The following is a 72089-nucleotide window of genomic DNA, read 5'->3' on the forward strand; positions in this document are numbered from 1 at the left end:
GTAACACTTCAGGAAATAGACTCATCGCAAGTCTTATTCCCATCGCACATCATATACTATTGAATATGCACTCACCTGGGCCTCGTTGTTTGAATCAATCCTAATCCTTAGTTTGTTCCGGAACAAGCTTTCATTCTTTATCTACATAATAATACATTAATACTTATCAGTATATTGATTGATATATTCAAAACTATCACTCCTTAGTCTCAAAGAAAAGTCAATTTCATCTTTTAATGAAGGTATGCATCGATGCACTACACCATGCATCGATGCATAAATCTTATTCGATGTTTGTATTTAATGGGGATGATCGATGCACTCCTTATGCATCGATGCATAAATCCTATTCGATGTTTTCTATTTAAATTCATGCATCGATGCACTGCATGTGCATCGATGCACCTTAAACAATTTCTGGTATTTATCATCGATGCATCGGTGCACAATGAATGTGCATCGATGCACATTGCCCAGAACTGACATTTTAGCACGTAAATCATCAACTATTCCCTTAATTCTTCTATTCTAAGCCCCTATTTTGACATTAAACTCAATTACCATTACTTGAACCAACTTATATCCATGTAAATCATCTTTAACCTCAAAATCCTATCTTCTTTATGAGATTCAAGAATCATACCAAATTTTCTATATGTTCTAAATCCAATTCTATCACTCCAAATCTCTTAATTTAACCATTGACAAGTCAAATTTAACTTCCAATTTAAGAAATGAACTCTACTTCAAGATTTCACTTTTCTACTTCCTTTCTTTAATTCTTCATCTACTCCTCATCTTATGGTTTTAAGATAATCTAAGCTTTCCTTAAGCTTAGTTATTATCTAAGGATCAATAAGCAACCTTAAATTCATCAAGAATTTGATCCACAAGAAAACTCACCTTTAGCTTGGCTCTACCGCGTATGAAGAAGAAGAAAGGAGAAGAGAACTCTGGATGTTTCTCATTTCCCACGTTTATATTACCTTTTAAAAGAAAGATAAAAATCTTTCTGATCAAATGACCATTTAACCCTTAACTTCTTTTAATAATTACAAAATAACCTTCATCATATATATTCAATAATCATTGAACTATTTCATTCTTATACTTTAGTCACCAAATTCTGAAACTTTACAATTTGGTCACTAACCCGGTATTGAGGATGTTACAAGTAAGCCAAAAAGGTTGGGGGTCTAGGGATCCCAAATTTATTATTTTTGAACAGAGCTCTTCTGGAGAAATGGGTATGGAAGTTTTCCTCAGAAAAGAATTCTTGGTGGAAGAGGGTGGTGTGTTGTGTGTACAACTTGGATCCGAACTCCAAAATGATGGGGAATACTTGGACAGCACGTGCCTCTTGGATTTGGAGAGGAGTAGTTAAAAACTTCTTTTCTAATGATGGTTTGGGGATTGTATTAGGACAAATATGCATTTGAAAACTAGTAATGGACAATCTGTGGAGTTTTGGCATGATGTATGGTTGGGAGAAGTTCCTCTTAAAGATCAGTTCCCTAAAATGTATGCTTTTTCGAATAATAAAATGGGTAAAGTGGTGGAGTTTAGGGTGAATAATGCTTCAGGCTAGGTGTGGGATATTCAAATAATAAGAAATCTGGTGGATTGGGAGGTTGAACAATGACTACAGTTGATTTCTTTGTTGAATAATATCTCCCTGTCACTTTATGAGGAAGACTGTTGGATATGGTTAGGGAATGGAGAGGGTTGTTTTTTTAGCCAAATCATATATCAAGAATTTCTTTGATCAAGATGGTATTGAGGGGAATCATGATACTTGGGAAAGACATATTTGGGTAGGGCTAGCATTTCCCCGTGTGGAAACTTTTGTTTGGTAAGTTTCACATCAGAGAGTGGCGGTTAAGAATGAATTATTGAAGCGATGAGTGGCTGGGATTGATGATCCCTTATGTTCGTTGTGTGACAAGTTTGAGGAAACAGTTTCACATCTTTTTTTCTTGCATTGTGAGGTAGTATGGGGCTTGTGGTCTAGATTTTTGAATTTGTGGAATGTTTCTTTGGTGATTCCAAAGAACATCATTGATTTTATCACTTTGTGGGATGATCTACTTCAGAATTCCAGTATTTGGAAATTTATTCCAAGAGCGGTGATGTGGGCGGTTTGGAAATGCAGGAATGAGGTTTTCTTTGAGAAAAGAAAGATAGATGTGGTGAAGTTGTTCTTTATTACTCGATTTAGAATAGCTTTTTGGTTTGCTGTTAGATTCAACGATGTGTATATCCCTTTCGATTCCCTAGTGGGTGATATAAAACTTGTCGATTCTGTGGGAAGACAGAAAAAAGGTAGTTCTCAACCAAATTGATGGGTTCCTCCTCCAGATGGGTTCATAAAGCTTAATATTGATGGAGCGATGGTGAAGGGATAGGATAAAGGTAGTATAGGTTGACTGATTAGGGACAGTAGTGGTGTGTTGCTTTAGTGGTTCTCAGATAAAGTTGGGGGTGGACCTCCTATTATGGCAGAATTATTGGCGATCAAAATGGGGTTGTGTCTTCTGAATGAATCAGGATCTATTCTTAATCAGAAGATTATTCTTAATCAGAGGATTATTCTAGAATCGGATTCAAGTAATGCACTGAAGTGAATCAAAAATCCAGATTTATGCACCCCTATGTTTTAATCCTTGGTGAAGGATATCGTCTCTATTATGGAAGGGAAGGATATTACTTTAAGGTATATCTTGAGGGTTGCCAACTGGGAAGCGGACAAATTAGCTAAATATGGTATAGGTTGATTAATAGGCTATGTATTTGGTGTGTTAAGGTGTAGGAAATGTTTCCATTTATGTACGGAGTTTGTTTTCAGTCTTATGTAATTAGTGTTATGGTATATGAGCAGGATGTTAGGGACTGGTAGTGTATTATTGTTCAGATTAATAAAAGTCATAGACACTCTTTTCCTCCTTCCAATGTCCTTCATATTACGTTATGGAGGGTATGAAGGGGTTTTTTAAGGAGGCTTAATCTTCTATAAAAAAGGATTAAATCCCTTACAGTTAGGTATTATAAGACTATTTACAAGATCCTAATTAATTCTAAATTAGGAATCTATTTTCTGACACTCCCCCTTAAGCTGGGAATGGATATCTCTATTTTTAGCTTGCACGCCAATTTTTGAAAATACTTTCCAGGTAATCCCTTGGTAAGTATATCTACAATTTGATCTCCAGTAGACACATGTGGCTTACAAATTAATCGGCTATCAAGTTTTTCCTTTATGAAATGTCTTTCCACTTCAATGTGCTTTGTCTTGTCGTGTTCAATCGGGTTATGGGTTATGTTGATAGTCGATTTATTATCACATTATAACTTCATTGGGCCTTCCCACTTGACCTTCAAGTCTTTCAGGATTATCTTCAGCCATACTAATTCACAAATCCCAAGTGCCATTGCCCTAAACTCAGCTTCTGCACTTGATCTAGCCACCACATTTTTTTTGCTCCTCCACGTCACAAGATTTCCTTCCAAAAAGGTAAAATATCTTGAGGTTGACCTTCTATCCACCACGAATCCTGCATAATCAACATCAATCTATGCTTCTAGAGTTAAATTTCCCCTTTTTAAAAAAAATCCTCTGCCCGGTGTGCCTTTTAAGTACTATAAGATTTGATTAACAACCTTCAAATGTAAGTCTTTATGATTATGCATGAATTGACTCCTGACCTCTACTGCATAGGCAATGCCTAGTCTGGTGTGTGAAAAATATATAAGTTTTCCTACCAGCCTTTGATATGAGCCTTTGTCCATTGCTATACATTCTGCTGTATCACTGAGTTTGTGGTTAGCCTCTATTGGTGTTTTTGTTGGTTTGCACCCCAATTTGTATGTTTCTTCCAATAATTCTGGGTTATATTTTTATTGAGATATGAAGATTCCTTGTTGAGAATGTTTTACTTCGATTATAAGGAAATATTTCAATCTATCAAGTTATTTGACTTCAAATTCCTTCACCAAACACTTCTTTAAGTTGTCAATTCCTCTGAAATCATCCCCTGTAACTATAATATCATCTACATAGATTGATAGGATAGTTAGTCCCCTTGAATGTGAGTGATTCACAAATAAGATGAGGTCACCTTGACTTTGCTTATAGCCTAACTTTAGCATAACTTTGCTAAACCTATCAAACCAGGCTCTTGGGGATTGTTTTAGCTTATACAGTGCCTTGATTGGCAGCCAAAGACAACAGAATTCTGACAGTATTCATTTTGGCAATTGGAGAAAATGTCTCGAGATAGTCTATCCCACATGTTTGAGAGTACCCCTTGGCCACCAACCTTGCTTTGTATCTTTCTAGAGAACCATCTGATTTTTTACTTCACTGTAAATACCTATCTACACCCTATTGTCTTCTTTCCTTCTGGCAGTGTTACTAAGTCCCATATCATGTTTTTTTTCAAGAGCTTTCATCTCAATTTGCATGGCATTCTTCTAGTTCTCATCTTCTAACGTCTCGGATACATCCTTAGGAATGTTAATATTGTTTAGATTAGTAAGGAAAGTCTTGTGGTTATAGAACAGGTACTCGTAAGACATAAATAGGTACCTAGGATTTTTAGTGCATGTTATTCTCCCTTTTCTAATTATAATAGAAAATTCGAAATCCCTTTGATCAGTAGGTTCATTAGAGTTCTCAGTAACAATATTTTGATTAAATATAGGTTAGTGGTTACCTCATTTTATTTAGGAGAGGAGAATGATTAGACATGTGCTGGTGTTTTTCTCTTCGACTAGACCATTAAAGGAAGTACCCTAAGCCCTTTGCTGAAGTGTATTAGTTTCAGTTGATTTTGTGGGAGTTTTTGAAGTTTGTTGGGATGAATCAGAATCTGGTTAGTCAGTAGGCAACCAGTTACTATTCTGAGTAGTGGCTGGAGTGGATGAAGGAAGATCAAGAAGTAGTTGGATAAGGAATAGATCTTTGTCCTTATCTTCTTTAAATGCAATCTCCCCCTGAAGATAAGGACATGTGAAGTAGTTTTCCTATTCAACAAAGGTAACATCTGCAGAGACAAAATATTTTTTTGTAGTTGGATTATAACATTTGTATCCCTTTTAAGTGGATGAACAGCATACAAAAACACATTTTAAAGCTCTTGGATAAAGTTTTCCCCTATTTTGAGAGTGAACATGGAGAAAGGCAACACAACTAAATATCTTGGGTTTAAGGTTAATGGAGGCATTGAAATTTGGAAAGACCTTTTTTAGGGTTTGAACAGACTTTGGAAATCAACGACTTTTGTAGGTAATTTGTTTAACATACAGGTAGTTAAAGAAGTTTCCCCTAATATTTTTTAGGGATATTTTTTAAATAAGAGTGCTCTGGTTATAGCAAGGATATGGCTAAAATTTCTCTCAACAACTCCATTATGTTGGGGTGTGTAACAAATGAGGACTCGTGTATGATACATTCTAGAAAATAAGGTGACAAGATCTGGTTGAAGTAATCTCGGGCATTATCGGATCAAAATCTTTTTATTTCGATCCTAAATTAGATTTTTATCATATTATAAAAGGTCTTAAAGACTGATCTTACATCTTATTTGTGTTTTATGAGAAAGATCCAAGACACTATCGTACAATCATCTATGAATGATACAAACCAATGAGCCCTAAATATATTTAAAACATTAGATAGCCCCCAAATATCATTATGGATGAGATCAAAAGGGTTAGGGTTTCTTTTATTGCTTAATAGAAAGGATGTACGCTTATGTTTTGCAATTTTATAGATGTCACAATGAAAATTTTCTATTAGAGAATTAATTATAACATATTTTATTTAAATTTTAAATTATTGTAATCAATTATAATATCCTTGTGATTAGTTGTAATCCCCTAACTCTAGGCTAAACTCCTATTTATGTGCCTTGTAATTAGTTGTAATCCCCTAACACTAGGCTAGTTTCCTATTTTTATATGCCCCATCTTGTGTATATATACAACAACAACAAAAAAACCCTATTCCCATTGTAAAGGGGGAAGTAGGGCAGTAGGCTGCCCCCAACGCCAGGTTGAGAGCAGCTTCCGTGGAAGACCTCCGACAGTCAGAAAATTTAAAATAAAGATAAAATGCAATGCATGTATAAATAAATAAATACATAGTTGAACAGTCTTTGTATGCAGTCTTCATATGCGCGTCTGTAATGGTAAATAATCCCTGTGTAAAAATCTCTGCATATAGACAGAAACGTAAGACCCAGCGTAAAAATCCCTAAGAATGATACACAGAAGTCAACGATAGCAAGCTACGAGAAGGAATAAAGTCAAATGGGTTAAAACCTAAACTAAGACAACACTACTCCATTACCCTAGTTTTAAGCCTTCATAAATTCCAATGACAAACGTATAAAAAGTAGAAGTCATGGAAATTACTACAAAAGCATTAAAAAGAAGATAGAAATATTACACCCTATGGCTGTGACCCGCACTACTCGGCTACCCTGGTCTTAAGTCTCCATACTTTCCTATCAAAAGTCATGTCCTCGGTAAGGGCTAAATCCTTCAAATCAGATCTCAAGAAGTCTTCCCACTTCTGCCTTGGTCGTCATCTCCTTCTGGCACCGTCTACTATAATCGACTCTACTCTCCTGATCGCATCCGACGGTTGTCGCCTAAGAACATACCCAAACCACCGTAGTCTTCCCTCCCTCAATTTTTCGGATACAAGTACCACCCCCAAGGACATCCTAATAGCAGAGTTAGGTGTCATGTCCCACAGAGTCCTACCACATGCCAATCGAAGCATTCTCATTTCTGCGGCCTCTATCCTCCTTACGTGATCCTTCTTGATTGCTCAACATTATGATCCATACAACAACGCTGGTCTTATTGTCATTCTATAAAATTTTCCTTTAAGTTTTAGAGGCACCTTCTTGTCACACAAAACTCCAGAAGCAATCCTTCTATGCATACTTCTACATCTTTATCGTTTTGGTTCCCACTGAAGTTTGAATATAAATATTTTGTCTTTTCAATATTGATCCTTATACTTTTTTCTTCCAAAGAAGTCTTTCAAGTAGCTAGTCTACTATTCAGCTCAGTTTTTGTTTCAGCAACTAGGACAATGTCGTCAACGAAAAGCATACACCATGGAACACCGTCTGGTATCGCATAATAGATGTCGTCCATAATCAAGGCGAAGATGTAAGGGCTAAGAGCTGACCCCTGGTGGAGTCCGATTTCCACCGGGAATGCCTCGGTGTCACCAACTATAGTCCTGACGTATGTAGTAGATCTACAGTACATATCACGAATCACCCGGATATACGCAGTTGGGATCCGTCTCGTTTCCAAGGTCTTCCAGATCATATCGCGGGGAACGGTATCATACGCCTTCTCAAGGTCAATGAACGCCATATGAAGATCTCTTTTTTCCCTATATTTCTCCATAAGCCGTCGAAGTAGATGAATCGCCTCCGTAGTAGACCTGTCTGGCATAAAGCCAAATTGGTTTTTCGAAACCCTAGTAACATGTCTCAACCTAGCCTCTATCACCCTTTCCTATAACTTCATGGTATGGCTGAGTAGTTTAATACCTCTGTAGTTGCCACAACGTTGGGGATCTCCTTTATTCTTATATATTGGTATCACCGTAGACTCTCTCCACTTCTCTGGCATCTTGGCAGTCTCTAAAATAATATTAAAGATTTTGGTCAACCACTTAACTCCCTCTTCTCCTAGGGCCAACCACACAGTGATAGGAATTTAATCTGGACCGACAGCTTTGTTCCTCCCATCTTTCTAAGAGCCATTTTGACTTCCTCAAACCCAATACTGCTTGTAGGGAAGTCATTGGCTGTAGTATGATGGTCGGTTGACCCATCAACGGTACTATCTCTACAGGGAGAGGCACCGTCATTAAATAAGCCAAAGAAATAACTACCCCAAACCCTCTTAATATCATGATCTTTCACTAAAAGAACACCATTGTTGTCCTTAATAAACCTAATGCTACTGAGATCCTTTTTCTTATTCTCACTAGATTTTGCAAGCCTGAAGATGTTGTTTTGTCCTTTCTTGGTGTCTAATATCTTGTACATTTCCTCGTATGCCTTATCATTTGCTTTAGCCACTGTTTTCTTGGTTTCCCGCTTTGCCTCCTTGTATCTTTGTTTAGCTCTCATTCTTTCTTCGCCGTCATTGCATTGTAGAAACTCCTTGAAACAAGTTTGCTTTATCTTTACCTTAGTTTAGACTTCGTCGTTCCACCACCACGATTCTTTATGTTCCTTGACTTTCCCTGTTGACAACCCAAGAGTGTTTTTGCCCACCTCTCTGATGGAATTTGCCATATTTTTCCATAATATATCTACATTATTTGAGTTTGTAGTTCCAAAAACTGTATTTGACAAAGCCTTACTTCTAAAGTCATCAGCTGTCACTCCATGTAAGTTCTTCTAAATGATCCTAGGTTTACCAAGTTTAGCCCTCCTATGAGTGCTCCCCCCGTGGTATACGTGGAACACCAAAACCAACAATCTGTGTTGTGATGCACATGCCTCTTCAGGGAACACCTTACACTCAATGCAAGCCCATTGATCCCGATTTTGAACCAGGATGTAGTCGATTTGGGTACAATGCCCCCCGCTATGGAACGTAATCAAGTTCGCATTTCTCTTGTTAAAGAAGGAGTTAGTGACCACCATATCGTGTGCAGTAGCAAATTCAAGCAATGTACGTCCCTCCTCGTTCCTACTACCAAAACCGAAACCCCCATGAACACCGTCATACCCGTCGATTGCACTACCTATATGGCCATTGAAGTCACCCCCTATGAAAACTCTTTGGTCCTCCGGAATGCTCCTAAGTACATCATATAATTGATCCCAGAAGTAATATTTCTCCCCCTCCCCTGACCAACATGTGGGGCGTACACTGAAAGGATATTTACCACTTTTGCTTCTATAATAACCTTAATCATCATGATCCTATCACGGTATCTACAAACTTCAACTACATTTTCCTTAAGCCTAAAGGATACCAAGATACCCACCCCATTTCTAGCGTTATTTACACCTGAATACCACAACTTGTACCCATTACACTTTCTTATGCGGGCCCCTTTCCACCTAGTCTCTTGAATACATGCAAAATCTATTTTCTTATTACTAAGTACGTCGGTCAGCTCCAGCAGCCTAGCAATTAATATGCCTACATTCAACGAACAAACTCTAAGTCTAGTCTCATTAACACCACTCTGTTGAGCCCTCACCCTATACGTCATATGGGATCTAAAATAATTACATGACCTCAAGTAATCATCTATAGCCGAAGCTATGAGGAACTATGAAAACAGAATCCAAAGAAGACAAAAGATGCACCAATAAAACACTAGAGAATTGAAGGGTACTAAGAAGCCTAGTTGGATACTTAATAGGATTTTAAGACAAATTAACATTATCTTACTTATCTTTAGGCCAACAGCTAAAAACTCAAGCCATTGTTTCTCAATACTCTTCTCTCTATTTCAACATGGTATCACGAGCCTAATCTTTCTGAGCATATTTTCCTCTCTCTCTTTTTCTTCAAAAACACCACGATCCTTCATATACATATATCTAAAAGTACGTCACTTGTCCCTTCAATGGCTTCTCATACGACTTCCTCTTCCACCAACGATCCTATTACTATCCAAAATTCTCAAGATCCTCTCCTTACAATAAATCTCTCCAATATCACCAAATTGTCATCCACTAATTATCTCACATTGAGCCTTCAAATCCAATCTCTTCTTGAAGGTTATGATCTTCATCACTTTATTGATGGCACTCAAACTCCACCACAACCCACCGTCACCGTCAATGGTGTTATATCTCCAAATATGGCGTACACAACCTGAAAGCGTCAGAATCGTCTCCTTTTTAGCGCTCTCTTTGGTGCCATCTCCATTTCACTGCAACCGCTTATTGCCCACACCACAACTTCTCTTTATGCATGGCAAACCTTAGCTAATACCTACACCAAACCATCTCGTGGTCATATTAAACAGTTGAAGGAACAATTAAAGCGGTGTAACAAGGGCTCAAAATCAATTAGTGAATACATGCAGGCGATAAAGACTCGTGTCGATGAACTTACTCTTCTAGGGAAGCCAATTGATGATGAGGATCTTATTGTTCGCGTTCTAGAAGGACTAAGTGATGAGTATAAATCTGTCATTAATGCCATTAATGCCCGTGACACGCCAATTTCTTTTGCTGAACTTCATGAGAAACTTCTCAACAAATAAGCATCTCTTCAGACCGCTCAACCACCTTCCCTATCACTACCAGCCACGGTAAATCCCACGACCTTTCGGAATCGTCCAAATTGGCGTCCATCAGCCACCAACTCACAACAATCAGGCCCTACTACTATACTTTCTCCTCATGATCAACGCCAACCCAAACCTTATTTGGGTTGTTGTCAAGCATGCGACACTCAAGGACACACTTCCAAATGATGCCCAATGTTTCGGCTTGTCATTAATCAATAATCTCCAACATCTCATCCTCAAGGCTCTCAGGGATATCGCCCCTCCACACCCTGGCAACCACGAGCCAATCATGTTATTCTAGGAAACAACACTACACTTACTTGGCTGTTGGATAATGGAGCATCTCACCACGTTACATCTGACTTGAGAAATCTCTCTCTTCATAGCTCGTACTAAAGATCTGATGATGTCATGATTGGTGATGGATCAGCTCTTCAGATAACCCATATTGGTTCTACCACCATACCTACTTTCTCTTGCACCTTTACTTTACAAAATGTCCTTTGTGTCCCTTTCATGAAAAAGAACTTAATTTTGATTTATCAACTTTGCACTCATAACCATGTTTCTGTTGAATTCTCACCCTCTGCTTTTCAAGTGAAGGATCTAAACACAGGGACAATCCTTTTGATGGGTGAACCTAAGGATGGCGTATATGAGTGGCCGACTACATCCCCTTCAGTTTCCTCTCCACCATTACTTGCATTTTCCAGTGTCAAGACCACTTCGTCCGAGTGGCACTTTCGACTAGGCCATCCATCATTTACTATTATGAAAAATATTGTTTCCAAATTTCCTTTACCATTGTCTAGTCTGTTATCCTCCTTCACACATTGCAATGCCTGTTCATGCAATAAAAGTCATAAAATTCTATTTTCTTCTTCTACTTTAACCTCATCTCACCCGCTTGAACTTATCTTTTCTGATGTTTGGACCTCTCCTATTTATTATGTTGATGGTTTTCAATACTATGTTATTTTTGTTGATCATTATACACAATATATTTGGTATAATCCCCTTAAACAAAAATGTCATGTGTATGATGTCTTTATAAGTTTCAAGGCATTAGTCAAAAACCAATTTAAACATTGAATTGTTATCTTCTATTCAGATAATGGTGGTGAATACCAAGCCCTTGATCGTTTCCTCTCCACCAATAGTATATCACATCTTACTACACCACCCATACACCAGAACATGATGGTTTTTCTGAACGACGTCATCGACATATTGTTGAAACTGGTCTATCTCTCCTTACTCATACATTAATGCCTTTAACTTATTGGACTTACGCTTTTGCCACTGTTGTATATCTCATCAACTGTATGCCAACACCCATATTACATCTTTCATCTCATTTTAAGAAACTCTTTAAGTCTCAACCCAACTACATTAAACTTCGGGTGTTTGGTTGCTTATGTTATCCGTGGCTTCATCCTTATTCTCAACATAAACTTGACTCTCGTTCCACTCCTTGTGTCTTTCTTGGCTACTCTTCAACACAAAGTGCATATATCTGTCTTGCTCTATCTACTTCTAAAATATACATTTCTCGTCATGTCAAATTTCTTGAAAACTCACTTCCCTTTAGCACTCACCAAATCCACCTATCGCGTCCCACTCTAGAGATCATTTCCAAATGGCTTCCCCCAGTCCAAATTTTACTAATTTCAAGTGGCTCACTTAATACGCCTTCACAAAGGGATTCCTCATGTCAACATCCGTCACAAAATATCCAAACAGACCACTGCCCTTCCTCATCAGTCGACCGTTGATCCCTGTCCATAGATCTCCTTTTACCCGAACACAGCTCGGTTAATCGCCAAGAAACCATCATCGAACATTTACCACTAGAACCACACAATTCTGAGACCTCTTTTGCTTCAATCATAGCGTAAAACACCCATCAAAATACCCATCCCATGACCACTAGATCGAAAAACAACATCCACAAACCCCTAACCAAAATAAACCTCACTGCTATCATTTCTCAACCATCAGACATTGAGCCTCATACTGTTTCTCAAGCCCTAAAAGATCCTAAATGGAGACAAGCTATGAATGATGAGTTTGATGCTCTTGTTCAGAATGGAACTTGGGAGCTTGTTCCATCTAATTCTCTGTATAACCTTGTTGGATGTAAGTGGGTTTTTCGTATTAAACGGTTTCCTAATGGTTCTATTGATAGGTAGAAAGCTAGATTAGTTGCCAAAGGCTATCATCAGCGACCTGGAGTGGATTATCATGACACTTTTAGTCCGGTTTTCAAGTCGACAACAATACGGCTTGTTCTAACCTGACACTCAGTAGAGGTTGGCAATTGCGACAATTGGATGTTAATAATTCTTTTCTTCAGGGCCATTTTTCCGAAGATGTCTACATGGCCCAGCCTCCAGGATTTGTTGATAAATACAATCCAACACATGTATGCAAACCAAAGAAGGCTATATATGGACTCAAGCAGGCCCCATGGGCTTGGTACCTTGAACTTCACCAATTCCTCATTGAGTCTGGGTTCACAAACTCTCATTCAGACACTTCCCTATTCATTCTTCACTCAGGTGACACTACTATATATCTACTTGTTTATATGGATGACATTATTATGACATGCACCAACACCAATATTATTCAATGCTACATTGACCTCATGGCACAAAGATTTTCAATCAAGGATCTTGGCACCTTGTCTTATTTTCTCGATATTAAGGTTCTAACCACTCCATCCGGTCTGTTGCTTACTCAAAGGCGCTACATCACTGATCTTCTTTCTTCGGACAAAAATGATTGATGCAAAACATGTTGCTACACCACTTGTTACAGATGGAAATCTTACACTTCATTCAGGTACAACTCTAACTGACTGCATAGAATATAGAACAATTGTTGGCAGTCTACAGTATCTTTGCCTCACTCGCCCAAACATAACATATGATGTTAACAAGCTTTCTCAATTCATGCATCGCCCGACGTCTGAACATTAGAATCCTGCAAAAGGACTGCTTCGATATCTATGTGGCACATTAACTCATGGATTATTCATTCACAAGGCAAATCCACTTTCCCTTCATGCCTTCTCAGATGCTGATTGGGGTGGAAACAAAGATGACTATACCTCAACAAGTGCTTATATTGTTTATCTTGGTCGTCATCCTATTTCTTGGTCATCCAAGAAACAGCGTACAGTTGCTCGATCCTTCACAGAAGCTGAGTATCGATCAATTGCCGCTATTATTTCTGAACTCAATTGGATTTGTTCCCTTCTCACAGAACTTGGCATCACTAATCCTACACCGCCTGTTATCTACTGCGACAATGTTGGTGCCACCTCTCTCTGTTCTAATCCAGTCTTTCATTCGCGTATGAAACATGTGGCACTTGACTATCACTTTATTCGGGGTCAAGTTCAATCAGGTGCTCTTCGTGTTACTCATGTTTCCTCAGCAGATCAACTTACCGACACTCTTACCAAACCGCTTCCACGAAGCCGATTCCAAAATTTAAGGAGATTAGTGTCTCCTCCGGAGCTCCATCTTGAGGGGGCATATTAGAGAATTAATTATAACAGATTTTATTTAAATTTTAAATTATTGTAATCAATTATAATATCATTGTGATTAGTTGTAATCCCCTAACTATAGGCTAGTCTCCTATTTATGTGCCTTGTAATTAGTTGTAATCCACTAACTCTAGGCTAGTTTCCTATTTCTATGTGCCCCATCTTGTGTATATATATCCACTCTTAATCAATGGAAAACTCAAGTCATTGTTTCTCAATACTCTTCTCTCTATTTCAACATTTTCAACACTTATTTTTTTTGAACAAAGAATGAAATATGAACTTTATAATTTTAAAGGAATGATGACCAAGGCGAAAATGATGAAACCATATTTTATCATTATTAGTTTGGGATTCTGACATAAGGGATAATGGTGAGGGACTCAGGGAACTAACTTGTCCACCAGGGTCTTCAAGATAATATAGGTCGTTGATTTATTTAATATGTCCAATCATCCTCCTCGACTTTAGATCCTGAAAAATGCATTGGTTGGGATAAAAGAGAACACAACAGTTAGTGTCTATGGTTATTTTCTGGATCGAAATAAGGTTAGTGAACAACTTAGGAACATGGAGAACATTTTTAAGAGTGAGGGTTTCACTTATGATAATATCCCCTTGTCCAGCAACTATTATAGTTGTACCATCTGATGTTGTTATTTTCTTGTTGCTAGAACAAGATGTATATATGACAAGTCTAAGTGAAGAATTGGTCAAGTTTGTAGCCTCTGAGTCAATTACCCAGGAACTTTGGGTAGGTATATCCGATGATTTATAATAGGATATACCTAAGAAAACCAGACTATATGTACTTATGGAAGAGGGTTTCTCAAGGGGCCCTAGTAGATTCTTAAGTTTCTCAAATTCTTCTCTATTGAATTCAGCAAGCTGTTCTTGAGAATTTCCAGTAAGTTGCTTTGTTGCATATGCACGTCCTTGCCCCTTTTATTATCCTCCATTTTCTAAAAAAAATTATTTGTTGTTTGAGGTTTTCCATGAAGTTTTCAACACTTTTCTCTTTTGTGGTGATGCTTCTTCCAGTAAGTGCTCCATAGGGAGTCTTTATTCACTGTCGCCTGCCTATTTTCTTCATTTATCGTCTATTCCAGACTAAATTTCTTCTCGATTACAGTCCTTGTGATAGGGCTGAGCCTTCCATTTGACTATTTTCGATCATCACTCCTCTTCTCCTTTCCTCAGCACGTATGATTGCAATTATATCATTTAATGAGGGAATATCTTTTTTTCCAAGGATTTGAACTCTTACTACATCAAACTCAATATTTAGTCGAGCAAGAAAATCATAGATTCGATCATTTTCTACGAATCTTTTTAGAATGGCTGAATCTTCACTGTATCTCATTTGAATACACTGATAGTGATCTAGTTCTTGTCATAGGTTCTGTAATAAATTGGAGTATTTTGTAATTGATCGATTTTATTGTTTAGTAATGAGATCTTGGTCTTGATCTCATGGATTTATGATGCATCTCAAACCTTTGAATAGGTCTGTTTCACTGCCTTCCATATTTCTTGGGTTGTGTTTAGGAACATACACATATCACTGATTTTTTGGAATCATGGAATTCCACAACCAGGACATTACCAGTGAATCCTGCTCATCCCAAGCATCAAACCCAGGGTCTCCTACTTTAGGTCCTATCTCAAGTAGATGACTTAGTTTTCCTCTTCTCTTTAGTAACGTTCGAACTAGTTGAGACCACTTGAGGTAATTTTTCCTATTCAGTTTGTAAGGAGATTATACGTTATGCAAATCCCCTGTTGAACTCGAATAATGCCCCTCATTCATTGTGACTTCCTAAGCAGTTTTAGAACTACTAGTGTAGACTACTTCAACCATGGTAGTATTACGTACTTAAAAAAAGATTTTGATAAACAAGAAGGTTTCTAAAAAAGGGGTAACAACGACTGAAAATAGGCTATACTAGCTCTGATATCATGTCAAAAATGGAGTAATTCCATTATATTTTTCATAGAAGAAGTATACGGTTATATACACAGAACAATAGCTTATCTTAGGAAACTTTTATGCTAGGAAAGTAGCCTATTCTAGGTAAGGATTAAATCCCTTCAAGTTAAGAATTATAAGACTATTTACAAGATCCTAGTTAATTTTAAATTAGGAATCTACTTTCTGACAATTATGATACAACATAATTCCTTTGGCTACCCTTCTAAAATTTGACAAACCAGTTCCCATATTTCAGTATATTACACTAAAATTCTCTTACGTTTGGCTGACTGTTCACATTTTTTTTAGACTCTTGCGTTATTAGTGGCACTATACTTTATTTTATTTATCTTTCACTGTCTATAGGCTTCTCATATTGTTTGTATTTTGTCTTCTCAAGTATGATTCCTTTTTCATGCAGATACAATCTTGAAAAAAGTACTCCTCAACTATTGCCACGATATTTACTGGCATAGCATCTGCTGTTTTGTTTGGTCACACACTGACCATAAACTTTGTTTTAGGAATATCAGTTGTGATCATCTCCATGCATCAGGTAATTTTAGCATATATAGGTTCTCTTATATGCTTATGCTGGCCAGTGAGGCACACACAGACCTACACCTGCTTATTTTTTTATACTCATACCCTGTTGTTCTTTTGTCTGCTATTGTGATGATAGGGAGTGACTGCTTATAATTGTGGTGTATATTTTCTTCCTTTCAGTTTTTTTCGTCAACTTCAAAGGTTAAAAATGGAAAACAAAGTGGTAGTTTGGAGATGGTGGATAGCCAAGACAGCAAGAGGTATACCTTTTTCTTGTATGCTATTTTTGTGAACCATGAGGAAACTGCTCTATACTTGGATGTTGATTATGGAAATAACTGGATCTATGATTTCCAAAGGTTCATTTTTCTCCTTTATTGTTCAAAAGTGACCGTAGTCTATTTCTATTCCTGATCATGAACTAGTTGAAAGGGAGGGTTAAAATGAGCAGATAGTGATGACTAATGGAGTCTAAGAGGCCTTGGAATAATAAGAGTTCTTAAGAGTTAAGACTTATCTCAGATGTTTTTATGCCTTTTTGTTAACATATCATATCAACTTTTGTTGTCTAGAAACATTGTTTTTATTGGGTCAACAAAGGTATCATCATAATTGGGTCTACCGATTCTGTTCTGAGAGAACTTATTTGGAGAGTGTCCTGCGATTCTGTTCAATTGTTGAACTTATTCAGAGGGCTGGTTGAAGGCCATTGAAGGAACATCTATTTAGAAGTTTGGGAATGATTATGATGATTTATAGACCCTGGGTTGGGACTTGGGAGCTAGGACATATCCAGATGAGGGAAAACGAAAATGATACAAGAGACACCTCCAGTTTAAGCTCATTGCCTTTGTTTTGTAGTAAAAGTTAATCGCCTTTTACGTATTTCTCAATCTCATTACACTACAACATCTTGTTGTTATGCTCAGTTTTCCCAGTATTGTAGTTCTCTGATCCACTGTAAACTAAAGGTGCTAACTTGCCGTTATCTTATCAGGTCTAAGGATGCATCGTTGCTAAATATGACTGCTGGAGCTAATGAAGATGTCAGATCTTTCACTGGCAGTTTTCTATTAAAATATTCTGTTTTATCTTTAACTTTTTCCCGCATTTACTATAACTAATGTTTTTCTATTTTTAATTTTCTCCAGGCTAGTCATCGTGTTCACGAGGAAGAAAAAAGACCGCTTCTTCCCATTTAAGTTCCACATAATTGGTATGGAGAATGGATCTGCAGTGAGTAGAATGTCTAAATTTTCTGTGCTTTTTTCACCGTCTAGAACTTATCATTCCTTTTTGTGCTATTAAAAAATATCATGAGGTTTCGAATGAAAGAAACTCCGCATGTACCATCTCGGTGATCGAACCCATTACATTTAGAGATAATAACAAATTCTTTAATCACTAAGATCGTTAGGTTCGTATATAGTCTTTAATTTAAATCTTCTCATCCATAATTTCATTTTTCTTATTTATATCAATATAAATATCGTCACTTTTATGTAATTCCAATTTTTCTTAATAGAATAATAAGATGATGTCACATGTTATTTTATTAGATGATATTAGTTTATTAAATAAAAATAATAAAATATTATAATATTATAAATAATATTAATATTAGATTAGATTTAAAAAAACTTAAGAGATTAGATATATCATTGACCATTTTTCATTGAAGTGGTTGGTATTTATCAGGTCAAAAGGGTCCTTTGATACAATTTTATTGGAAAAAGAAAATTAATAGCATTAAAAAATAGGATGAAAGTGGGTAACATAATTAAACGTTAGGACAAAGAAGGGAAAAACTTTAGAGGCAATTCGATAAAAACATATATAATTAAAGGGGCAAATTGTTCATTAAGTCCTCCTAAAAAAAGTGCTTAATTAGCTTATTCTTTGATGTAAGAACATTCAAGTGAAATACCTTCATATGAATGCTTGGGAAAGCTAAAGTTCGAAGTGAGTTTCATTTATATTTTAATTTTATTGAAATACTAAGAAAAAAATAGTTTCACCTTAAATTATAACAACCAAAGTGATATAATTGTCATAAAATAAATATTCTCGATATAAAAAAATATGATTAGAAAATAAGGTACCACATAATATAACAATTGTCCGAATGTTTTTAGAAGTGAGTGAGTGTTCGATTAATGATCGATTTAGAAAGAGAGGCAACATAATAGAATAACAGGTGATAGAATGAGAACGACAAATGATGAATTAGAAATAATCGGCGGAGAGCTTAATTCAATAAATATGTATAAAAATAATATTAACAAAATATTGGGTGACTATTATATGGATCAAAAATCAATAAAAAGAAACCATGTGATCATAGAGTTATAGAAATATTTGTCTAGGGATTAAAAAATCAATCTCATAAGTTGAGTAATTAAATTAAACTTTTCTAAAACTTAGTGACCAAAAAGGAAATGATATAAAAGTTGAGTGATGCAAATTATAGTTTACAAAGAATTTGACACGTGTATTCATGTTTGCAGGAGCACGTTTAAGGCGGGCGTAATGGGCTTTTTGGTTTAATCAAATTAATCTTAAGCGTTGCTTAACCTAAGGATACGATACATCCTTGATGTTAAAAATCTGGAATTTGATTCCCATTTATTTCGGATTACTAAATTTATATTTGCTAAATATAATTATTAACTCTATAAAATAAAATCAAGTGATTGCTTCCCATTTCGATTCTCCACTGTCCACTCCTCAAAAGCCAGAATTAATTGAGCTCTAAATAAATTCCTCTTCCTTCGGTTTCCATTTCGTTTCTGCTTTTTCCCCCCTTCCCATTCCCTTATCCACGTATCTACCACCCATTCCCCCTTCATTCATCTCACTATTCTTGCTAGGTTTTGGTTTCCTTTAATTTCTCCCAAAATTTATTGATTAGGTTTGATTTTTGGTACAAATTTCGAAGGGGTAAAGGAAAACAAAAAGCAGCTGCTGCCAAATGGAATCGGAGGATGATTTCTATATGAACAATGCCAACGAATCGGGGGAAGACGATTTCTACAGTGACGGCGATGATGATGCTGGGGCCATGGATACTTACGATGATTCCGATGCCGATGATGCTGGTTACGAGGTCAGTGATCACGATTCCGATGACTCCGTTGATTTTTCGTCTCATAGTCATCAGGTATTTGTTCTTCTTTCCTTTAGAATTTAAAGCTCATGCCTTTTTTTCAGTATCAATCTTGTGGGTTATGTTGCCATTTGTTGGCGTGCGTTGCTTTTGGTTAAACATGATTGTCGAATGAATGATTGTTTCGTGCAAATGTGAAAGTATCTAATTTCATTCAAATTGTTTTTTCTTTTTCGGCCGCGTTATTGTTGAATTAGGCTTGCCTTTTATTGAACGAATTATAGCATCTTTAGGAGGTAATGCTCGCAAACATTGATTACCTTGATATGCTTGATTTTGGTTTTGCTTTTTTTTTAATCTTCAGAATTTGTAAATATACACAAAATTTTGAAGTTTTTGGTTTCACAAATCGAATTTTTACTAGATAATGAACTGCTGCAGCACCAAGGTTGTTACTAAACAGAACAAATGGAAATGGACCATAGTATATGGCATTGGTTACTATAATTAAATTAGATAGCAGAATAAAATGATCCTGTAACCCCTTGGTTCAGTAAAATTCCCATGAGCCTCTTGAATTTTGGTTTTCCCCAAGCATTTTGAATTTTAGTTACTTTAGGTGTTGAATGAACATATCAAAATTATAAGTCAAAGTGTTCAACATAATGAAAAAATGCAATCATGCGGGCTGCCATTACTTAATACAATTTGAAATCCAACATGCAGGTGCTGATTGCCTTTTTTTTGTTAAACTGGTTAATTTTCTGACCCTTTTCTTTCACCGTTTTTATGTTGCTCTACTGTTAGCACGAATGGGAATATGCTTGACATTCCACCGTGAATGGCTGTAAAACCTTTTTTTCTCTAATGTTCATAGTTGCTAGCACAAATTGAATGACTGAGAATGAAACACTTCTTTGTAGGTTTTATAATTAATGTGTTTTGCAGAAGTCATAAGTGGCTTTTTACTTGCACTGCACACATTCAGTCCTTTTTCTGTAGGACTGAATATTAACACTGTGGTTTGCAATACAAGCTTATAACATTTTTCGGCATTATGGTCTGAAAAGTTTGTGTATTTGAACCTGTTTTGTTAATCTATTAATTTTTTTTTGAAGCTGCTTGTCCTAAATATGTCTCTCTTCTTTTATTAGCAAAATTATACCATTTTGAGTGAAGTAGATATTCGTCAACGTCAAGAGGAAGACATCACTAGGATATCTACTGTGCTTTCCATCTCAAAGGTTGAAGCAGGCATTCTACTACACTATTATAACTGGTGAGTGATCACTATTGGTATAATTTCTGTATTAGATAATCTCTTCACTCCTGTCCCTTCAGAAATTTTCAGATTTTTTCACTTGTTGAAAATCTATTTTTAAGGATTATTATTAGGTAGCATTGCTGTTTTTTAACTCCGCAACTGGGGTTAAAGCATTCCACATGTTATTTTTTTAGAAGATAACTTAGTGGGTGGAGTTAATACCATTTTATAGGATAATAATCATATTTTTAATGGACCTTAACTGCAGCAATGTAAATGCAGAGTGAAGATTAGCATTTTTTTCTCAATGTTTTGGACAATGTGCATATACTTTTGCTATCTCTTGATGATGATAGATTTGTGTGCCTTGATGTTTCAAGTGATTTATGTTTATTTTCTGCTTACAGGAACGTCAGTAAAGTACATGACGAATGGTTTGCAGATGAGGAAAAGGTTCGCAGGTCTGTTGGCTTATTGGATAAGCGTGTAGTCTCATTTCGAGATGGTAGTGAAGTAAGTGATGCAAACTCGAGTGGGAGTTAACTTCTATTTTATGAGCCAGGGCATCCTCTGTGTGTTTGCTACACACACTTTGGCAGCTTTTGTCTTTCATATTTCTTCATGTCTCTTATTTTGGCAGATGACTTGTGGGATATGTTTTGATTCTTATCTTTGTGATCTACTTCATGCTGCTGCATGCGGTCATCCTTTTTGTAAATCTTGCTGGTCAGGTCAGTTGTGATACAGCCATACCTTTTATTTTCATATCATCGTACTAAAAAGTTCATTGTTTGGTTGGTGTTACTGTCTGCTATTTTTAGTGTGTCATTCTTTTGACTGTTGTTTAATTTTGTTTTCTGGCAAGCAACAACATTCCTGTGCTGAAAATAATCTGAGCTTTAGTAGTTGTGGTTTCAGAACTGGTGGATTGATTGCTTTGTCCCACCAGCCAACATGAGGCCAGATCGCCAAAAAAAGTTAAATTTAGGAGTTAGGACCATTGATTTCCACTCGGCAAAAGTTTTTAGGGAAGATCAGTAAGTTCAGGCTAAGAAAACTACTTTTAGGTTCTGGGAGAAAAGAAAACTTTATATATCTTCGTCACCTGTGCAATTCAGTTTATTTCTTCCCCCCCCCCCCCCCCAAGTGGAATATAATCTAAGTTTTGTGTTTTCTCAAGCTTCTTTTGGAGTGCTAAATTAGCAAAGATAATGTATGGAGTGTTTCTAGTTGGATGTGATTTTGTTAGCCTCTCTAAGTCCTGGGTGCTAATGAAATTTCTTCAGCTGTTCCATCCATTCTGAAGCTAATTTCCTTGTTCGATTATCCTTGTTTCTTGTGTTTCTATCAAAGATGTTACATTAGGCATTTTTCTCTAGAATAGATATTTTTTTTGGTTGAATCTATCGATACCATTATTTTGAGCCTCTCAAATGATTTTAGGATTTTGAATCTAGGAAAGTGTCAGTGGTATATGGTGTCAGATACAGTCTAGAACCTATGGTTTTCAGTGCTTAGAAAGTTCTCAGTTGCATAATAAGGGGGTTTCCTTATTGATTAATCTGGTTCTAACTATTATCCTGGAAGTTGATTGGAAAGTTCTCAGTTTCTTTCTGCATATAATAACAAACTTTTCCCAACTACTGCTCATTACTTTTCCTTGATATTGATTTAAAGCATTCCCAAGAATGTGATTGTTGTTCTATATCAAGCTTTGTCACAAGGGAATGGCTATTTGATAATTTACATGAACTGCTAAAAGTATTTTGAAGAAAGAAAGATAAGAAACTCTTGCAAGAGATTATCAATATACTTTAAAGAGGCTCGTCATCTGTATTGCAACCATCAGTTTTTGTGCCTGCTGATTTTAGGGGGCACACGCGTCTAGAACTTTGGTGGAAATTAGGCTATTGATATAATTAAGCTTATTCATGGCCAATGAACTTTTTCAGAGAATTTGATTTAAGCAAGATCAACAATGCTTGTCACTATGTGGAAGTTATGTACCATTATTAATGTTGTTATATATATATATATATATTTTTATAAGAATTGAAGGCCTCGTTAAAAACCCCCTTCTTGATTAGAAGAGCTTGTAAGGATTAATGTTGTTATATAGGCTTATGCTCCAATGGACCCTTCCCTTTTTAATTTTCAGTTTCAGAATTGTATTGAAAGTTGTTGGTTAGATTTGGGAGGTTTTTGTCTTAAAGCTTTGGGTTTACATATCTAAGCTGTCTGGGAAGGGGTAATGAGCTTGTACATTTAAAAAATATTTTTTACATGATTATCTACGTTGTACCTTAGTTGCTTATGATTTTAAGCTCAATGGTAGACCAGATTATCGTTCAGATGTTCTAGCTTTACTTTTAATTTGGTAGAGGAAACGGCTTATCTCTTAATGACTTTTCCCGTATGAGAGTTTTTTTGCAAATATTTGAACTTTTTGTGTGTTTACTAGATTTTCCATATTTTATTGCCTGTGAAGTTTTCTTATATAGTTTCTATATATATATATATAAAATTTCCCCTTGTTTAGGCTATATTAGCACAGCCATTAATGATGGTCCCGGATGTTTGACGTTGCGATGTCCTGATCCATCCTGTGCTGCTGTTGTTGGTCAAGATATGATAAATGCATTGGCTTCTGATGAAGAAAGAGAGAAGTATTCCCGTTATCTCATTAGATCTTATGTTGAAGACAATAGGAAGGTAATACTTAAAATGTTAAGTAATAGGACTTATTCCCATGAGTAGCATTTGATTTGTGCATTTATTTTCCCTTCACTAGTTAAAGTTTGCAAAAAAATTTCTCCTTGCACATGCATACATAATTTTTTTCATTCTATTTCATGAATGTCATTTGGGTTGAAGGATAAGGTGCCACTGAATTGGTAGTGCTGTTGTAAGATTTTGTATTGTGGCTTTTAGTGCCTTATGGTTAATATCTTGTTGGCGTTGAATTGAAAATTGGTTGTACGTTTTAGCAGTTCTGTGTGAACAAGATTTTAACCATATTATCTTATTTCTGCTCCGGCTTATTTATATAAAAATAGAAAAGAACATTTGTCATCAGCTTATTTCTGGTTTTTACAACTCTTCAATTCTTATAGGGGGTTGAGAATTGGGGGAATTATACGGATAATTAGCCATAATGACTTAAACATTTTTTATTCAATTTTTAACTAGTGGGTCCTACTGAATTGTTGAACTTTGACAATCAAACATGTCTAGGGAATTAGAATTCCCTGTGATTACAAGAGGGCGTAATTATCAAACTAGTAATTACACTTGCAATTAATTTGTGGTGCCTAACCACACTTGGGAGTACTGTGTAATTCATAAATGTTTCTTTCTCTTTTGTGTCTTTTTTTAAGGGTGTATGAAAATATTGCTAATATTTCTGTCTCGATTGTCGCTTCATAAATTGGGTTTCTTCAAGCTTGTCATGGATTAGAACCATGACTTGATTGATTTGATATGTTCCTTTTGAGTTTAATTTTATTAGTTTAGCTATATTACTGCAATATATATTCTGCACCAGAATCACTAATAAGAATAGAGGTATAGCCTTTTTCATTATTTCATGTTCACCTCCTGGGTATCATAAACATGTCTATACTCTTATGTGTTATTTTGCAGACCAAATGGTGTCCTGCACCAGGGTGTGATTACGCTGTGGATTTTATTTTTGGTAGTGGAAATTATGATGTTACCTGTCGCTGCTCATATGTCTTTTGTTGGAATGTAAGATCCTTTGGTGCTGTTTCTGTTTAGAGTACTTTTAACAATTCATGCATATGGCTTTCTGCTTACTTTTCTTTCATTTTCTAAATTGGAAACTGGAATTTTGACCCATAATGTGCATTTGACTTTTCAGTGCACTGAGGATGCTCACCGCCCTGTTGATTGTGGAACTGTAGCCAAGTGGATACTGAAAAACAGTGCAGAGTCTGAAAATATGAATTGGTATGGTGCTTGTTATAATAACTAGATTTATTCTAATGCGTGAGGTTGTTTAATTAATACCAAATAGCGAGGTTGCTAGTTTGATGCTGAATGGCCCACCTTAACGTAGCAACTTTCTTATTCTCACTTCCCTCTATGCTGAGCTTGAATGTGGAGAAATCTGCGACTTTTATATGCGAGGCGCACCTTTTGTGCTAAAAAAATTATAAATCAAGTCTAGTACATATCCATACACATTACTTATTGATTCACTCCAAAAGCTAATATTTTAAAGTTATATAACTTTATATATATATATATATATATATATATATATAATTTTTGATTTAGTTAATATTTTATATCAATTTTTTCATTATATGTACTAAATTCTAATGATTTGTTTTTAAAATTGATACAGAATATTAGATGAAAATATTGTGTAAATAAATTTTATTAATATTATAAGTCTAATTATAAAAATTCATTATATTTATAAAATATTTATAATTATTTCTTATTTATTTATATATTAATTATATTTTTCGTATCTTAATTATATTTTTCTATTCTATTCTATTTATAATATTATTGTTATTTTTAGTTTGTAAGAACAAAATAATAAAGAAGGGTAAGGGGCAGGCGGCAAAATTGTGTCCTTTATGGTTTATTATATATTACTGTGTTATAAACCTATTATGACTAAAGAATATAAAAAGGTGAGGGTATGACAAAAGAACAGAAAAAGGTGAAACTCATCAGGCGGCAAACCGGTGCACTTAGCGCTTTTCTCAGAAGGCTTCAAAAGCGACCGTCTTGATGAGCCTTTTGTATGCCGCTTCGCCTGGAACTTCAGAGGCGTTTTTCTATGCGCCCTGCTCCTAGGCGCGCTTTTTAAAACCTAGGTCCTTACAACCAGAAGTAATATCAGAAAAAGTGAGAAAGGGATTCCTTACAACCCTTGGGGTGGGGTGAAATGGGTGTTATTGAGGTCAGATGATAACATTAGAGGGTTATGGAAATGGTAATGTTTATAGTTATAGATTCTCATGTTTGCTTTATGCATTTAACTATTTTTGCTACCAAATGAAGTGAAATAAATATCTCTCGTTAACACTGTTTGTAAGTCTATACAAACATGCTGTGTTACTACAACCCTTCATTTTTCTGTAAGTATTTTTGTTTGACACGTGTCTGATGTATATTCATATGGGTATTGGCATGTCCTTCCGAAGATCTTCAAAATACGCTGAATTTTTTTTTGGGGGGGGGGAGAATTGGAGAATGCTAATTTGAGTCCAAGTGATAGCTAATTTGTCAGTTCTACATCCTAAATTACATATTATTTAACTTTCTTCTAAGACATTTGAATTGAACAAAGTGAATGCCTTCTTTGATAGTTTCTTTCTTAATGAAGTTTCCTTTTCGTTTTCCCCTTCTACAAATGAGCTTTTTTGTGACTGTCCAATTACTAAATAGTTCCGCATTTTATATTATACAATGCTATATTTTCATAATGTTGGTCCGTTTTAATCTTCAGGATATTGGCCAACTCCAAGCCTTGTCCAAAATGCAAGCGTCCAATAGAGAAGAACCACGGATGTATGCATATGACATGCACACCACCATGTAAATTTGAATTTTGCTGGTGAGCTTTTTTTCTTACATATGCAGTGCTTGTATTTTGATTGAAGTATGCCCTCACTACCTTATTTGGCTTTGGCTGCCCCCCCCCCCCTCTTTTCCAAATGGGTTTATATACGAGTAATTATGCCACAGTTCCCTACTGTCAGTTATACGCAACTAGAGAGGAAATTTTTGTTTTGACGAAGGCTGTACCAAAAGATTTTGTGCCAACAAGTTTCTTCTTCTCCCATGTGCCAACTGCATGTTTTCTCCTTTTGTATAGAAGTTTCTGTCAGTTGACCACATATGCATTGCAGGCTTTGCCTTGGTGCATGGGCAGATCATGGTGAGGTAACTGGTGGTTATTATGCTTGCAACCGTTATGAGACAGCAAAAAAAGAGGGCACAGTATGGAAACGATTCCTTATTCTTGCCATCAGCATTTCCCAGTGATTGTCATTAGTCATTGTGCATCATGATTTAACTGCCCTCTTTTATATCTTTCTGATCCATACTATTTGTTTACAGTTTGATGAGGAGGAGAAACGAAGAGAGATGGCTAAATTATCTGTAGAGAAATATACCCATTATTATGAACGATGGGCAACCAACCAATCAGTATGTATTAGTTTGTAGAATTTGCAGTATTTATTGGTCCGACTGCTGAATTTTTTTTCTGGGAGTACCTTGTGGATATTATGCGATTATATTAAATAAGAAAACATGTGTCTTAATTGTTAAAACATTTTTCGACTTATGCAGTCTAGGCAAAAGGCAAAGGCTGATCTACAGCAAATGCAGTCTGTGCATGTAAGCCAAACTTATTAAACCTTTTTCGACTTCCTGTTTGTTGATGCTGGTCTGTTTAATTATTTTTGCACCATTTTTTGTGAATTTCATTGAGACGGATTTGAAAATTCAAAACTCTGGTTATGTTTATGATGTATTTCTACTGGTTTTAATGTGTTCCTTTTCATGACATTTGCATATTCTAGTCATCCAAGTTTTACCTATTGAATCTGCGAAGTGTGGCTGTATCACTTGTTAAGTTTTGAACTGTCAAGATTTGTGTAACCGATGAAATATTTAATGGGATTTTTAATTGCCTTCCACGTTAAAATGAGGTTACTATGTTGCTCATTATTCGTGTTCTCCAGTGATAATTATATGTTATCATTGAAGCATTTTATCATTTAAGGTGAAAAATTCCTATCCCAAGACACGTCATATAAGATGTGGAGCTGCCAAAGATCTTCGCTTTTTCGCGATATTAGTTCACTCTGCCTACTTCTTTAGAGTGTTTGGTGGGAGATTCTCGCCCATCCAATCTTGTGACGTCCCACCCAATCTTCATCATTTTGGCTACCACGCCTCTAGGGTTCAATCTCCCTTGCCAAAAATATAAAAGGCAGTAATAATTCCAATATAAAAATTCACTAATAACAAAATGAAGAGAGGGAAGAAGAGAAGGTTAGAGGAAGCAAGATGATTAGTTTTGTTCCCTCCCACTTTATTGTGTTTTATCTTGCTTCAGACTGTTATTTTTTTAGTTTATGGCACCTGCTGACGGTTACATGTAAACGTAGCTTGAGAAGTTGAGTGAGACACAGTGCCAACCTGAATCACAACTGAAGTTCATCATCGAGGCATGGCTACAGGTAAATCCAAAAGGAAATTTGTCACTAGCTATATACTTTAGCTCATTGTCTCTGTTCTTGTGCAGATAGTAGAATGTAGGAGAGTCCTAAAATGGACTTATGCATATGGATATTATTTACCAGAAGAGGAACATGCTAAAAGGCAATTGTTTGAATACCTTCAAGGTTATGTATCTGCATTTATAAGCTATAAGCAATGGCCTTATATTCCTGTTCACTTTGCTCTAATTGCCCGTATGCCTTGCAGGCGAGGCTGAGTCTGGGTTAGAAAGACTTCATCAATGTGCAGAGAAGGAGCTTCAGGTTTACCTCAATGCAGAGGGACCATTAAAAGATTTTAACAAGTTCCGTTCAAAACTTGCTGGACTGACCAGGTAATTTTCATTTTGAATTATATTTAGCATCTAAAATCTTTATGCAACTCGGTATGAACTAGAGTTTGATAATCTTACCATGAACTTCTATCAAAGAAATTATTCGTTTGGTTTGTCATGGAAAGAAGGAACTGTTTTGGAAGGAGATTGTTCCCTTTTTATTGAACTAGTGAAGTATTTTCTCTTACCCTTATATATTGTGAGAGAATTGGTATTACCGTCTTTTATCTAATTAATTACCGGTATAACAGTGTGACACGGAATTTCTTTGAGAATTTAGTTCGAGCTCTGGAAAATGGCCTATCAGATGTGCACTCTGGTGGAGCTTGCAGTAGGATGGGGAGTTCAAAGAGCTTGGGAGGTGGTAGCAGTAGGGGAAGAAGTGGGAAGGGCAAAGCTTCAACCCCTAGATCCAGCGGCTCTAACAGAAGTAATGATGATTCAAGCCATTGATCTTGTGAGTACTATACCTTCTGCAAATGTCAAGTAGGCAGCATCCGATAAATTTTCATTCCGTACACCTGATTTATTTTATTTGCCTTGGTGAATAGGCCTACTGGCCTTGCCAAAGGGAGGGGGAAACAGGCGGTACAGCACAACACAACATAGTGGCATCGGTAAAACGGATGCTTGGAGGAAGAGAGGTGACTTTGTCTATATTTGATACCTGTATGTAATAGTTCCTCTCTCCATTTCCCAACTGCACGCTGAACTCGACTTGTCACATGTAGCTCCTGTCTTCCCAATGTATTCATATGTAATTTCTACTATTGTACAGTTTAAGCTCTTCATCACAAGCGAAAGGCTTTCAGGTGGACTGCAAATGAAACTGCTTGCATTGCATATGATAAATAAATTATAGAATGTTGTGAAAATAATAAATTTTGGGTTTGCTTGGTTAGTGTTGGATTCCACAGTAAAGCTTTAGTGGTCCAAGGAGATCTTTAGCACATGCTCTGAATAGCTAGTGGACTATGATCTACAGCTTGCTTCAAAAACCATTTGCTCCATACTAAACACCATTAACAGTACCACTTAATCCTCGTAACCTACACTGTCTTTGATTTTGAATTTCCACATAAGATGGAATATAAACCACCCTTCAAAGAGGTTCCCCTTTATAACACTACTGAAAAGAATGGGATGAGAAAATGCGTCCTCAGCCAAAGAGTTCACTACTCCAAAAACTAATCTTCTGAACTGGATTCAAACTCTCTATAGTTTTCAATACACGTTACCAGGTAACTATTTTAACACCATACAAAAATTAGTGCTTCAATTGGCTAATGATGGTGCACAGGGATGGTCTTGGCCACGACATGAACTAGTTTAAAGTCTTATTTGGTTCATCAACTAATCAAAATATCTATACATTCAATAATATGGAAAACCAAAAAGGGTTCTAGACCAAGGGTCAGCATATGATAAATTCATAAATGTAATCAAATTTATTCCGAATTCAAGGTTTCAGACAATATGGCGTCCCTAATAAGAGTAATAAGCTAACGGCGTGTTCCTGCTGCATAAAATTTTTCTATAATTTTGCACGTCAAAAGTTTATAACCCAACAATGAAATAATTATGCAGAAAAATCAATAATCCCTTCTCCGACTGCTAGCAAGATTATTCGTGAAATCACCTTCGTCCTTAAATTCTTCGAGTAAATAGTCATATTTTGGATTATAAGCAACAACTTCCTTCAAAAAACTTTAATGCTTCAGCCTTGCGCCCAATGTCAAATAATGCACTGCAAAAAAAGACCCCAATTCATGCATGAACCACGAAAGCATTTGTATACACATAGAAGTATGAAGAGATTGTGAGATTATAGACTTTTTGGATGAAGATATAAACTTAAAATTCAAACCTGGAGAGCAATAACAATCCGTCAAAGTAATGAGCTTTGCTCTTTGGATCCTCTGGTTCTTTTAAACTTGCAATTCTCTCCAGGTGTGCAAGTCCTTCTGCCTTCTTCCCCTGTGAGATTCAAAGGGAATGGAAATAAAATGAAGAGCATTTGTATGGCTCTTTGAATGAACTAAAACCTGGTAGGTTTACCAACCAAATTCCATGATATAGCAGGAAAGCCGGATCAGGAGTTTATAGATGGTGAATAGCTTACACAAAAATAAATAATGACACGTTGATAAATATTTTGAGAACAAATTTCAACAATAATGTTTTACCTGTTTCATATAGACAACCCCAGCCCATTGAGACGATAACATTAAATGATCAACATCTTCAAGCTCTGTTGGAGGGCCAGCGAGAGACAGCTGACAGGTGTCAAAAAAATCAGCTTGTGATTAGTTGAGTACCAAAGGACGTAGTTCTCAAAACAGATTACAAGCTAACATAAAAAATGGTCTCAAAGTAAACCACAATAACAAATTTGTGGGTAGTTCTAGGGTGGGGAACCTTAAATTAAGGGGGGAAAACGGAAAGATGCTTAAAATGTATCAAAAGATGCATAAAATGTTATCGAAGGTGTACAAATTATTACAATATTTGGGGTATTATACCCAAACTGTTACCAATTTTTGTGTATGTATAAATTGTTACAGACTTTGTCACATTTAAGTATATACTCAAAATCTTACAAAACATGTAACAATTTATGAATACATACAAAAATTGGTAACATTTTGGGCATATACCCAAAAATATAGTAACAAATAAATATCTTCGATAACATTTTATGCATCTTTTGGTACCATTTTGGGAAGTTTGCCGGTTTTTTTACCTTAAATTAAAATTATTCACTGTAGAATTTATAAAAATTAAAATTCTTCACGGTAGAATTTTCCCAACTTTACATCAAAGCAATATAAAAGGAACTTCAACTATAAGGAACATATGCTACCATTGTTTTAACTTTAACCAAATGGCTCGTGTATTCAACAATAGCTGATACTATTTTTTAACAAAATAAAATAATATCAAACCTTTGAAATGGCACGCTCAAAATATTCAGTAGCATCCTCCATCAGTCCTTTCTGCATTAGAGTTTGTCCCATAAGAACCATAGCTTTTACATATGCATGATCTTTTTCAAGTGCCAATCTGGGAAGAAAAGTTTATTGTACGCACAAATCAGTTCAATTTATACAAGGGGGAAAAAAGGAAAATAAAAGACAAAATACTAACTTGAGCAACAATACTGCATGGTCCCTTTCCTCTCGTGACAAGTGTTTAACTGAAAGCTGAAAGCAGTTCCAATTACAATGATGTAAGAACTTTTAACAAACCTGTGGCAGTTAAATCATGTGTTGATATATATATATATATATATATTCTTAGGCACTTACTACAAGCAATTCTTTAGGACTCAAGTTTTGAACAGGAGAAGGAATTATAAGCTGTGTTGAGGTTGGCTCCACAGATGGTGCTTGTCCCGTGGGAGCACCCTTATCTGGTAAGCCAAGAATTGCACGAACAGCAGAATGTTTGAGGGTTAATTGCTGCAACATTGTAGAGTCCATAGAGAAGGGTTAACTCATTAAATAATTTTAGCTTAAAGACAGAAGAATTGTCTAGAATTATCAAACTTCAGGATCTGTTAGATATTTATTAAAGAATTCATAACTGAAAAATATGGAAAATCAAATTAGTAAAATCAAAGTAATATTAGTTCAATTGAAAAATCTTATAAAAAAAATTAATTCTATTGAAAAACAGTAATCTAAGTAAAAGAAAAAAGGTTGAAGGAACGTTGCATAATAAATTAAAAGATGTGTATACAAAGACTGTAAAATGCATGTCTTTTACACTTAAGTGGGAGCTTAGGTTGGAAATACACTAGAGGTATACTAGAGAAACCCTAGCTACCATGGTCACTGCACCACAAGGAACAGCTAGCGATCCTACTCACACATCCTGGGTCCCAGACTGCAGTGATGCATTATCAGGTTCATTTGCAAATTCAACCTCTGTGCATTTATCAGACATCTAAGTAAATCTCATTAAAAGAGTAACTCCCAATGAAAATTGTTATATTGGCATAAGTTAATCGTTATTTTTAAAACGCTGATTAAATCAATTAACCAGAGCAAAGCATAAATAAAATGATATTTTTTAAAGATATTTGGATATTCAGTAAAAAATTGATTCGGGAAGTTAATATTCACCATTGAAAAATTAAACATTAGCAGAATCTCTGGGATTGTTTATGGGTTGATTTTTTTTCACTTTTGACAAAACTTGTAATAGAAATGTGTATGGTAGCTCTGTTTTTTGTTTCACAAATAAAGAACAAAAACAATTTTTGCTAAATGCATATTGTTGGAAGAAAATTTTTGATGTTTCCAAAAAATTGGAAGTTTTTTCCACGCTGTTGCCATGCAAGTAAAAATATTTGCTAAAAAAAGTAAAACTTCAAGGAAATCTGAAGGAAAATATATTTATGCCCTTACCATTTTCTTAAATCAAATTCCAAACACTGACTTTTGTACTACTGCTTTAAAACACTTGTAACCAATACATAATAATTGAACACAATTTCTGTTTAAAAAAAACAGTAACAATCCCAAATAAACTGTAAATTATTGGTCTCACTACATGTCAAAAGCATTTTTAAAGATTCAGCACATAAAAGCAAAAAAATTATACAATGATATGGCATAACTGGCTTTTAGATAGGCAAGTCTATAAAAGGAAAAATAGAATAGCAAACCTGAATAGCACTTAATGAACTATTGGTGACCCAGTAGACTAGACTTCCCTGCAAAATAAGAAAGCAAATAATAAATAGGCTTAGATGCAGGCCACAAGAACCGGGGTGGGAACTATTGCTATGTTTTTTCCTATGTCTTAGGTTGTTAGCTAGGAGTTTATGATTCCTTGTTTTTCCTTCTTCATGTTATTCCTTGTTTTAATGGCAGTTAATCACCACAGGCTGTATTTAAAGTTATTTGAATTCAATAAAATATATGCAGAAGTCATTTCAGTTTTTTTAACTTTAGAGATTACAGGTTCTCTTAATGACCCAGCATCATAGGTCGGCTAAAGAAAATCCCTTCCCAAACTTCTAATCCTTCCCGCACTAACTCAGATTATGTTTTGCATCTTCCCATAACTAGATTTTTCACAGGGGACCATAACAATATGTTAGACCAACATCAGGGAGATACTGTACCTATGTTTGGATTGATGTTAGACAGGGGAAAGGAAAGCAAGGAAAAGATCACATGATTAATCATTTCCTTTCCTTTCCTTTCCACAGTTTAGCTAATAAAAAAGTTCAAATTACTATCCTTTCCTTCTTTTACTTGAACTTTCATTTCTTTTCCTTCATTACCATTAACCCAAACATAGTATTAAAGAAAGCAACACAATTCTACTATTACAGATATTTCACCTAAGCAGCAGTGGAAGATCATGAGCTATTTTAGAGAGACCAGTAAGATGACTCTCGTCAGCTAATTCAGAGTTCATAAACATATCTACTCAATGAAACAACTTGGCATACGACATAAAAGAAAAGGGAAGGGGATACATTACACAGTTACCTGTGGAATCATCAGACCAACACCGAAAAGAGGCAATGTCAGAAAATCCAAATAGAACTTGTAAACCTGTAAAAAAAATGGTTCTAAATTCTTGTTGAATGAAAATTCCAAAAAGCAAGAATTTATGCAAAATTAATTGAATAAGTTGGCATGAAAATATGTTCTAGCTCCAAAAGGTGAAAGGGAAGCCATTACTAGCACTGTGCACAATTCCGTCTTACTCACTTTTGCCAAGTACGAATCAACTTTCCCAACTGAAGATGACGCAAAAGAAATCTGATAACATAATGAATCATGTTAGTGAACATTTTTTTTTTTTGATAGAAGATGAGGCCTCATAAAAAACCTCCTTTTTACCCTCCATGTTATGAAAGTAACCTGAAGGGTAATGAAAGGAGGAAAAGAGCACCTATAATTTTATTAAACAGAAGAAAAGTACATTACCCACTCTTATAACAAAATAAACCTTCCCAGAAAGCATAAGACTTAAAAACCACTATCAGCTGGAAAACGTAGACACAAATTACATAATACTGAGAACAAAAACCTGCAGAAACAAAATGAAACATACACTCCAACTCCTCAAATACAAAGACAGCTAATCAACCAATACCATCTTTAGCTAAACTGTCCGCTTCCCAATTGGCAGCCCTCAAGATTAGCCTTAACATAATATCCTTCCCTTCCATAATAGAGACGATCTCCTTCACCAATGATTGGAATAAAGGGGTGCTTAATTCCCGATTTTTAATCCACTTCAGCGCGTTAGTAGAGTCTGATTCTAAAATAATCCTCTGATTAAGAACCTCACCTGAATCAATAAGCAAACACAACCCTCTCTTAAACGCCAAAAGTTCTGCCATAATCGGAGGACCACCCCCAACCTTTTCAGAAAACCAATGAATCAACCTACCACTGCTGTCCCTAATCAGACCTCCTATACCTCCTTTGTTCCACCCCTTCACCATCGCTCCATCAACATTAATCTTAATAAAACCAACTGGAGGAGGAACCCAGCAAGACGGTTTGGATCTTGCTTTGTGACTAACCATTAAATCAGCAAGTGTTAAATCACCCACAAGCGAGTCGAAAGGAATCAGCATATCAAAATTAGCAGCAAACCAAGAAACTATTCTGAAACGAGCAATAAAGAACAACAACACCACATCTAGCTTCCCATTCTTAAAAATAACCTCGTTCCTGATTTTTCACACCGTCCACAAGACTGCCCTTGGAATGAATTTCCAAATACTAGAGTTCGGAAGAAGCTCATCCCACTGAGTGATACAATCTAAGGGTTATTAGGAATCACCCAAGCAACATCCCACATATTCAAAAATCTGGCCCACAGTCCCCAAGCAACCTCACAATGCAGAAAAAGATGAGAAACAGTTTCCCCAAATCTGCCACACAACGGACATAAGGAATCTTCAATTCCAACCACACCACGCTTAAACAGTTCCTCCTTAACCGCCACTCTCAGATGAACTACTTGCCATAAGAAGGTTTCAACACGAGGAGGGGCTATCCCTACCCAAATTTTCCTGTCCCAAACATCTTGATTCCCCTCAATACCTTCCGAGCCATGGAAAATTTTTATACAAGAATTCGTAGAGAAACAACCCTCTCCATTCCCTAACCAAATCCAGCAATCTTCCTCATCATGAGACAAAGAGGTGTTATTCAGCATAGAAATCAGATGTAACCATTGGTCAATCTCCCAATCCGCCAGATTCCTTCTGAATTGAATATCCCACACCCATCCTGCAACCTGTTCCTCCCTAAACTCCACTACTTTCCCCTCTTTATTCGTTGAAAGAGCATATAGTCTAGGGAACAGAACTTTAAATGGGACTTCTCCCAACCAAACATCATTCCAAAATACCACAGAACGGCCATTTCCAGTTTTCCATCGCAAATTACTCCTAATGCAGTCACCAAACTCATCATTGGAAAAGAAGTTATTAATCACTCCTCTCCAAATCCAAGATGCACGAGCAGTCAAAGAACTCTCTACCATTTTGGAGTTCAGGTCCAAATTATTCACACAACAAACAACTCTCTTCCACCAAGAATCCTTTTCAGAGGCAAACTTCCATACCCATTTACCCAACAATGCTCTGTTCAATATTGCTAAGTTCGGGATCCCAAGACCCCCCAACCTTCTCGGTTTGCTGACCAATCCCCAGTTCACCCAATGTATGTTTTTTTTATCAGTCGACCCCCCCCCATAAAAAGGCAGCCATTATAGAATTTAATTTCTGCAGCACCGAAGCTGGAATTCGAAATAAAGAAAGGAAATAAGTGGGGAGAGAGCACAAAACAGATTTGATCAACACCACCCTCCCTGCTAATGCTAGAGAATTTGCCTTCCAACCAGACAACCTATTATAGAAATTATGCACGATTGGCTCCCACATTGCAATAGAGTTTCTCTTAGACCCCATAGGCAAGCCTAAATAGTCTACAGGAAATTTACCCACTGAACAGCCAATTTCCTTAGACCAATCAACAAGCACATCATCCTCAATATTAATTCCAAAAATTCTGCTCTTGACTAGATTAATCTTCAACCCCACCAATAATTCGTAAATCAAAAGCACCCTTCTAACATTCTTCAAATCCCGAATTGATGCCTTTGTAAAAATAATTAGGTCATCCGCAAATTGTAGATGCGAGAGTTTGAATGAACGATCATGAGTTCCCAACTCAAAACCTGAAAATAATCCCAAATCCACTGCTTTAGTTAACAGCAAATGAAGCAATTCACCACCTAAATTAAACAGCAAGGGTGATACGAACACCCCTGTCTAAGACCTCTTTTTATTTGAATTTTCTCAGTAGGAGTCCCATTCAGAAGAACAAAAATAGAAGCTGTAGGCATACACTGAAACATCCAAGACCGCCATTTTTCGCCAAACCCCATTTTACCCAAAATTTTCAATAAGATCAGCCAATCAACTGAATCATAAGCTCTCTTGAAATCCACCTTAAAGACCACCCCCTTCAGCCCTTTCTTCCTCCAGAAGTTGATTCCTTCATTCGCTATGAAAGAACAATCCAGAATGTTTCTCCCTTGGATAAATGCAAATTGGGACGGACTAATAATGTCATTAATGCACAAACTGAACCTCCTAGCCAAGACCTTAGACAGAATTTTATATAGCCCTCCCACAAGGCTAATTGGCCTAAAATCCCCCATCCCCTCCGGGTTAATCTTCTTAGGAATAAGAGAAATAAAGGAATGATTCACCTCCAAGTCCCACTCCTTCCCCTCGAAAAATTCATTAAAAAACAGCATAATATCATCTTTCAAATTAGACCAGAATTTCTTGAAAAAGCCTAAATTCAAACCATTCGGTCCAGGAGCTTTGTTACTATCCGAATCAGCTATTGCTCTCCAAACTTCTTCTTCCGAAAATGGCTTTTCAAGTGCTAAACTCTGCCCTTCCGATAATTTTAAAAAATCCAAATTCATATCCTCAGCCTCCAAAGAATTTTCCTGAGAAAACAGACCCTTAAAGAACTCTACCACCGAATTCCTAATTAAGGTAGGATCTTCTATGACTTCATTTCCCACTAAAAGGGACTTAATGCCATTATATCTTCCTCTAACTATGGCAGAATGATGGAAAAATCTGGTGTTCTTATCTCCCTCCAATCTCCATTTCAATCTCGATTTTTGCAACCAAATCGATTCTTCTTTCTTTTGGAGCTCCCATAAATCTCTCTTTGCTTCAATTATTGACCTCATTGTCACCGAAGGAAGGCCTTGTTGCAGATCCAACTCCATAACTTGAATTCTTTTCTCCAACAATTTGATTTTACTAGACAACTCTAAATAACCCTTCCCAGACCATCTCATAACCACTCAGACAACTCTAAATAACCCTTCCCAGACCATCTCATAACCACTCCCTTCACCCGCTTAAGCACCTTAGACATGGGCTTACCCTTTTCCTCTTTACATATATTATCCAGCTCCTTACCCATCATCTCGGTAAAGCCCTCCTCCTCCATAACATAGTTAAATAACCTAAACGGCTTCAGGCCCTAATTGCAATCCTTGTTCTCTAGCAGAATAATATTATGATTGAAAACGGACCTTGGCTGCAAAGATTGACTTAGCTTCGGGAACAAACTTACAAATCTATGGTCAACCAAAAACCGATCCAACCTCTCGAACGTAGGAGCTTCCCTATTATTACACCATGTAAAACGACCCCCTGACAATGGAAAATCAAGCAAATTTGCCTTGCTCACAAAATCCCTAAAAATATTCACAGTCACCGAATTCACAGCTCCTCCTTCTTTTTCCTCCTGTGACAAAACTACATTAAAATCTCCACCTAAGCATAAAGGGCAATCCACATTATCCAGAAAAGATAATAGCTCCCTGAAAAATGTCTCTTTTTCTGCATCCAGACTAGGGCCATACACATTAATGAAGCAACAACTTCCTGAAAGTCCCTCCATAGTCCCTTTTATTGCTACAAATCTGCTATAAATGACTATATCTTCCAGCACCAATACCTTCTGATTACACAAGGTTATTAATCCACCAGCGGAACCTATGGAAAGAGCTACTGCCGAACCAGTAAGAAAATTCCCCCCCATTTTCCTCACTAACAAATGGCTAACAACCTCCAATTTGGACTCTTGCAAAAATAAAATTATAGGTTTCTTCTCATCAACAAACCTCCTAATAGCTCGAGCTTTGACTCTTCTACCCAAACCTCTAACATTCCAAGACATCATCGACCACGCAACCATCATTAATTAATCATAACCTTACTTCTACATCTACTGACCCTCCTTCGAATTAAGATCATTCACCATCGGAACCATTTTAGCCATAAAAGCTTCCTCCCCTCCTTTAAATTTCACCCCCAACAATTTTGACACATTCCAACACTCCAAAGCCTCTGCCACCCCCTCATTCTCATTCTCTGCAAAGGTGACTATCTCCCTGCCATTGCAACTCTTAACTTCCCACCTCCTAGAATAAACATTCTTATAAAAACCTCTTTCAATGTTACTTACTGGCGCACATTTCCCAATATGGCAACGTCTCGCCGGTGATATGGACCGATTCTGCAAGCTTGAATCAGACTGATCACCAATTGACATTTCTGCAGACTGGAAACGGACAATGTTCGACCCTAAACTCCCTTGCTCAGGCCCACTTATTTGACTTCTGACCAAGCTGGTATTAAGCCCATTCTCTTGTACACCCTTATCTTGGCCCAAGGTGACACCTTCCACGGATCTCTCCTTTTCTCTTTCTTCATTAAAATCCTCTGACACTCTCTGTTGACCGGGAACATCACCTGCTGCTGCTACCTCCGCAGAGCAAAAGTCAACAGCCAACAAATGATTTGTCCCTTCTATAATTTTCAATTTCATCGATAACCGTGTCAACCCCTTGTTTATCACCCCGAACCCATGCTTCAACCCTGTCCTGAGAGTCTGACAAGGACTGATCACCCCACTGCTCTTCCTGTCCCTCCTGGACATCCCGCTGGCTCCAGTCTGGCAAATTCTTCTCCGTAGAAGCCACTATTCCGTCATCTTCAACCATATCCTCTAACTCCGAAAAAAAATCATCACTTCCTTCCACGTTAATCTTCACCATGAACGATCTCCCATACGTATTTATAATAACGTGGGGAGGAATATCAAAGGGACTTTCAACCCTCAATAGCATGTGAGCTACTCTACAATCCACTTTGTTAGTAGTTTGTTCTTGTATCTTAACTAGTTTACCCCATTTCGACGCCAAGCTTGTGAAGAAAGGAACTGACCAACAGTTAAGAGGAACACCAATCATAGACACTGCACAGTAAGGTAATGGCACACCCTCTTCTTCCATAACGTGCTCCAACCTCTCGATCCAGAAGGACAAGGTCTCCCACTTGTTATCCATCATTACAACTTTCTCCTCAGCAGTCTGGAAAACTACCAGACAGGCTTTTTTTGCATAACCCCATTGAACCACTTTGACATTGATTCCTTCTGTCCTTAACGCCCTTTCCACAAACTCAACTTCAAATACTGGCTTACAAATACCTGTCAACGACGATCTCAGCCATGATCTATCCTCCATTGGAATAAAAACTTCTAACTGCTTCTTCCCCTCCTTCTTAGCTCCAAAGCTCCCCATTAATTGGCCCTCAACTACCTTTGCACCCACAACCGTCTCCTTGTATGTCCTTCCATTATGAAAACTATTCATCATCTCCTTCTTTCCAGAACCTGCAGCTTGAGATGATGGAAGTTTCCTGAGCAACCCATCCACACCAGCATCTGAAGACCTCGCCCCACTAGTACATTTGAGACTCCTCGAAATACTTTCCTTCTGATATTTGGCAATCGACACCGATACTCTCCTCCCATCGACCGAGACATTATTCATCTTTTCAATTGCTAGATGCAAATCATCTTTGCTAGCAAAATGCACAAAGGCAAACGTACTATCCTTGTAGTATGGTCTCCTATTAACAAATGGAATGAACACCTTAATCACCTTACCATAATGACTAAAACGATCCCATAATGCACTTCTCTGCACTCGCCTGCTAAGATTATCCACGAATGCAACCCACGATATTTCTCCCAGCAAAGGCCTACTCCTGGCCGGACGAATAGAACCCTTCGAACTCTCCCTCACTCTCTCTCTACCTTTCTCACTCATGTTGGACAGCTTATCTTCTGATGAGCTTCCATGTTAGTGAACATTATATCTGTGTTTTCTCATTGTAGTTCATCCATTTATGTTGCAATATAGATCTAAAAGGTAAATAAGGAATAGCATGTAGTGTTTGGTTGTATTTTGAAAAGAGTGGAACTTTTCCAGCATTTTAAAAAACCACAACTTCAAAAGGCATTGATTGGTTAAAACTTCAGAATTTCAAAGTAATTATTAAAAGTACTAAAATGCTCATTTTACATATCAAATTCTGCATCTCAGTCTCAGGCCCAAATAACAAATCATAATATTCCCCATTTTTTTTTATAGAAGTTGGAGGTCTCATTAAAAACTCCCTTCATATTCGTTCACATACTGAGAAGTATATTAGCAAAAATTGGAAGGAAGAAAAGAGTACCTCATAGTTTATTAATAATAATACCCAATACATAAGACAACACGGAATATCCTCCTATGGTGATATACACCATTACAACAAACACCTTAAACTCACACATCCTCATCCAAAAGCCACAGTCGACTATCACCTTATTTCTAAGTTACACCTACAACAATAGGATAAAAAACAACACAAAATAACATAATACAAAAGAAAAGCAACACCTGCAACCATTTAAACTAAATCAAAACCACAATTGAAGATAGGAGATCTAATAAGATTCGTCTTCGTCAGGGGCCCAAGAGTTTGGTTTGAATGAAGACTCAATCTCATGCACCATGATTTTGAAGGAGTTGTCACCGACCTTCAATTCCAACGTCGCATCAATTCTCACATAAGCCTTTGTGAGGACTTGAATTTTTGCCCGATCAAAAGATGATGGTGACTGACAGCTTTCGTCGATTGCTAATAAATAACCCCACTTATCTGCAATGTTTTTGAAAGTATCTCAATTCCATGCGTGAAAAGGAACACCCTCGCAAACTAACCATACTCGACGACACTCCACTACCAAACTCTCTGACCAAGCTTAGACTTTGGAGAACCACTTTGCGAGAGTCTCTGATTTATCGTTCTTGACACTTCTCAAAGAAGCAGAATCTTCGAAAATCATTAATACCGCATTTCCAGCAGCTCTCATTAAGGAGAAACCAGTGAGGCCCTTCGCTTGCATTTGTCTAGCGAGATGACCTATTTTGATAAAGTCCTTGCACCACCCCACTAGACATTTACTCAACACTTGAAGTTTTTCTTCGTCCATAACACCTTCAACTTCACAATGATTCTTCCTCGAATCACCTTTCATCCCAAAATTACGGTGAACAGTTGTAGTGGTCTTTCTCCAAAAAGACTGGTAAGGTTTGAATTTAGCCAAAGATACACTAATTTTGCACCTGTCAATATGAGATCCATCCATTTTTGAGATCGCTTTCCTTGCTTCTTCGATTGTTGCAAAACGATTGAAACCAAAGAGAAGCCCTTTCGAATTTCTTTTGTTTGGAATGAAAGCTTTAATAACCCGACTGTGGGTGCAAAATAATGCTCCAAACCTCTTCCAATGGATCTTCTCTGGTAGATTTTCGATAAATAACGTGATGCTACCGCTTCTATACCCGTCACTTATTTTTGGATGGCCTTCCTTCCACCAATTATTATTCCCAATTTTCCCACTTCTTGCAACTTCACCAGGCTTTTCATCACAACACCCCTTTTTGGGTAGCTCCTTGATTCCATCATGGCAACCACTGCCGCATTTTGAGCTGATTATGTATCCTTATTCGCTGACGATGCCTGCAAATGGGATCTCTTTAACTTATCCTTAATCGACCTCGACTTCACCCGAACACCTCCTAATCCACCACCGTGATAATTCCTTGCATTACAATCAATTGCTGCTTGGTTCCTCATATTGTCGCTCAAAGATCCGTTCAATGGCTGCTGTCGATTAATACCAGAACCATCCTTGACCCTTTTCTTCGCAACATGTAGATCCTTACATTCACCATAGGAAACCGACGCATCCTGAGTATTCTTTTGGATACAATCAGTGCAAGTTTTATTTCCCGACTGTGTTTGAAGAACTCTTAGTCACCTCGTAGCTACCCTCTTCAAACCAGAAAACTCGAACATAGCCATTAACTGTAATTTGGGCTCTCCATTGGTTAATCCCAAAGGTGAGAAGGCATAGAATATCCCCGGGTGTAACCTACCTCGGAGTCGGGACGATATGACGGCTACAGGAGGAAATCGAAACATTCCAAGCTGTTGCGTTTTAGGAAAGACCTAGAAATCAAATCGAACACCAAAAGCAGCGTCCAAAAGAATTTCACCAAAGGCAACGTCCAAGAAATCAGACACGTTGGAACCACCCAACAGCTGGGTTTTAGACGCTATGAACCACTTGGGACGATGATGCCACTGGTCTTTCTAGTCGGCGCAAAACCACTATGTAACAGTGACGGGATCCGGCCTTGTCGAAGCTGTTCAAGGCAGATTCATAGAAAATAGCAAGGAATCTCGACACTAGAATAGGGGGTTTTGGTCGCAATTCTACGCTGAGCTCGATGATAAGGCGGTTTCGAAAACGGACGACCGTAGGCGGCGGCGGCGGTGGTGAACAGTGTTTAGATTTACGCCGATTAAATGATCATATCGCAAATCTAAGGCCATATTCGGAAACCCCGAGAGAAGACGATCTCGACTGAGAAAAACGGTGACAAATGGGGGTCGGAATGTGGCGGCCGACGGTGGTCGCGGACGGTGTTGGCGGACGGAGGACGGTGATCAGACAGACTTTTGAATTTTAACTCTCACCAACATGGATGAGATTTTCAACGAAAGAAAATTTTGAAAGCGTCTGGAATCAAGAGAGAAGCGGGAGCTTCTCTCACTAGAAGTCAAAAAAATGCGGCTCTACCAAAATCCATAATATTCCCCATGATAATTGCATTGACATAAAAGTTGAATGTTGTCAAGTTCTCAATTTATTTATAGGAATATAATTATTGATCAGTGACCTGGCTTTTAGTATAATCTAAATATAAAACATAAATTTCTTCAGGTTGTACCTCATCCATGATGAACTAGTCATGATTTGGACTTGTGATCATGATTCAAAGATTTCACAAGGGTGGGGTAGTCAAAGATATGTTAAGCGTCCCACTTAAAACCTATTGGTAATAGGTGGAGGGAGCCAACTTTGATACAGTTCCTCAGGAAACCTAACACTTAACTGAAGTGGGATAACACCAATTAACAAGATGTTACAGAGATGGAGAAGATTACAATACCTGAACATTCAGATAGTGCAAACAAGCAATCAAAAATGGAAAGATGAGTCCTGAAGCACTGTGAGGAAGTTCGGTTAAATTCACAAACCATAATGCACCACCCTGGAATTAATCATGTCAGAGTTTTAACTTTTGAACAACTCAATGCATTTATTAAATAAAGGATCATAAAATGTGATACGCAGTTTGAAAGTGTAACCCTAGCCAAACATTCAACACTCTAGTTTACATTTTAATGTACTAGATAAACTCAAATCTCAAGTACAATCAAAGCAACAATGCAGCAAAATGTGCAAATGATTAAAGGTTTCTTCTGTTGTTTAAATGTCTTCAGTCAAATTATAGGAAGATATTTCCAGAACCAAACAATTAAGAAATACATTAAGTTTCACCTAAAGTAAATCTAAATAGAGACAAAGTGCAAGTAAATGTCAATACAATAAACTCATAAATTTAAAATTGAAATACAAACTTCATACTCGATCACAATCTTCATAAATGCAAAAATATTATGATCATTGGCAAAAAAAATAACAGATGACACCATGAGCTGTGCAGTTCTGATTGCAATGATCGGAAAATACAAAGAGCTCCAATTTAGAAATAGAACAATCTAAAATGCATGACATCCAAGAATTAATATTTAACATAAAGAACCATGCCCAACTGAAAATAATTACAGCTCAAGATAACATCAAAACTATTTATCATATAATCATATATGATAAAAACAGCTGCAAACTCTTCAGTAGATAATTAAACTACTAGCAGAAACTTTAAAATAGGATTTCTAAGTACTTATTTGTCCGACTAAACTTGCGTTACATAATTTGATCTCCAACAGTACAGCCATATTTATCAAAAGCATATTGATAAGAGAATATATTCAAAACTAAAGTTATTTTAATTCTTATACAACTCTTCTTTTTCATTGCTTAAGCATACGGCATACCACTTATCAAGAGAGGAAAAACTAACTGGACAATTGTTTAGAATATCATCTTGAACTTGTCTAATAACAACTTGTCAACACTTTAGATACTATATCAGGCACTACTGTTATGAATTTGAAAGTGCCATTGAATATTTATCCAACATGCATAATTTGTCAACTGTGATGCAATACACGCAGGAGACCAGAGGCAGAGCAATAAAAAGGATGATTGCCGGCTATTACACATTAACTTCTAAGAACAAAATTTTCACCAAAAAAATTACACAATTACTTGGATAAACCTTCAAAACTAGCAATTACAAAGAGTGATTAGCCATCATATGTCATGTTTTCAAACATTTATATTAATTGTTGCATACTATAAGTCACTGTTCGAATAAATAATCAAGCAATGCCTTACATTATCAAATCCAGGATGATTATCCAATGACATTCGGCGAATGCTAGTCACCCATAAGAGAAGGCAAGGGACCTGACAAATTAAGAGGAACAGGTAGTGAGATAATAGGCACACATCTTATTCAAGCCACGCAAAACCTTTTTTTAGAGTTTCTGAAAAGAAAAACAGGGATAGAGAGAGAGCTTCTCTTAGTAAGAGTTCTGTGGTTAGTTAAAATCAGCTAGTATTGTCTGATTGCAATATCTCATGTCATGAAACTATTTATTCTCAAAATATCAATTCTTTATCTATTGAGGCAATTGATACTAGATTTTCTGTTCATTTTCAAACCCAAAATCAAGAATGAAATAAATATGTAGTACTCACTATAATATATCAAGCACTAACATCCTTTCTTGACAAGCAGCATAACAACAATCCTCATTTGCAAGGGTTTGCTCTTGAAATATGCATCAAAAGTAATATTGCTAAATTCATGTCATTCAATTCGAGCATAGAATTGTTGAGTCCAACAAACTTTGATAATATTGAGTAGTTCAATTATCAATAACAATTTATTCCAAAATTTTCCTGCAATCTATAAGCTTCCTCTTCATATAACCCTTTACCATGCCTAGATTTATCTTGCATTCAAAATATGTAAAGTAACTCTACTAATAAAACAGGATGTTTTCCTTAAAGTTTAATATATTATATATATCATACATGCAAGGCCTTCTTGGACTGCAAGGGAGAATTACCTGAGTTAAGAAGGGAGCAAGAAACCAAAAATACGAAGGGCAACCAATTGCCTTTCTTTCCTTCCGGAAATGTATAAAATGGTCTTTATAACTTCTTCCTGACATAGGTGGTGGCAATGGAGAAGGCACTATGAGAAATGCATCAATGTCAACCAAAAAAATTATCCGCAAGTTAAACATTCAAACAAGAGAAGAAAAAGGATTTCTTTTCATAAATTCCACATGATGGATAAATATGAGTTCCTCTACAATCTTTAGTCAGAAAACCCAGATATGGACATTTACACAAACTGAATATGAAGGCACATTCTTATCAAAAAAAAAATATGAAGGCACTTTGGAGTAAGTATCTACATATTTACTGAAATAACAATGCACTGATGATGTCTTACAAAGGAATGCATTTGAAATTAAAAAAAAATGAAACAGTCACTAGTCCGGCACCAAGTATAGGAAAGATTTTCACTGCTTACAATTGATTGCACCAGGTTATTGATTTATTTTCAGCTTAAGTGATTGTAGGATTTTGTTCATTTTATTATCAGTAAAAGGTAGACACAAAGAGCCATGTGAAACAATGAAAGGGTCTACGTAAGACAAGAAGCCAAGAGATTTTAAGTCAAAGCAGTGTTATAAAGGGCACAAACACACTATAGAAACTAAAATCTTAAATTGCAGAGCATAAAAGAGCTCATGTGAGTGAAGGTGCAATATGTATATAGTCGCAAAGCTTTGCGACTTGTATATTTATGTATATGCGAGTACCTTTGTATGTGTTTGTGTGTGTGTATATGCATATAAAGGTTAAGACATATAATCATGATAAACTCTACAGATTAGTATGGTAACATGCAAAATTTTCTTTTAATTTTAATGTCATTATGCAGGATAGCATTATGGTCCTAAGTCTCATGTCAAATACTCAAATATTGAGAAGTAAAGAGGTCAATATTGTTATCTTTCTTACTAGTAAAGGTACATCTAATGAAAACAGTTAAAAAATATATATTAAAGAGTACTTGATTAGAGGACATATTTTTATGCCCATCACCTAAAAAAACCCACCTTGACAACACTGAACCTAAGGTTAAAGAAAAATACACATAACGCTGTAGTAAACAATACTTCAAAGCAACTTCTCAAATGTTGCAAACAGTTCCCGTGCCAATCAAAACCACCATCATAATATGAATATGATCCATGAACAAAACTGTCAATATATATACAACCTAGTTTCTTTTGTTATTCTCCATAAATTTGATTAAATGAGTCACACAAGATCAACATGCATCTATCAGTTAAAGTGATGGCATTAACTCAGTTCATTGTCAAAGGTAATATGTGCGTGTGAAAACATGGTTAAATAATGGAAGTAACTGCCTCACTGCTAAGGGTGTAACCAAGCTGAACAATATAGTACCGGACTCAAGGCCAACTCAATACCAAAAAAGAAAATATCAGTTTAAAATATAATTGGGACACAGAAGTTTGACTCGAATAGGCTTGGTTATCAGTAAGTCAAATCAAACTCGGATCAAATAAGACAAAACATAAAAATAAATATTATTTACTATCTGTATAATATAAGAAGATACTGAAGATAAAGTATAAACTATATTTAACTCAAAAGCTAGTTGGGCCAACACAAAAATACCAGACCTCAGCTTGAATAATTACTCAAACCATTCAAGCTCGAGATGCATTAGCCAAACACTAGTATATTGACTAATTCATGTTCCGAGCAAGTAATGCTACGATTTTAAAGTAATGGTAAAAGAAACTTACATTTAGGAGCTAACTCTGCAATCGTTTTCACCTTCTGAAGATGAATAATAACTGCCGGAAACAATGCAAACCTCATAGCCGCAGTGGAAGTTACAATAGTTATCCACCTGCAAAAGTAATTTAGAATCTCCGTTACTTTAAATGCAAATGTTCATATTCTCGGCAACCTAACAAAGGGGAGAAATTGACCTACCAAGGGAAGCCAGTGAGATTATGGTAACCATCGAGCAATGAAATGATTGCACGAACCGGAAGGATATTTTGTTCAACGTTGTCGGGCGAAGTGAAAAGGGAACGCCGAGTGATGGATGATGCGATTGGGGAGACGGGCCCTGCCGCAAGGTTGGGGTGAGATTGATATGAAAGGTAGGAAGGAGTTTGATCAATACGCGCGTGACGGAGAGTGGAGAGAAGACTGGAACGGCGGAGGTGGGAAAGTAAGGTCCTGGAAGCCGCCATTGCCCATTCGCAAAGTCGAGGGAAGACTCGATTCAGAAGGGTTTTAGAGGAGTGGATGTAAAGAAAATTCTTTAAAAAAAAAAAAATTACACAGATGATCATTGATATTTAAATAATTTTTTATTTTTTATTAAAATTTTAAAAATAACTAATTGATTATTAAAGTATTCTTTTTTATCATAAAGGATGTGAAAACCATTTAAATCTGGTAAGAATATTTTTATTTTCATTATAAATGAATTTGGTTAAGAATTATTCTGTTGCTTTGTTTAAATATATTATAATTTAGGACGAGTTTATCACGTTTGATGAGTATTGTTGAGCATCATTAACAAATAACATTTAATTTAATTTATAAAAGTTTAAATTTTAAATGACTCAATGTATAATTATAAATTATTTAAAAGTTTAAAGGTAAATTATTTAAAATAAATTATTAATTATATTATTTTTCATAATTTTTTTTGGGTAAATTATATCATTGACCACCTTACTATTTAATCCTTTACTTTTACCACCGATCTTTTAATTTTGTCAATCACACCATCTAACTATTTAATTATATTCAATAAAACCACTTGTCATTAATATTTAATAAAATTAGTAGTTAATCAAATTGATATAATTATACATTTAGCCCTAAATTTTTATTCAATTTATTAATTTAGTCCTAATTTTTAATTAATTTAATAAAACCAATCTCTCAATCAGACGGTGACATTTGTCACAACTTAATTAGATTATATTTAATTTTAATTTAATATATTTTAACTCTAACCAATTAGGATTAAACTCACGCCTAATTGGAGGGATATGTGGCAGGCTCATCCATAGACTAAAGGTAAGTTCGCCATTGAATCTCACCTGCTCTGCAATACCCACTAATCAACACATTATAAGTTATGACATCAGGAACAACCCCGAAAACTTCGATAATCTCTATAACTCTGGTAGCTTTTCTAGTCTTGCCTCTCTTACAAAACCCACGAATTAAGCTAGTACAAGTAGGGGTGTAAACGAGCCAAGTCGAGCTCGAGTATTGTCGAGCTCAACTCGACTCAAAAACTCTCAAGTTTAAAATTTTTAAGCTTGACTCGAACTCGAAATCCTGAACTAAAGCTCGTGAGCAGCTCAAAAATACTCGAAATGAAGAAAAAAATTCTTAAACTTAACTAGATTGAAGTCTCAAACTCAAATTCAAACTTGAACCTTAAATACATGAGAGTCTTACTGTATTTAAAAAAAATCAACACATAAATGTTAATATTATTAATAATTTATTTTAAAAAAAATAAAATCTTAATATTCTCACTAGCTTTTCGAGTCGAGTATCAAGTAGCTCGTTTCGGCTCGTTAAGAATTCGAGTCAAGCTCGAACTTGAGTCGATTCCATTCGATCCGAGTATTTATCGAGCCTTGACCGAGTCGATCTCGAGTAGCTCGCGATCTGTCTCGTCTCATTTACAGCCCTAAGTACAAGCTATAATATCATGAATCTTACCATGATAAACCATGTCCTCGAGAAGTTTAACCCCTTCTTCAAATTCACCATCTCTACCAAATTTATACAGTTGATTATTGCTACCAGATTCCTCAAAACCATAAATGCAACTCGATGGATTGGATAAAACATTTAATTAGATTAAAATTAAAATATGTTGAGTTAATCGATTGACGGAATCGGCCAAGACGGGGGTGAATTGGCAATTAAAATTCTGGTGGAAGCTTTTGCAGAAAATTGAAAGTAATAGCACATCGATTTAGAGTGGTTCGACTTTCTCAACCAAAGTCTACGTCCACTACCTTAACTATCTACACTAAGGATTTTCCAACAAATTTACTAATTTGTTCTTTCTTTTGAGGACAAAGAGTAACCTTACAACTCCCTCAAGAATTATACCTCAAATTCTTGAGCACACTCTTTTTCAAAGAGAAATACACAAATTTACAAACTTACAAGGAAAACCTCACAAGGTAAGATGTTTGCACAATTCTAGAACAAGAAAAGAACACTAAAAAATAATTACAAATGAGCACAAATGGTGTTATTGAAAGCAAAATGAATATTGAAAGGAAAATTGGCTTGATTTGCACAAACTTGGTGTTTGATGCTTTCTCTCTTGTTTCTCTATGATTTCTTGTTGATCAAAGGCTTCAGAACTTGTTTAAATACTCCCTCAATTGATTCTGAACGTTGGGGATGATTAGTGGAGTCAATGGAGCCGTTTAAGTGTGAAAACCATTAATACAACAACTTGGAGCGTGGGGGAAATCGGTACCCCTCATGGGGAATCGGTTCCCTAAGTATAAAATTCAAATATTTCGACCGTTAAACAGGGGGGAATCGGTACCCCCTTGGGGGAATCAGTTCCCTCCAAGCATTTTGTTTTTCTCGGAGCCAAACCATTCATGGGGGAATCGGTACCCCTTGGGGGGAATCGGTTCCCTCTGGACAATCTGGAATTTTTGGCTTTGAAACGGTTTGAAATACTTTGTAAAATTGTTTTGAAATTATTTTAAGATTAAAACTTAATTTTACACTTGAGTAAGGATTAAAAATGACATTTGAAAGATTTGGAGTAATATTTTGATATTCGAATAATTATATTGAATATACTTAGAAAATCATTTTGGAAAATCTTAAAATTCATTTATCTTAATTTGTTATATCGAAATATCAAAATGTTTTCAACAATCTCCCCCTTTTTGATATAACAAAACATTTTAGTAATTTTAAGATTTTGAAATCAAGTTTTGAAATTACTCCCCCTTACTCTAATACTTCTCCCCTTTAAAAATCACTTTAATATTTCTCTCCCTTTTTGTTAAATCAAAAAGACCTTTAAAAGATTTTAAACAAGTTTTTGAAAAACAATTAGCCAATTGATAACTAAATATAGCGTAAGCTGCTAAGATCATAATCAAGAGAAAGATTAGCCATTAGTTCTATAATTCAATATTCATAAACAATGTGAAATGGCAAAAATTGGTCATAAAGCAACTAATATGTAAATGATGCAAAAATAAACATTAAGCTCAAAATGAAAGTGAAAATCAAACCAAATATATAAACATGTAAGTTCAAATATCCAATTATCCAAAAAACACCCAAAATAAAACAATCCATGAACATCAAAATGTTTCACAATTAAAAGTTCTAAGTTCGGGACGATAAACACATTGACCCAAAGATCAAGTTTGATAAACAAATTACTAAGGAGACAACCATAAACCAAGGTTTCTATATTCTTGGAAGGAACAATGTTTATGGAAACTCACTAAAGATGATATGTTGCAGATTAATCTTCTTTTTATGTTGGATACAATATATCCACCATATATCTATGCTCCTAAGGGATGAGTACCTACCTCCGGATGGTCTAAACCACCAAGAGATCAAATAATGAAGGAATCTATCACGATGAGCTCTTAGGGTACTCTCACTATCCTTAGACTTATAGGGTGAATCCACAGTCTCTTTTTTATTAAACCTGAGTTATCTAGTCCAAAATGGGTAGCGATTGTGCCGGGGTCAATAAAAATGAATTGTCCTAAAAGATAGTATCGAATTTCTATAGTTTCAGATTGATGTTCGTTTTGGACACATACCACATTGGAATAGAAAAATGCGGACTAATTGATGATAAACCAAAGGTTTGAGTTTAAAGAGTTTATCAAACTTCTAGGATTTAAGAGTAAGAAGATATTGGAAGTTCATATCTTCTATAGCTTGGATCGAAGGGATACGTTCTTCCCGGATTTTGTATGACTCAAAACAAGTATGGTACATACGGTATAGATCTTGTCCACAACCAGGTACGTTGAAACAAGAGTTCATAATGGTCATATTTGGGTTATTTGGATTGGGTGGAGGAATAAGAGGTCGATTTTGACTTGAGCTACTAGACAATGTCCCAGGTCATTTAGGATTTGACATGGTTTAAGAATCAGAATAGAACATGTAACCTGCAAATTTAAACACATGTATGCAATATAATCAAACCCAAAACTCAAATGAGTCCTCAATATTTCAAGGTTCTCTAAACCGAATCCTAAAGGGCAATCTTTTGAAAAACTATTTGGAAAATAATGTTTGAAAATCATAATACGTATAGTTTTTATGAAAACATAATTGAATCAAAAACATCAATTAAAACAACAATTTTTTATTTTTTTTTATTTCGAAATTTAAAGATAGTTTTAAAAAATTGAGTGTTTTTGACGAAATTAGTTGTAAAATCATCATATAACCAATGCCGATGTAATGTTCATCTTAGAACTAATCAAAACTAGTCCTAAGTTCAAAAATCAATGAAATAGAGGATTTTGAAATATTACCTTGAAATTTTGGATTTTATGAGAATGTGATGTTGTTTGCAAGGATTAGAAGTTGAAGAACGATCTAATTCCGACTTGTATTTGATGATTTTGGCAAAAATGGAGATTTAGAGAGAAAGAGTGAGTGAATGATGTTTAAGAAAGAATAGAGGGTTTGAGCAAATATTGGGTTCTGCCCGTGTTAAAACCAAAACCCCATGGGGGTATCGATTCCCCTACAGGGGAATCGGTTCTCATTCAAAGGGGGAATTGGTTCCCCTTCAAGGGGTATCGATTCCCTCTGCCCTATAATTAAAAATATATATATTTTAAACACTCAAAATGCTAAATTAATCTTTTCTAGTGGTATTGGCAACTCATATATCAAAAATTAATTATGTTCAATCAATCAAATTAATCCTTAAACTATATTTGAACATAAAGTTAATTTTTCATCAAGAATCATAAACTCCCCCTAACTAATAGCAATGAATGTAATCAGAAATTACTATTATAAGCATTTTTCATTTAGTCTTAAAAGTGCTAAAATTATTTTAAACACTAAGTAAAGATAGGTCAGTAAAACCTAATTCTATCCTAAGTGTCCAAAAACATTCCTTGTCTAAAGGTTTTGTAAAGATATCCGCTAATTGATGCAAAATATCAACAAATTCTAGAACTACATCTTCCTTAGTGACATGGTCTCTAATGAAGTGATGTCTTATTTCAATGTGCTTAGTTCTAGAGTGTTGGATGGGATTTTTAGTAAGACAAATAGCACTAGTATTGTCACACTTGATAGGAATGGTACATACTTCAATTCTATAATCAAAAAGTTGTTGTTTCATCCATAAAACTTGTGCACAACAACTACCGGCTGAAATGTATTCGGCTTCAGTGGTAGATAATGCAAAATCAGCATATTTCCAAGGAATTGGCAAGTAACGGTGTAACACCCCCAACCCGTACCCGACCCGGATACGAGTCTGAGGTGTCACGTTGACTTTTCAAACTTTGACTCTTGACAAAATTCAAAGAAATTTTAAATCTTTCATTAAAGTAAAAGCGGTTTAGTTACATAAATTGACCACAATATCCAAAATCAATCAGAGCATAACTAATTAAACCAATTAGTACATGCCAACTATACTCAAAATAACCAAAAACATTTAAATCCTCTATTTTCTGATCTAAAATTTTGTAAGGGAGGTGTTGACCTGTCTTACTCTTCTTCTCTTCTCTTCTCACTTCTGTAACCTACGTGTGAAACAATCACACGCTAAGTCGATAACTTAGTGAGGCATAAAAAAACACATATAATGAAATTCATACCCACTAATCATGCATGACTATTTTATGCTATCAAATCATATAGCTCATTTACATATACATCAACATATATATACACTTGTACCATGTCACAAAAAACACACACATATCATTATATCAAAACATACATATTTATGTACAATCATTTCTATTATTATCAATTTGTACATTAGTCCTTATAATTTTATACTCTTATCCATAATATCCTTAATTATCACATCATAGCACATATATCAGTTCACAACGAAATAAACATATAATCATACCAAGTTTATTTATCTTATTATTTTTATTAGCCCATGAACACATGTGAGAACTATAGATATGTGAGTCTATAGAGGTTGTGCACTAATGCTGTCACCACAGCTCGTATAAATGCACCGAAGTGCCACGTAGAATTGCACCGTAGTGCCGCGTAGAAATGCACCGAAGTGCCATATAATAATGTCCATAAGGACCACATATCATTCCTTAATAATCATATACAAATACTAGGGATCAAGTATGTGTCTCACAAGACTTCACACATATTCCAAAGAATATATATATATGTCCCGAAGGACCGCATAGACCCTCGACTCTTGGCATACCAACTATACCCCTAGCTCTCATGACACATAACATGGGCATTATCATTTATGTCATTTCACATGTTCAAATATTCATATTACTTGGGCACGTAGTCTCATAGTTTTTGAACATAGCTCATTATCACATTTTCATATAATCACATAGTCACAAAGTTCACTTACATGTAGATCATTTCCATATAATTCACATGTTGCATATCTCAGGTTCTTGTATTCATATAACATATAATCACATAGTTTACTTTCACATATACATGTTCTCATATAGTTTCTATCATTTCTCACACAATCACATTTATTCATGTTTAGTATTTCATCTAAACCGTATAATAATGGCATATACTCATATCACCGAATAACTTCACCTGAATATATCTTTTGTTCATTTCAATGCTTAAATCATATAACACATAAGTTTTCCTTATGTCATTTATGCTACTTATTCATATAATCTTATGTTATCTCCTAGGTAAATGCTACCTAACTTATCTCATTTTCCATTTATACCAGTTTAATCTATTTATTTAGTTAAATTTTACTTAATCCTATACCATAATTCTCCTTAAATATACTTCTTCTCTATAACACTTATCTTATAGTTTGGCATCATCATTTATACTCAATTACCTTCACTAATATATTATTATCATATTACTCTATAGTCTAATCTTATTTAACTCATTACCCTTCTCCTGTAGTCATATAAATCTATTATATTGATTCTTATAATTGATCACATTTACTATTTAACATATATGGTAACCTATCATATAACCTATTTCACATTCTCCTGTAATCATATAGATCATTCATATTAATTCTTATAACTTATCACACTGCATGCATTCACACAAATCATTTAATACATACTATAATATATATATCACATATACCCAAATCAAACATATGCATATGATCATACATTCAGTCCTTCTAATATAGGAAATAGACTTGTCGCAAGTCTTATTTCCGTTAAACATCATAAACTAACTTGTATGCACTCACCTGGCCTCACTAGTCAATTCCGATTTCTAATCTTTCCCCTTGATCGATCTTACTTATCAATGATTCCGAAACTTGATTAGGCTCTGAATCTACATAATTATACATTTTAAGACAATTATTAGATATCTATACCTTGTAATTTGATACTAACAACTTAAACAAACTTATTAAACCAATATTCACAATTTTCCTTTAGGGGGAATCGGTTCCCTACTATGGGGTATCGATTCCCTCATGACATTCTGGAAATTTTTGTTCGTTTGAAGGGGTATCGGTTCCCTTTAAATGGGTACCGGTTCCCCTTGAATGGGTACCGATTCCCCTTGAATGGGTACCGATTCCCCTAGCCCAGAAATCATATTTTTAGCTCGAAAATCACTTCATTTTCAGCTCAACACTTCATACTTCACTCCCTTTAATATTCCTAACTTTCATACACATACTTAAACTCATTTCTACTCCATAATCACTTCTTTAAAATCAAAATTCTATCATTTACATGGCATTCAAGAATCACACTAAATTTCTAACAAGTTCTAAAACCCATTCTATCACTTCATATCTCTTAATTTAACCCTTGACAAGTCAAATTAAACTTCAAAATCTATTAACTCCTTCTATTTCAAAAATTCACTTAAAAACTCATTTTTATTAATTTCTCATAACTTGTTAATCTTTGAGTTTTAAGCCACCTAAAGCTTTCCTTAATCTTTCTTAACATCCTAAGAATCAAAACAAGCTTTAAAACGAAATAATTAACCAACTGAAGACCCACTTACCTTATACAAGGCTTCACGGTGGAGAGGAGGAAGAAGAAGACTGAAGAATACTCTGGAGAAATTATCTCCTTTCCCACGTTTTTATATCCCTTAAAAAGAGAATAAAAATCTTCTCTTAGAAAAGACCATAATACCCTTTGTAACATCCCGAAATCTGGGTCAGTGACTAAAATGAGAATTTTTAAAATTTGGTGATAAAAGTAAAATAGTTTAATAGTTTAATGACTTATTGGAAATATAGTCGAAGGTTGTTTGGTAATTATTGAATGAATTAAAGGGCAAATTGGTCATTTGATAAGAATGATATTTTTACCCTTTTATTAGAATGAATCACGTAGGGGAAAAGAAAGAGTTACCTAGAAACTCTCTTCTTCTTCTTCTTCTTCCTCCCGTATCTCCAAGCTCAAAGGTAAGTTTATGATTTCTTGATTATTTGTTGATTTAGAGGTTGGGTTATGATCACTAGATGATAATTAAGCTTAAGGAAAGCTTAATTTGTTCTTAAACAACAAGATGAAAGATATATGAGAGATTAAAGATTTTGAGTTCTTGAATGAAATCTTGGAATAGAGTTCATTACTCATATTGGAAGACAAATTTGACTTGTCAACAACTTAATTAAGGAATATGAAGTGATGGAATTGAATTTAGAACAAGTAGAAAATTTAGTATGATTCTTAGATTTCATATGGAAGATAGAATTTTGAGTTTAAAGAAGTGATTATGGAGTAGAAATGAGTTTAAGCATGTATATGAAAGTTAGGAATATTAAAGGAGGTGAAAGATGAAGTGTTAAGCTGAAAGATAGTGAATTCGTGCGTAAAATGTAAATTCTGGGTTGTGCATCGATGCATCTTGAATGTGTATCGATGCACTCTCAAATATTGAACATCTAATGCCAATAGTGCATCGATGCATAAGGAGTGCATCGATGCACCCGTTTAAAATAAAAATATCGAATGGGATTTGTGTACCGATGCACCAGTAGTGCATCGATGCATGCCTTCATTAAAAGATGAAATTAGCTTTTCTCTTAGTCTAAGCAGTGATAGATTATAGTATATCGATTGTATACTGATAGTATAAATATATGATTGTGTAGATATCGATCGAGAGAAAGTTCCGGAATAATTGAAAGATTAGAATTGATCCAGAAGAGAAAGAAAGCCATAGGAGTAATTGATAGCAAGTGAGGCCAAGGTGAGTGCATATTAGATCGTATATGATATAAAATGGAAATAAGACTTGCGACAAGTCTATTTCCTATAGTGTTATGCATAAATTCATGAACATGAACATGTGTTTGTTATCAATTATATGTTGTTGTAGGTATGATATGACTTGTATGAATATATGTTTATATAATGAATAATATGCATATATGATATATGAATATAAGAGATTAAGGGAATGAATATAGATGATATGTAGGATTATATAAGAATAAGATATGATATATATGTTTATGAGAAACTATGCAAGTGATATGAACTATGTGATATGAATATGTGAAATATGATACAAAGTGATGTGATTATATGGTCACAAGAGATAAGAGACAGGCGAAAGTGAACTATGTGATTATATGAATATGTGACATGATATGTTGTTAATGCCCATGTTATGTGTAAAGAGAGCTAGAGGTATAGTTGGCATGCCAAGAGTTGAGGGTCTATGTGGTCCTTCGGGACATATATGTATCCTTTGGAACATTTACAGGGTCTTTTGAGACAGATTTGATCCACTGGAATATGTATATGGTTCTTAAGGAGTGGTCCTTCGGGACAAATACAATACATAGGTCCTTCGGGACAAATCTCATAGCCCCTAGTGGGACCTCTTACGATCTGTGGTGACAACATAGTGCACAACCTCCATAGACTCACATATCTACAGTTCTCAGAAATGTACATGGGCTAGACAAAGATATAACAATAAATATATATGTGAAGAATATGCTTTTGTGATATATGTTGATATGTGTATTGTTTGGTTACACGAAGCATATGTTGGTTAAAAAGGTTAGGTTCAAGAGGATATGATCAACACATATAAATGATAATAATATGGATAGTGAAATAAGATTAATGAAGTAAATGATGAGTGTATGTTTCTGTGTATATTTGATTATACGTAATGTTATATTGTTTTGTGTGATAGCATAGTATCATATGTTCATGCATGGTTAAAAAGTTAGAGTTTCTCTTATAAGTTTAATGCCTCACTAAGTCATAGACTTAGCGTGTGAGTATTTCACACGTAGGTTCTGGAAAGCAAAGTGAGAAGCTAAGAGGAGCAAGACAGGTCAGCATTTTCCTTACAAAGTTTCAGATAAGAAAATAGATGATTTAAATGTGTTTAGTTAATCTAAATATAGTTGGCATGTACTAATTGATTGAGTTGAATATGCTTTGATCGATTTTGGTTATTTTGATCGATTTTGGTTATTTTGGTCAATTTATGTAAATAAACAGCTTTTATTTTAATGAAAGTTTTAAATTTTCTTGATTTTTTTCGTCAATAGTCAAAGTTTGAAAAGTCAATGTGACACCTCGGACTCGTATCCGGGTCGGGTACGGGTTGAGGGTGTTACACCCTTGTTATTTCCAAACTTTACCATTAAATCCAACATCAACTTTCCTCAATTAAATCCATGAACTTTTAACTTATTTCGAAATCGTGCACATAGTTTTTAAAATTTACAATTTAGTCACTGACCCTGATTTAGGATGTTACAAATCTCCCCTACTTTAAAGAAAATTCGTCCTCGAATTTTCACTACACACATTGATAAGAACATGTCTGCTAATGTTCTCATGTTGTTTCCTTTACTTAATCTTTCTTTCCCTTAGTTGTTCAACTACCTTTTTTTTATACATCCTTTATCATGTCACTTATCATATAACCAATATCATCAGTTCTTATCACTCAAAATCATTAATCAATCAAATTCCTTATCAATCTTTAATTACCTTACAGTAATAACGAACTTTTATTCCATCAACGCTTAATTACTTCTTAAACTTCCTTAATACATATAAATTATTCTTTATTCCTCTGACTAAATCTCCTTGACCAAGAAACATAACCTTTATCACATCTGATTCTTTAAACTTTTTCCTTTCATTTCCTTATTCCTTTATTCATTCAAAAATCAAAATCTCCTTATACACAAATCATATATATTTTCTTTCATACTCACATACTCTTTTCCTCTCACTTATGCTCATCTCTGATTACTAATCTTTATCATCTCTTCATAACTTTGATAATCAACACTCCTTGCACATACCTTATTCTTTGTAAAGTCCTTATTCAAATCATAGTACACATATACTTGACTTTCTTCAAACATATTAATCCTTTACTCTTTCCAGTCGAAATTAACTCAGCATTAATTTATTTGACTCATTCAACTCATATTCTTACTCATTCACAATGCAATTTCCTAGGTTCAAACTCAGGCATTACAATTTCCTTTATCTTATAAATCAATCATCAATGCACCTATATCACTTGATCCTTTTTAAATAATTCTACTTTACCTATTTTCTAGCAGAACTTTTAATCAAATCCATTACTTTCCCTTCTAACTAAACTTCATATTCATTCTTAACTCCTTATTTAATCTTCCAGTACCAGACTCTACTATTCAAGCGTATTTGTCTTTCATCAAGTTTTGATCCTTTGCTATGGAATAAAACTAATTCAAATCGAGTCTGTAATTGACAATCATAATCTCTGTCTCTCTTCGATAATGTCGATTTTTATGAGATACAAATTCTCTTAATTCTTCTGAGATCTCTCTAGATCTTTAATACAATTCATCACTTCTTGAAAAAAACCATTTTAACATCAATAATATTCTTTTCGTCTAGGCACTACCCTCCATACCTCACTTACATACATCATTTTTCCTTCAAATAACTTAACAATAATTTCTTTGACTTATCAAACTACATTCATATCCCTACATGTTACGATTCCTCTGTTTTCAAACTCAAGCATTCTAATTTTCTCTGTCTTATAAATTGATTGTTGATATATATTGATTCTTAAACTTTTCTAGTACTTTATAAATTTCCTTAACCATACGAATCCTTATCTCCTTCACTACATCACAATTACACGATCGAGATACACAACTATATCCATATTAGTTTCATATTCGGTTAACTTATCCAAACAATATCTTCAAATCTTTTAACTCCAATACTCTTTTCGTCACATAATCTGGTTAGCCAATGCTAACTCTTTTCATCTAGAATGCAAACCCTTATAATATCCACATTTTGGCTTATACACAATACTATCTTTTTGTTTCAAATTCATCACACTGATTGCATTTATCTTATAAACTGGTCACTGATTCACTTATTCTTGAACTCGTCTACAATTTTAGCCAAATCCTTAGATCTTTTAACTTTCTTATGGTGACACTTGTTCACCATATTCAATCGTATCCATGAAATAATAAGAATACTTCATATCACTTTTCGATTCAGACCTGTGAAAACTTTCTATCACTATTTTAATATGATATCAACTTTCTGAAATCAGTCTTTGATCTTATGAAGCACTTCCTGAAGTGTCCGCACTTCCCCCTACCTGGCCAGGGCAGGTGAATTGTTATCACAATCAGGAATATCACCTCTTACTTCACTTCAAAATTACTATAATCATACTTCTATTATAACTTAGCAATCTAATTCTATTAGCAAGACAAAACACTCCTTACACTATCAGATCAGAATTTTTCACCTTATGTTGGCATGTACACATTTTATGACACTTTGGACTTCGGTTTATGCCGAGAATCGGCTAAACCTTGGCTCTGATACCATTAAATATAACACCCCCAACCCGTACCCGACTCAGATACGAGTCTGAGGTATCACATTGACTTTTCAAACTTTGACTCTTGACAAAATTCAAAGAAAATTTAAATCTTTCATTAAAGTAAAAGCGATTTAGTTACATAAATTGGTCACAATACCCAAAATCAATCAGAGCATAACTAATTCAACCAATTAGTACATGCCAACTATACTCAAAATAACCAAAAACATTTAAATCCTCTATTTTTTGATCTGAAATTTTGTAAGGGAGGTGTTGACATGTCTTACTCTTCTTCTCTTCTCTTCTCACTTCTGTAACCTACGTGTGAAACAATCACACGCTAAGTCGATGATTTAGTGAGGCATAAAAAAAACACATATAATGAAATTCATACCCACTAATCATGCATGATTGTTTTATGCTATCAAATCATATAGCTCATTTACATATACATCAACATATATATGCACTTGTACCATATCACAAGAAACACACATATCATTATATCAAAACATACATATTTATGTACAATCATTTCTATTATTATCAATTTGTACATTAGTCCTTATAATTTTATACTCTTATCCATAATATCCTTAATTATCACATCATAACACATATATCAGTTCACAATGAAATAAACATATAATCATACCAAGTTTATTTATCTTATTATTTTTATTAGCCCATGAACACATGTGAGAACTATAGATATGTGAGTCTATAGAGGTTGTGCACTAATGTTGTCACCACAGCTCGTATAAATGCACCGAAGTGCCACGTAGAATTGCACCGTAGTGCCGCGTAGAAATGCACCGAAGTGCCATATAATAATGTCCATAAGGACCACATATCATTCCTTAAGAATCATATACATATACTATGGATCAAGTATGTGTCTCACAAGACTTCACACATGTTCCAAAGAATATATATATGTCCCGAAGAACCGCGTAGACCATCGACTCTTGGCAGGCCAACTAAACCCCTAGCTCTCATGACACATAACATGGGCATTATCATTTATGTCATTTCACATGTTCACATATTCAATTACCTGGGCACATAGTCTCATAGTTTTTGAACATAGCTCATTATCACATTTTCATATAATCACATAGTCACATAGTTCACTTACACGTAGATCATTTCCATATAATTCACATGTTGCATATCTCAGGTTCTTGTATTCATATAACATATAATCACATAGTTTACTTTCACATATACATGTTCTCATATAGTTTCTATCATTTCTCACACAATCACATTTATTCATGTTTAGTATTTCATCTAAACCGTATAATAATGGCATATACTCATATCACCGAATAACTTCACCTAAATATATCTTTTGTTCATTTCAATGCTTAAATCATATAACACATAAGTTTTCCTTATGTCATTTATGCTACTTATTCATATAATCTTATGTTATCTCCTAGGTAAATGCTACCTAATTTATCTCATTTTCCATTTATACCAGTTTAATCTATTTATTTAGTTAAATTTTACTTAAATCCTATACCATAATTCTCCTTAAATATACTTCTTCTCTATAACACTTATCTTATAGTTTGGCATCATCATTTATACTCAATTCCCTTCACTAATATATTATTCTCATATTACTCTATAGTCTAATCTTATTTAACTCATCACCCTTCTCCTGTAGTCATATAAATCTATTATATTGATTCTTATAATTGATCACATTTACTATTTAACATGTATGGTCACCTTTCATATAACATATTTCACATTCTCCTGTAATCATATAGATCATTCATATTAATTCTTATAACTTATCACACTGCATGCATTCACACAAATCATTTAATACATACTATAATATATATATCACATATACCCAAATCAAACATATGCATATGATCATACATTCAGGCCTTCTAATATAGGAAATAGACTTGTCGCAAGTCTTATTTCCGTTAAACATCATAAATTAACTTGTATGCACTCACCTGGCCTCACTAGTCAATTCCAATTTCTTATCTTTCCCCTTGATCGATCTTACTTGTCAATGATTCTGGAACTTGATTAGGCTCTGAATCTACATAATTATACATTTTAAGACAATTATTAGATACCTATACCTTGTAATTTGATACTAACAACTTAAACGAACTTATTAAACCAATATTCACAATTTTCCTTTAGGGGAATCGGTTCCCTACTATGGGGGTATCGATTCCCTTATGACATTCTGGAAATTTTTGTTCGTTTGAAGGGGTATCAGTTCCCCTTGAATGGGTATTGATTCCCCTTGAATGGGTACCAATTCCCCTAGCCCAAAAATCATATTTTTAGCTCGAAAATCACTTCATTTTCAGCTTAACACTTCATACTTCACTCCCTTTAATATTCCTAACTTTCATACACATACTTAAACTCATTTATACTCCATAATCACTTCTTTAAACTCAAAATTATATCATTTACATGGCATTGAAGAATCACACTAAATTTCCAACATGTTCTAAAACTCATTCTATCACTTCATATCTCTTAATTTAACCCTTGACAAGTCAAATTAAACTTCAAAATCTATTAACTCCTTCTATTTCAAAAAGTCACTTAAAAACTCATTTTTCTTAATTTCTCATAACTTGCTAATCTTTGAGTTTTAAGCCACCTAAAGCTTTCCTTAATCTTTCTTAACATCCCAAGAATCAAAACAAGCTTTAAAACGAAATAATTAACCAACTGAAGACCCACTTACCTTATACAAGGCTTCACGGTGGAGAGGAGGAAGAAGAAGACTGAAGAATACTCTGGAGAAATTATCTACTTTCCCACGTTTTTATATCCCTTAAAAAGAGAATAAAAATCTTCTCTTAGAAAAGACCATAATACCCTTGTTATTTCCAAACTTTACCATTAAATCCAACATCAACTTTCCTCAATTAAATCCATGAACTTTTAACTTATTTCAAAATTGAGCACATAGTTTTTAAAATTTGCAATTTAGTCACTGACCTTGATTTAGGATGTTACAACCGGAGGTGCTTTTCCTATCTAATTTGCATCCTCCATTATCCGCATCAGAAAAGGCATGCAAGCTAAAGCTAGAGTCTCTAGGATACCAAAGTCCTAAGCTAGGAGTGTCTTTAAGGTATCTAAAGATTCTCTTAACAGCTAGTAAATATGATTCCTAAGGGCATGATTAAAATCTAGCACATAAGCAAACACTAAACATAATGTCCGATCTACTTGCAGTTAGATAAATTAAAGATCCAATCATTGACCTATATAATTTAACATCTACACATTTACCTCCTTCATCCAAGTCAAGCTTTGTAGAAGAGCTCATTGGAGTGTCATGAGGTTTCCCATTTTCCAGTCCAAACTTCTTGAGCATATCTTTGACGTACTTAGCTTGATTGATGAAGATTCCATCTTTTCTTTGCTTGATTTGGAGTCCCAAGAAAAACGAGAGCTCCCCCATCATGCTCATTTCGAATTCGCTTTGCATTAGCTTAGAAAATTCTTGGCAAAGAACATCATTAGTAGAACCAAATATTATATGATCAACATAAATTTGAACTACTAATAAATCTTTACCTTTATGCTTTAAAAACAATGTAGTGTCAACCTTCCCTTTTGAAAAACCTTTTTCAATTAAAAAATTTGACAGTCTTTCATACCAAGCTCTAGGAGCTTGTTTTAAACCATAAAGTGCTCTTGTCAATTTAAGAACATGATCCGGAAATTTTGAATCTTCAAAACCTGGAGGTTGTTTCACATACACTTCTTCTTTTATAAAACCATTTAAAAATGCACTTTTAACATCCATTTGATATAATTTAAATTCATGAAAACATGCAAATGCTAATAACATTCTAATTGCTTCCATCCTAGCTACGGGAGCGTATGTTTCATCATAGTCTATGCCCTCTTCTTGAGTATACCCTTGAGCAACAAGTCTAGCCTTGTTTCTCACTATATTACCACTCTCATCAAGCTTATTCCTAAATACACATCTAGTACCTATAGTAGATTTATTACTAGGCCTTTCAACTAATGTTCACTTCTCTCAAATTGATTTAATTCTTCTTGCATAGCCATAATCTAATGTTCATCTTTTAATGCTTCTTTAATATTCTTAGGCTCTATACATGAAATAAATGCAACATAATTACAAATATTTCTAAGAGAAGATCGAGTTGTTACCCCTTTGGATGGAGCACCTATAGTCTCACCATCCTTGACATAGTTGTACTCTCTTGAATAAGATACTTCCCTTTCTTCAATGGTTGGATTCTCAAGAGGATCATGAGTTACCTCATCTTTTGTTTCTTCCTTTAATGATGGTTCTTCATTGTCATGTCTAACTTCATTTGTATTTATAATACCTACATCATCATTCACACAAGAATCCTTCCTCGGAAGGGGATTATCCTCGAAAACAACATGTATAGACTCTTCAACAACTAAAGTTCTTTTATTAAATACTCGATAAGCTTTAGAATTTAAGGAATAACCCAAAAAAATTCCTTTATCACTTTTAACATCAAATTTGCCAAGGTTTTCTTTACCGTTGTTCAAAACAAAACATTTACATCCAAAAGGATGAAAATAGCTAATGTTAGGCTTTTTATTTTTGAAAATTTCATATGGAGTTTTCTTTAAAATTGGCCTAATCATTACTCGATTTACAACATAACAAGCGGTATTTGTGGCTTCCGCCCAAAAATATTTTGGCAAATTATTTTCACAAAGCATGGTTCTAGCCATTTCTTCTAAAGTTCGATTTTCCTCTCAACAGATCCATTTTATTGAGGGGTTCTAGGTGCTGAAAATTATGGCTAATACCATTAGAATTACAAAACTCAATAAATCCAAGATTTTCAAATTCAGTGTCATGATCACTCCTAACACTAGTTATAGAGTAACCTTTTTCATTTTGGATTATTTTTGAAAATGTGATGAAATGTTCTAATGCTTCATCTTTAGTACTTAAAAATAGAACCCAAGTATATCTAGAATAGTCATCTACCAAGACAAATGCATATTGTTTTTCACCCAAGCTAGTAGGCCCAAAAAGATCTATATTGATCAATTGTAATACTCTACTAGTTGATACGTCATTAATGGATTTAAAAGAAACTCGCTTTTGTTTTCCTTTAGCACAAGCATCACAGATTTTATCATTATCAAATTTTAGTTTAGGCAGCCCTCGAACCAATTCTCCTTGAACTAACCGTTGTAAAACACTCATACTAGCATGTCCTAGTCTCCTATGCCATAACAAATTATCATGCTCATCCCTAGCAACTAGGCACAAAATATTCATATCAATAAAATCTAAATGCATCATGTATATATCCCTATTTTATGACCAACAATCATAATCGAAAATAGATGCAATGTCAATCAATTTTGCAATCATTTAAAATAAAACATTGTATCTTTTATCAAATTTATTTTTCAAAAGATTATGCTTTTAACCCATTCACATATAAAACATTATGCAATATTGATTATAGAGATTAAGAGAACATGCATAAAGTTTTTGAAAATGTTATGCATTAAAACTTTATAATATTTAAACAAAAATCTATGCATAAACATTAAGAAAAATTTTAGGTCAAAATTTTGCAAAACCAAAGTTCTTGAAAAATCGATATCAATTGTTAAAGAGATATTAATTACATTTTAAAAACAATTTTGACCAAAAAATAATATGATGAACTAGAGTTTATAAAACATTACCAAAATTTACCATGTTCATCATACAATATTTTTTTTAACATACATGAGATAAAACATAATTCAACATTTTAAAACCTCATGCATGCATAAACTAAATGAGCAACCAAATAAAAAAATATTAAGTTTAGAGGTTATCGATTCCCTTTTTATGTGTGGTTAGAGCATCTTGAATATCATCATCTTTATCACCATTGCTCTCACACACCTGCAAGAGACATTTAAGTAGATTTTGGTATCCAAATTGCTTTGGATCCTTGAACATTAGTTTCAATGCCTCTTGTTCCTTTTAGAACCCATACTTGTATAATTTTAAATCGTTTTCCTTTCTTTAAAGGACAAGTATGTTCCTTATGACCATGATAATGACAATGTGAACATATTGTCATTATTGAACTAGATGAATTATTTAGAATGATCTCTTTTTCTCTTGTTAAACATTCAAGCTTATCTTTCAAATTGAAATTTTCTTTTTCGATACTTTCAAATTTCATTTTTGAGAGTTCTAAATCCTTCTTCAAGATTTCATTTTGATTTTCAAAATCCATTTTCATTTCTAGAAGAAGTTTGTTTAATTTGAAAATTTCTTTTTCAAAGTTTTCAGGTTTTATTTTTGAAAGCTCTAACTCCTTTCTCAATATTTCATTTTGATTTTCCAAGTCTGTTTTAGCTTTCAAAAGAAGATCGTTTTTAGCAATAAATTTAGAAATCAATTTATTGTATTTGGAGTTCATGGTCTCAAACTCCGAAAATAATTTATCATAAGCATCTTGTAACTCATTAAAAGATTTTGAATTTGATATATTTGAGTTAGAAGATACCTTTGGCTCTGTGAGAGCTAATAGAGACATCACTTTTATTGGTTCTTCTTCTTCCTTGTCTCTATAGATCTCCTCAAGTTTATCCCACATTTCATTGGCACTTGAACAAGAAGAAACTCCTTTATATACATTAAGATCAATTGCACAACACAACATGTGCATAACCTTTGAGTTTTGTTGAGCTTCCTTCCGTTCTTGAACACTCCACTTCTTTGCCTTCTTAGTATGAGAGGAATATCCTTTCTTGATTATCATCCAAGCTTCCATATCAAATGCTTTGATGAATATCATCATACACCTCTTCCAATGACGATAATTGAAGTGTGGAGGCACGTCAATAGGTCTAGATTCTTCCATAGAGAACGAACCAGAAGTAGACACCATATTTATCGATTTAACTCTTCCCGGATCGACTCAAGAGGCGATTAAACCTTCAAATGAGTGAGGCTCTGATGCCAATTGTTGAGTTAATCGATTGACGGAATCGGCCAAGAGGGGGGGTGAATTGGCAATTAAAATTTTGGTGGAAGCTTTTGCAAAAAATTGAAAGTAATTGCACAACTAATTAGAGTGGTTCGACTTTCTCAACCAAAGTCTACGTCCACTACCTTAGCTATCCACACTAAGGATTTTCAAATAAATTCACTAATTTGTTCTTTCTTTTGAGGACAAAGAGTAACCTTACAACTCTCTTAAGAATTATACCCCAAATTCTTGAGCACACTCTTTTTCAAAGAGAAATACACAAATTTGCAAACTTACAAGGAAAACCTCACAAGGTAAGATGTTTGCACAATTCTAGAACAATAAAAGAACACTAAAAAATAATTACAAATGAGCACAAATGGTGTTCTTGAAAGCAAAAGAATATTGAAAGGAAAATTGGCTTGATTTGCACAAACTTGGTGTTTGATGCTTTCTCTCTTGTTTCTCTATGATTTCTTGTTTATCAAAGGCTTCAGAACTTGTTTAAATACTCCCTCAATTGATTCTGAACGTTGGGGATGATTAGTGGAGTCAATGGAGCCGTTTAAGTGTGAAAACCATTAATACAACAACTTGGAGCGTGGGGGGAATCGGTACCCCTCATGGGGAATCGGTTCCCTAAGTATAAAATTCAAATATTTCGACCGTTAAACAGGGGGAATCGGTACCCCCTTGGGGAATCGGTTCCCTCCAAGCATTATGTTTTTCTCAGAGCCAAACCATTCATGGGGGAATCGGTACCCCTTGGGGGGGAATCGGTTCCCTCTGGACAATCTGTAATTTTTGGCTTTGAAACGGTTTGAAATACTTTGTAAAATTATTTTAAGATTAAAACTTAATTTTACACTTGAGTAAGGATTAAAAATGACATTTGAAAGATTTGGAGTAATATTTTGATATTCGAATAATTATATCGAATATACTTAGAAAATCATTTTGGAAAATTTTAAAATTCATTTATCTTAATTTGTTATATCGAAATATCAAAATGTTTTCAACAAAATATAATCTAAATAAGTTGAGACAAATGTCGTCATCTGATTGAGAGATTAAATTTATTGAATTAATTTGAAATTATGACTAAATTAATAAATTACATAAATATTGAGAACAAAATATATAATTATATCAATTTTATTAATGGCCACGTCAGCACTTTCGTTAAATATTAACGGCAAGTGGCTTGATTGAATATAATTAAATAGTTAGGTGGTCTGATTGATAGAATTGAAAGATCGGTGATAAAAGTAAAATGGCTAAATAGTTTGGTGGTCAATGGTATAGTTTACTCAAAAATTATGGAAAATAATATAATTAATATTTTATTTTAAATGTTTTTCCTTTAAACTCTTAACAAATTTATAATCATACGTTGAGCCTTTTAGAATTTTAAAACTTTATAAATAAAATGTTCGTCGTTAGTAGTACTTAGCGGTGTTCGTCGAACGTTGTAAAATTTTCCTATAATTTATTAATTTAAATGCAGTTAATACTTATAATAATTAACTATATTGTGTATGATGCATTTTGAATGTAATTTTGTAACTTAAAAATAGATAAATTATTAGAAACCGTTAAATAATTTTTTAACTTACATTAAATACTTTTCATCATTAAGATTTCTCAATATATTACAAATTGTCAATTATTTTCTTGACAATTCTTTTATTATTTTACTCATTAAAGATTTTGCAAAAATGGCAGTACTTTTCATACTTTTATTTTACTCATTAAAGATTTAAACTATATTATCAAATATTAAATATCAATAACATAAATAGTAAATAAAACCATGAGCTAAAATAAATTCGTGTATGACATGAGATAATTAATAATAATAATAACTATCAAGCATGAGCCAAAATTAATAATAAGAACTATCAAATTTATATGTGACAAGAACCAAAATTAATAATAGTAATTATCAAATTTATAAGGCTTAAGGGTGGATAACATGTAGACACCCATTTTTATTCGGGTTTTAAAAATATTATTATTATTATTATTATTATTATTATTATTATTATTATTATTACACATTTCACAAGCCCAAATGGAGCCCAAAGATACTAACCCGAGAGGATCCATAAGCCCAAAGATACAAACCCAAGAGGATCCATAAGCCCAAATTTAGATCCAGCTCTAACTCGATTACATCAACCTGAACCGACTCAATACCAGACCCAACAGCCTAGGATCCGACCCGACTACAGTCGACCTAACTCGTCCAAATTAAGGTTTCAAAACCCTAAAGGTCAACAATCACCACTGCTAGACTTTTCAACTCCCACCGGCGCGTGAGCTTCACCACCCCTACAACTAGATCTCATCATACCATCAACCATAACATCAACCATTCATAAAAGAAGATAGAGAAGAGATAAAGGGAGCATTCGGTGAGGAGAGAAAAGGACAGAGGGCATTGAAAAAAAACAGTGAGAAAGGAACTCATTCGAAGAAAGAAAGAAAAAAACATTCATAATCGAACCAAAAGGAAAAAGAAAATCAAGTGCAGTTTTAACTAGAATATTTTGTTTTTGATGTAGCATTTTTACAACTGGTTATCTTTTCTTTTTCTTTTTCTTTTTTTCATCTTTTCTCTCTCTATGTTGTTTTTATATGCTGCCTCTGCTTCACAGTATATTTGTTAATTCCTGTTTCTTAGAATTGTTTTATGTTTAATTTGTGGAGAGTTATTTTTGGACCTAATTGCTTTAGTTTCATCTAACTGCAAGTCCTCAAGTAAGACAATGACTGGCTACCAATTCCACTGTAACCCCTTTTGTTGTTTTCTAACTTTTCCCCTTGATCTCTCATCCAACATCGTTATATGAAATCCTTGACAATGTTTTTTCTTCTTCTATTTCTTTTCTTGCTCCCAATCTCTTTGGTGTCTCACTTCAAGCTCATACTAGAATTTTATTCTTTGTTGTCATTGTTATATTAAGATCAAGATAAAATATATAAGATAAGAAAATCTGGCATAGATAAAAGTTAATTTCTCATGCTCATTCCTTTATTTCCATTCGATTCAACCACAATTTAAATTTGGTCTTAAAGATATTCCCAGTTTTTGTTCAGTTAAGAACATGACTAGACTTTGTTTGTCCAGAGTCCTTGAAGCCAATTTTATACGCAGTCACTTGTTCTATGATCAATCATTCCATGCTTCGATGCTTTCTTTGAACATCTAATGTCATCTTTTGGTTGATACACATGCTTTTTTCTCTTGCGAATAAAGTTCCTTTATTTTTCTGAAACAAAATTGATATTATGTTGTAGCATAGACTTTCCTGGTCTTTTATCTGTCAAGAATATTACTAGACTTCGTTTTTTTCCATAGTATCACCAGTCTCTTAGTTCACAAGAATCGGTTACTATTTTTCTTGCAGTTGCACCAATTCAAGTGTTTGAAGGATGTCTTATGTATCTTCAAGTGCAATGTATTCAGACGTGTGATTTTGTCTTGCACCTGTTGCAGTTGGAAAATAAGATGATTGATAGAGGTTATGCTGAAGTGACAATCGAGGAAGGCGAAGTTGTTGTTGGCTTATTGCAGCTAGCCCTAGTGGAACTGCCCATGCTCTTGTAAACGTTGATGCTTTGCGCAGCACAGTTTTTTTGGGTTTCCAAGATGGTATGGTGAACACTAATAGCTCGGATACCCATTTTAGTGTGTGGAAAGATCTTTTACTGCTACTTTGCTCCCTATTTACCTGCTTTGAACGGAATCCATAATATTTTTTCCCGGTACATAACATGTATTTCATCACTTGTTTTGTTTAGTTCAGCAATGGCTCGTTTTTCATTGATTCGTTCATATTTTGAAGTTGCTTCTCACATTGCGTTACATGTATATATTCTGGATATTTACAGTCATTGGGCGGTCATCAAATTTTTATGATCAAATTAAGTGTGCGTTTGGTGAAGCTTTCTAAAAGTATTTTTAGTTAAAAGAAAAACTGTTTTGACCGCAAAATCAATGTCAAACGAGTAAAAAATGAGAAAAAATTTACGGTGAAAACGGTGGTTTCAAATCAATTGCAAAAGTTAAAAGGGC

General features: G+C 34.8%; 2 protein-coding genes across 3 annotated transcripts; one reads left to right on the top strand and one right to left on the bottom strand.

The window, feature by feature from the left end:
• The first annotated feature begins 19345 nt into the window (after positions 1-19345).
• Positions 19346-29224, top strand: LOC120182972 (probable E3 ubiquitin-protein ligase ARI7). Of its 2 annotated transcripts, XM_039187782.1 has the most exons (16): positions 19346-19534; positions 20635-20759; positions 21152-21257; positions 21385-21475; positions 23284-23456; positions 24387-24491; positions 24625-24713; positions 26233-26340; positions 26636-26726; positions 26847-26936; positions 27081-27128; positions 27905-27976; positions 28042-28141; positions 28224-28350; positions 28602-28807; positions 28902-29224. In XM_039187782.1, exons 1-15 carry the CDS (start codon positions 19346-19348, stop codon positions 28801-28803), a joined length of 1716 nt encoding a protein of 571 aa, XP_039043713.1. In that variant the 3' UTR covers positions 28804-28807; positions 28902-29224. The 2 variants fall into 2 exon arrangements, with proteins under 2 accessions (XP_039043713.1, XP_039043712.1); XM_039187781.1 differs by lacking the exon at positions 28902-29224 and having other exon boundaries at positions 28602-28869.
• Positions 29225-29941: 717 nt separating this feature from the next.
• LOC120182973 (ALBINO3-like protein 2, chloroplastic) lies at positions 29942-48186 on the bottom strand. Its single transcript, XM_039187783.1, has 14 exons — positions 47868-48186; positions 47675-47781; positions 45890-46017; positions 45150-45221; positions 43795-43896; positions 34083-34133; positions 33858-33923; positions 33023-33070; positions 31659-31811; positions 31498-31553; positions 31296-31413; positions 30537-30626; positions 30218-30327; positions 29942-30097 (listed from the first exon to the last, which is right to left on the bottom strand). Exons 1-14 carry the CDS (start codon positions 48131-48133, stop codon positions 30031-30033), a joined length of 1434 nt encoding a protein of 477 aa, XP_039043714.1. The 5' UTR covers positions 48134-48186; the 3' UTR covers positions 29942-30030.
• Between the last annotated feature and the right edge of the window lie 23903 nt (positions 48187-72089).

The sequence above is a fragment of the Hibiscus syriacus genome, unplaced genomic scaffold (assembly GCF_006381635.1).
Source record: "Hibiscus syriacus cultivar Baekdansim isolate YM2019G1 unplaced genomic scaffold, ASM638163v2 tig00112738_pilon, whole genome shotgun sequence".
NCBI lineage: Eukaryota > Viridiplantae > Streptophyta > Magnoliopsida > Malvales > Malvaceae > Hibiscus > Hibiscus syriacus.

What these genes read in the sequence shown, in the direction of transcription:
- LOC120182972 (XM_039187782.1), top strand. Translation starts at nt 19,346, where the DNA reads ATGGAATCGGAGGATGATTTCTATATGAACAATGCCAACGAATCGGGG. An exon ending in CATTTCGAGATGGTAGTGAA is followed by an intron (nt 21,258 to 21,384) that starts GTAAGTGATGCA and finishes TTATTTTGGCAG; the next exon opens with ATGACTTGTGGGATATGTTT. An exon ending in TGTAAATTTGAATTTTGCTG is followed by an intron (nt 26,341 to 26,635) that starts GTGAGCTTTTTT and finishes TATGCATTGCAG; the next exon opens with GCTTTGCCTTGGTGCATGGG.
- LOC120182973 (XM_039187783.1), bottom strand. Translation starts at nt 48,133, where the DNA reads ATGGCGGCTTCCAGGACCTTACTTTCCCACCTCCGCCGTTCCAGTCTT. An exon ending in TTGATTCGTACTTGGCAAAA is followed by an intron (nt 33,924 to 34,082) that starts GTGAGTAAGACG and finishes TTTTTTTTACAG; the next exon opens with GTTTACAAGTTCTATTTGGA. An exon ending in GTTCATTAAGTGCTATTCAG is followed by an intron (nt 31,812 to 33,022) that starts GTTTGCTATTCT and finishes ACAATGTTGCAG; the next exon opens with CAATTAACCCTCAAACATTC.